The 61,326-nt window shown below is 36.4% G+C and overlaps 2 protein-coding genes across 2 annotated transcripts in view; both read right to left on the reverse strand.

Annotated features, from left to right (window-relative positions):
- The window catches only part of LOC150103626 (hemocyte protein-glutamine gamma-glutamyltransferase-like), a 35,892-nt gene extending 26,736 nt beyond the window's left edge, over positions 1-9,156 (reverse strand). The window contains exons 1-6 of the mRNA XM_090398498.1: positions 9,000-9,156; positions 5,574-5,777; positions 3,003-3,281; positions 2,780-2,898; positions 1,148-1,255; positions 753-936 (exon numbers count right to left, since the gene is read on the reverse strand). Coding sequence (XP_090254624.1) covers positions 753-936; positions 1,148-1,255; positions 2,780-2,898; positions 3,003-3,281; positions 5,574-5,777; positions 9,000-9,156 — 1,051 coding nt within the window. The remainder of the gene's footprint in view (positions 1-752; positions 937-1,147; positions 1,256-2,779; positions 2,899-3,002; positions 3,282-5,573; positions 5,778-8,999) is intronic.
- Positions 9,157-28,106: 18,950 nt separating this feature from the next.
- LOC150103627 (hemocyte protein-glutamine gamma-glutamyltransferase-like) lies at positions 28,107-60,247 on the reverse strand. The gene is made up of 14 exons (XM_090398348.1): positions 59,666-60,247; positions 55,295-55,498; positions 51,635-51,913; positions 51,413-51,531; positions 49,497-49,604; positions 48,984-49,167; positions 46,246-46,381; positions 45,254-45,357; positions 43,362-43,530; positions 40,146-40,243; positions 39,664-39,963; positions 29,020-29,180; positions 28,799-28,935; positions 28,107-28,680 (listed from the first exon to the last, which is right to left on the reverse strand). The coding sequence occupies exons 1-14, from the start codon at positions 59,826-59,828 to the stop codon at positions 28,539-28,541; spliced, it is 2,304 nt and encodes a 767-aa protein (XP_090254474.1). The 5' UTR covers positions 59,829-60,247; the 3' UTR covers positions 28,107-28,538.
- Between the last annotated feature and the right edge of the window lie 1,079 nt (positions 60,248-61,326).

Raw genomic sequence — 61,326 nt, forward strand, 5'->3', positions numbered from 1 at the left:
TTTATTCCCCATGGGAAGTATGCGAGTGGGTTTTAGCCTTATCTAACTTTTGGAGACTGAGGAGCGAGTCAGTCTACACCATTACACAATCAAAGATAGAAGGCCGAAACTATAAACAATATCGACATCAGCCGCCGTGTCGTTATCCCCAACTCTAACACAATATAGTATTGTTTGAAATAGTGTGGGTCATACTGATTTTCTTGAGTTTACCGAATGAAAAACTTGGGAACCAGTCGAAGAAAGGCTTATAAAAAGTTCCTCTAGTCGTTGATTGGAATCGAACTGGAACAGTCATTCATGAGGCAGCCTAGCGCTACGGATGCAACAAAACACCATTTCCACCCAGCTACAGGTTTTGCCTTTTCTATAAATTTTTTTCGAGAGTGAAAGGCTCCATGCTGTAACGGCTCTTTGTAATTCTTTGATTCTGTAAAGGAATCTTTAAATGGGCTTTTTCAATTGAAGGTGAGTTAGCCAATCGCATACGGAGGGAGAAGGGTTTTTTCCCTGAAAACTCCGATTACAGGCAAATCGTCCATGAGGATGCATGCAGAGAGACAAAAAATACTGTTGGTGGTGGTGGGCGGTAGATGGCGTTGATGGTAGTAACATCGTTGTTTTGTAATTGAAGAATTAAGGAGTGGAGGGGGGAGGAGACGAGAGGCATGTGGAGCGGAGTTGAGTAGAGTGCCTTCCTGCGATGAGTCCTTGGAGGTGTCGCTAAGGGTAATAACTTCGTAGATTCTTACCTGTGGTGGTGATTCCTGCGTACACCCAACATTGTCCGTATTTCACAGGTTGCATCCCGTCATTCGACAAATACGCTTCCAGTATCTCGGCACTCCCAGTCCACATCCATGGAGCAACGCCATCTTCATAGCTTCCGTGCCATTTACCGGCCAAAATTCCTTTGTCGCGATCTTCACTGTTCACCTGCAAAGAGACAATAGTTCTTTCAGATTCCGCTTGAATCCAATTTCAAAATCCTGTCTTCTTATTTTATAAGACAAGTGAAAGAATTCTATTCACTTAATGTAAAAATTACTAGCAAACTCGGGAACTACAAACATATTCTTAAACTTTTCGAGAAAAACAAACAACATAATTCAAATTCCTGAAAACGTCATTGAAATATTTTACTTACCAGTTTCGATATACTTCTAACCACTGTAACTGGACTCGCCCTTCCAGTGCTGTCCAGTCCTGAATTTTCCAGGATTAGCATGACAGCGAGAAGGACACAGTCGTGGAACTGAAAAAAAAGTAATAAAAGAATTAAATATTGCAAAATATTGGACCGATTCCTCTGCTTAACGTCTTTTTTTATTCCCAATTGGGAGTACTCTTTTAGATGATAACTTTCTCAGAGATTAATGGACAGCGATTTCAGCTGAAACACTCAGTCACTGACAAGTCCAAGGCTTGATTACTTAGGCATCAGGAAAGAGATAAATAACTGCTGCCATCTCGTTGTCCTGATCTGCCCTATACATTACTAGAATATTGTGAGTGTTTTTTCTCGATAATTTGATTTGTGGAGTTAAAATCTCGAGTTTACCGGAGGGATGGGGAACTTGTCCGGATCGACGATCAACTAACTTCAGAACTGCAGAAGAAAGACCTAGAAAAAGTTCAAGTCAGCGAATGGAATCGAACTTGTGACTGTCTTTCATCTGGCAGTGAAGCTCTATAGAGCCAGATGTCATTTGTTTTTTACTCTCAGTATCCATGATATTGGTATAAATATTCGTCGTGATGTCGATAGGATTTTTAATTTCTCTCTTTTTTTATTTGTGGGTGCTTTTCTGTTGTAACCCTGAAGAAGTCGCGTTTGTCTCCATAGCGCTAGACTGCTCGAAGAAAGACCGTTGTAAGTTAGATTCAAGTTCTTTTCTCACGATTCAAGGTTCCTCACGTCTTGGATTCCCGTTCAAGACGTGAGGAACCTTGATCTGATCTCTTTCGACCTAAAGGTGAGTTAGCCGGTCTCATACGGAGGTAGAAGACCTTCAGAACAGGCAAATCAGCCCTGTGAACACACACACACACACACACACACACACACACACACACACACACACACACACACACACACACACACACACACACACACACACACATCTACAGTCATAAAATAGATACTTAATCCCTCACTTGGAGGACTCAACCAGTCCTAATTAATAAAATAAATAAAGTTCAAGCGACACATTTCAGGGTCAAACCAGTCTCACTTCGCAGCGAACTCTATCCTTCAAATCACAGGTACAGTATACTAAAGGGTGCCCCAATCAATAATACACGAGACGAATGTCAATCTATCAAGAGTTCTCCCTTAGATATCGTATTATCTTGTGGCCACGCACTCTGGTTAAAACTCTCTTTGAAATTTAACCATCACCAACCATGAAAGGCATTATCAATTATCAACGATTACAGCAGCCCTCGGATTTTGAGAGTACGTGATCGCTATAGATCTAGGAGAGGTCTATATTTGCGAGGGGGTCACCCTGCATGCGCCTCTTTGAGTGTTAACCATCGCCATGAAAGGCATCACCAATGATTACAGTATATTTACAGATTTACAAAAGAACTTACCAAAAACAATAGAAATATGTGCGTGTGTTTGTGTATGTGTAAACAAACAAAAAAAAACACAATCATAAAATTATTTAAGTGCCAATTTCTCGTTGTGTAATGTTATTTAAAAAAAAAAAAATTAAAGCACATATGGAGGACCAGAGTTGAAATTTAAAAATTCCACTGAGATACGACTCACCTGTCCGTAGATCCATCGACGGCCTGTTGCCTGATTCTTTGTGCCCACAAATATCTTTCCAATATCGTTGAGCACGAATTCTCTTCTCCAGTCCTCATTTTCCATAAATACGTCATCCTCTGGAAGACAAACGCCTACCGTTATCTAAAATAGAATTTAAATCATAATAATAAAATATTCGTCGTTCATTTTAAAATGATTTTGGTTTTAAATTCCGACTGACCTTTGCACCAAGGATTGAAGAGGATGTAAATGTTTTCGTCACATTTCTTTATCTTAGTTGGGGCGGCATTCGGTGGGGAATCTGGTGAGTAGGAATTGATCTGCATGTTCCACACGCCGACGGCCACTGCAGCGGGAATGTGCACTTGAAGGGTGAGCTCATCTCCATTGTGGCTGTAAGTGCGTACGTCCCATAGATGATTGCCTTTGGTGAACGATTTCTCGGGGCTGATTGGAAGAATGACCATCGTTCCCTTGCTGATCGTGTGGGGTTCGGGTCCTAAAAGTAGGGAAAATCAGTTCATCTACAGAAAAGGATAGTAATAGTATACGATGAGCTACTCTTAAAATCATTTGTCCTCCAAATGCTAGATTTTCTTTTTTTAATAACACAAAGTCATTTGTTTGCAAAATGACCTCCAAAACTGATTCTTTTTCTGTGAATCAAAAAACAAAAATACTGCAGTAGGGAAAGATAAAACAGTGACAGTAAAATAAATAAAAACGATAAAGTAACAAATGAAGTAAATCGCAAAACTAGCATTGTTTCCTACGGTAATATATTTGTTAGTGTGTGGAGCACGATATGATGGCAGTAGTCTGCTTTAATAGCTGTGTATCTCGCCGAAAGCTTTGGACTCAGCTCTCAGTGATGCGGAAACGTGAGTTGGTTGTCCATCATCTTTTTTTTAAAGAAATGTTTTATTGGTAAAATAATCTTGCAAATTCCCTTCATTTGAGAATAAAATGAGTCAGTTTATTCATTTATTTACCTATAAAATAAAATAATCAGATCAGTCGACAAACCCCTGGATTATTGTCCTATTAGCTTCCAGGATTATCCATTCTGAGTATATGTTGAGGGATAGCTTATTTCCTCTAAAACGTGTCATAAACTGACGAAAAGTATGCAGTGCACCATGCTGTACTGTACTGTACTGTGTTGTACTCATGGACAATATTTGGCATCCTATATCATATTCAAAATTTATGGGCGACAATTATTTGAATTTTGTGTACTGATACTTGCAACTCGTGGTCTGCAGGTCGTTGGTGACATGAAGTTTAACTCAGATTTTGGTGACATAAAGTTTCACTGCTAAAAGTGAAACCTGTTGTGGTGAACTTTTATTATTATTATTATTATTATTATTATTATTATTATTATTATTATTATTATTATTATTATTATTATTATTATTATTCAGTTTAGCTAGTTGTGTTTAGTATGGACTTTAATTTGTTGTATTCTTAAACGATGTATCTCCAATCTTATTTTTTTGCGCGATACAAAACCTGTATTTTTGAGAAGACAAACCACTAACTCACTTTCAATCAAAATGCTCTCTTTATTTTCTCACGATGAAGACGGGATTCGAACCCAGTATTTTTTCCCTAAAGGAAGAACAAATGTCTCGTGAGCCTTCCGGTATGCGCTATACATCCCAATAATAAAAGTCGTGAACGATGAACTGCTCGGTATCCAGTTGACTATCATTAAAACTGAACGACGTTTATTGGATTTTAATTTTGGGATGTAACAGTATAAAAAAATTAAACAAAATCAAAGCATTCCAACTACTTTCTGTGCTTTTGAATTAATGCACAGTAATCGAAAGATAGTGGATGTATCTTTCGGATACATCCCGATCACTGGATGTATCCGATGGCAGTTATACAGTGAAATGACCTTCAGGTCAATAAATTAATGGAGGAAACTAATCGATTGAAGGAATATATATGTATCGCCTCTTCACGTATTGGAATTAATATATGTAGAAGCGGAACATGTATTGGAATTAATAATTTGTCCATTGAATGACTCCCTCCCAGTTTTGCTCGTGTGAGAAGTTCCTTTGTTTGAACACGTACAATACTTTGTAATTTGGTTTGGTATTTCACCAAGCGAGTTAGAAATCATTCGTTGCCTCATATATATAAAAATGAAGAGAAAACTTTATTTATTTATTTATTTATTTATTTATTTTTGAAGACGCAGGACCTCTCGTTATATTCGTAATCTGATTCGCTAAAAAGGATACTGAATTTCAAATTATTAGCACTTTCTATCGTATATGTGGCCATGAGCTTTTTTCATTACATCTCACAAACAAAACACACATAAGACATTATGAAAGGGTATTTCAAATATTAGGTAATAGTTCAACGCCCATAAATATATCGTAAAGCAACTGGGTAGGCGAACAGAGCAGCTGCGTTCTCTTTATCTCTGCGAATGAACAGATGGTTTTAACATCAGTGCGGAATGATCCGAGTAGAAATATTGTCGCGTGCAGAGGCGTGTAACGTGATAAAATTTCTGCAGCGACAAAATCTGTCGCTGTTGATTAGAAAGGTAACACTCAACCCTTCTTGTGAATTGGGCGCATCTGCAGAAATGTTCTGTGGTTGTTTTCTAGTTAAAAGACGATACAACAGACCTGTTGGTGGAGTTGTGTCACATGACTTGTGTCACAGATGCATTTAAATCGGAAGGAAGTCCTTCAGTTGAGAGTGATTGTATTTTCTGAAACCCCCCTGCAAGTGTGTCTGCTTCTGCAATGGTACTCACCAAAAGTGAATTGCAGCTTTACTTTGTCCCTGTCAGGATTGTAGGTCCTTTTGAACCGGATTGCCACGTAAAATGGCTGACCTCTTCGCAAAATCAGCGCTGGGTCAGGTCCTTCCACCAGGTCATAGAACGTTGTGTTGTGTGTCTTGGCATTTTCTTGGGGATAAAACTCCACCGTTTGCACTTCAATACCGCGGTCTCCAACTATAAAGAAACAAATAAACAAACAAAAATGATCACAGACATGCTTATTTACAAAAGTTTTACATTTATTATTATTATTTTATTCACATAATTGATACGCAGTCAAAAAAGATATGATTTAAACAACAATTTGACTGCTGATACAGAACAATTCAGATTTGACCGAAGAATCTAAGAATAGTCCGACAGGTAGCTTCGTAAAATATGGACTGTTCCAAGTAATGCTGTTTTTTTGTCGGTCATATGGGGCCACTTCGTTGATGTTTAATTGCTGTAAATAATTGATTAGCTTCTTTGAAGTTGCCCGAAGTGCACCGATAACTATTGGGATGACTTTGGTGCACTATGCACCAAAGTCATCCCAAGTTTAAGCCACAGTCGGCCAACTTCGATTGCCAGATCTCGATATTTAGTAATTTTTCCAGTTCTTTGTTGTTGATGTTGTTATCACTGAGTACAGCAATATCGAAAATCCAAACCTGTCGATGTTCGATAATTGTGATGTCAGGTCTATTGTGTTCCAAATGCGGATCAGTTTGTATTCTAAAGTCCCAGAGAATTTTTGCTGTTTCGTTTTCCAATGCAGTCTCTATTTTATGCTGCCACCAGTTATCAGAAGTAGGAAAGCCATATTTTTTGCATACATGCCAATGAATTATTTTGGCCACTTGATCATGGCGGTATTTATAGCCGGTTACATTTATTATTATTAGTAGTAGTAGTAGTCGTAGTAGTAGTATTCCAAGAAGAATTAGTCCCTTCCATTCAGATAGCCCATGAACATACATACCCAGAAATTTTTGCCCTTAGGCGCGTGATTTGATTTTAGCTTATTCCTAACTTTACGATGAAACAGCAGTGCAGCCATTTTGCCATGCAGTCATTTGATCACCTCTAACTCTCGCAGTGCATTCCACAGAATTCAAGAATGATGAGCGATTCCAGATATCGCTGTCATCTTTAATGGAAAATTGAATCTGGTATGATGTTTGATCTTGATGCTTTTTAAATGACCCTACATCTCACGCCTTCGAATTAGTATTGCTCTTTAGTATTGACATATTTTCCCAAATCGGAAATATTCTCAGAGGCTGCGTTGTGTTAAATATCTTTATAAGACCACCTATAAAGCTTCTTACCAGTTATGCAACCATTCCACTCTTTTAATAGAGTACTTTGAGGTTCAGCCAACAGAGATATCTGTAGGAATGGGGATCGCTTTTTTGGATATTTAACCAGGCAGTTAGTTGAGGGTCAATGGCTTCTGATGTCCAAATAACTTTCCTTCACTAGTGCAAACTATCTACTGCGTACCATGTTTGTCAGTTGTATGGTCTGTCAAATTTCCTGGAAGAAAAACTCTGCGACCTCCGCATGAGACCTGTTAACAGGCCGGTTGACCAGATGAAAAGCCCTGATAGAGTTTATTCGCTTCCTATATGGAATTGGATTGGAACTCAGGTCTGGAATGAGACGTCGTCATCAATAACGATAGAATTCAGCTGCAGGATTAAATTCAAATTCTGAAGCGAAAATAGGGAGAAACTATGTAACTAAGCGATGCAAAAAATTTGCGAAACCATTGAAAGTCTTTGCAAGGAATGAACGAAATTATCTTTGGTGTTCCATTGCGTCCTTTCAACTGAATGCGAGTTCATTTTGGAAGTTCATTACGAGAATAGTGTTCATTGGTCAACCCAAAGATGTCTGTCAATCCCACCCACGAAGGGGAATTGGAAATCTGTAGCATTCTTCATTTATCAATACAGTTGACTCGTCTTTTTATAATCCGGGAACTTTTCTCTAGAACCAGCAACCTGAAAATAAGTAGGGCGGTTGTTTCCCATCTGGAGGGTGAAAACCATCTACCACCCAAGTGTAGTACATGAAACACTGCACAGTGTGAAACAAAATATCGTATTTGCCATATTGTTGGCATTAAAGGGACTGTCACAATGAAGACGAAGTGGGAGGGAACTTTAAAATTAGTTAATAATTAACTTTTGGTGGTAATGAATGAAAATACGGAATACATTGAAGAAATTTCAGAAGTTCTACTCTATAATTCGTTAAGATTTAGATTTATGCACTGTAGAACAGTTTCAAGCAGTCGCTTCAGAACTTTTGCGAATACGATGATACGAATCGTGCTGCACAATAATTGTGTGGTGCTATCGTAGTTTCCTAGACATTGCTTGAACGCACGCGTCAGAAATTGATGACAATAAAATATTGGTTTCATTGAAGACTGAAACTATCCACAGAATTAATTTCCATTCCGCTGATGGTGTATTTACCTTCTCTTGAGAGTGGGCAGGTGAATATCTCTGGAATCTTGTACGCTATATCAGCGATACCATTGAATGAAAGAATAAACAACGTTAAGAATAAAATCATATTTATATTATTATGCTATTAGGAGATTTCACTGGGAAAATTGGGAAATAAGAGAAATAGACAGAATTGCTGAGGCCAAAGCCTTCGCAAAAAGAGAAAAAAAAACTAATAGAGAAAGTCGAATTAACCTGGCAGCATCCACGAAATCATGTAATAAACACAACAGAGTGTTGTCGTATTTATTGAAATAATACATTTATTTCTGAGTTAGTCTGAATGATTCACTTAGCTTCACAGAAATGCACTGAAACTGTGAAAAAAAAAATAAAACAAGAAGAAGAGCAATATTTGCATATAAAGATGTTATTTGCATAGATAGAAGTGCTGAAGATATTAGAATTATGTTCAAGACATTTAATACAACCAAGAAACTAGGATTACAACCAGCCGGGATGAGTGAGTATTTAAAGCAAACAGAAATAACAGTCAATAGGAGAGAACTCTCTTGTGTGGGCATAACTAAAGTGTTGAAAATACTTCAAATATTTCTTTGTATCAGTCGTATTATATTTTCACGACTAATTAATGAAATTAACATAAACTGCACACTTTGATGTCTTGGAAACACTGAAGAGGAAAGTAATTAAGATGAAAAGACCTTGATCGAAAAGCCCAAGGAGGGCCACGGCGATACCGAGAGGATAACATCAAAAAGCACTTGTTTGCAATGAGATTCCTGGATGGAATTGGAAGAGTTCTGGACAGAAAGGAACGGAAGAAGATGGCACTTGCATCGAGCAACCCTACAAATTCGACAAGCAAGAAGTAATTAATTCCTGAAGCAAAAAATGAAATCTGAATGTGTTGTAACGAAAGTCATCTTACCTGGTTTTGTTCCACACCATGAATCTACCCCTCTATTGCGTCTGCGTTCCCAATCATTCCTGAAGTTCATGATCATCCGACTTCGGTAAATTTCGTAGCCTGCTGGCAGGTACCTGCCATTGCGACCACCGGCAGCAGCGGGGATGTATGAATTCATCGCAGAAGATCCAAGCGCTGGACTGGAACAAAGATGTCCGCAATGTTGAGCGTAGGAAGTGCTGAAGAAGAAAAAGACGGGCACGTGAAACTAGCGCCACCTACAGAACCAATAGAAAAATTCCTCGCACACGTGATAAGGGAGTTGATTTTATCGTGAAGTCCTCCTAACTGAAATCCTGAGAGGATATAAAGGATCCTGTTAATAATGACCAGGAAGACCCCTGAAGGGAACTAAATATTATTCAAATAGGACTTAATTTCACCTTCTCTCTTTCTCTCTCTTTCTATGTGTATCGGAAATGACTATTGTCCTGAGATCTTTATCTGCAACTTCTTGCAGCTATCCGTAGCATTGGCATGAAATATTAGAAAACACCTACGTAGGACTGATCAGCATCCGCGAGCATTGGGGCCCCTTCGGTGATCACACTTCAAATATTTCCTGGAAAAAAAAAAAAAACAATTTCGGAAGTGCAACTGATTGTCATCTGTCGTCACAAGGCCATTTCCCTTACACTGTCAGTAGCTGGAAGTAAGGCGGATGTGCTGAGGGTGAGTCCATCCTCCCAACTCTCACGGATCTCTTCCACACCTTCAAAATTTAGAAACATCCGTTAAGAAATCTGAAGGGATGACAAGTTAAGATAATTGTGGTGTAGTATCCCACTTATGAAAATATTGTTGATTGTGAGGTCAACAGAAGGTGTAAAACAGATACGTAACGAGAAAAACATCTTAAAGATAGGACACCTAAAAATGACCTAAGTGACCTTTTAGATATCGAAAACTAAAAAATACAAAACACATTTAGAAAAAGGAGCAAAAAGGACGAGTCTTATTGCCCGATTAGTGTCAAATAAGATCATTTAATCAGGTATAGGACGCCAGGAATAATGTGTAAACTCGCGATCCTTTGTAATGTATGAATTACATTACAAAGTATGTTGTGCAGTATGTTGTGTTAACGTCAGTCCCGAGTTTCGATGAGAAAGAAAGGAGGAAGGTTGGCATCATGCAGATACCCAGTTAGCAAAATTTGTTCACTAAATCGGTGAAAGTTATGGAATATGCTACAGCACATTCTACGGAATTTTGTGATTCCCATCTTCTAAAATTACACCACGAGTTGCCTTTTAAACAACCCTTTAATTCGGAATTTTTTTTATTAGATCTAATTTTGCGTTTAATTGAAGAGCGGGATGGCTCTGTCACCTAATAAGCTGTGCTATTTTTTTATTCCAGTGTTATTTATTTTTTAGATTCATCGAGGACAAATTCATATACAAAAATTACGGAAAAAGCTAATGCATACAACCGGACCTCTACTTGAGTGATTAAAACGGTACCTACAAAACAGAACCCAAATTATCGTATAAAAGCAATCTCTGGAGTACCACAGGGAACACTTTTATTCCAAACTCTCTTCAGTATTTGCATGCAACATAATCAACTTCTACTAACAGGCAAGATATTCGAATATGCAGATGGCACATTTATGTTGGGTATACATTGCGATTTAAGCATAGCTCATGCAAGCATGCAACAGGGAATTAATCTGATCATCAAGCTTGCAATGACATCACATTTCTGACAAAACAAAATCCACGATGTTCGGAAAGCCATATACGCATTTCAGTTGATGCTGAATATGTAAGAACTAGTCTTGTTCTTACATATTACAAGAATCAATCTTGTTGTGCAGTATGTTAATATTATGATGTTTCAGGTTCAGCATCGTATGTACGAGGGTGGCCTGAAATGTTCTCGGCCTCGAGCATTTTTTTCTGTCATGAGCATTCGTGTGAAATTACAGATCATTCTATCAAGTAGTTTGTTTTATACAGCTGTCTGAAGCAAAAGTGTTGTCTAAGGTTTAACGCCAAAAGAAATTCATTCGAAGTTCGTAAACGTTTATGGGCACTCTTCTCTTTCGTTTTCGACGATTAAGAAATGGGCTGCCGAGTTTAAACGTGGCCGTACCAGCCTTGAAGATGATTCACGTGAAGGACGTCCGAAAAGTGTAGCAACACCAGAAATCATTGATCAAGCACACTATATGGTATTAGATGACCCGCGAGTCAAAGTGCGTGAAATGGCTGAGATTATAGGCATTTCAAAAGAACGTGTAGGATATATTTTGCATGAAGAATTGCAAATGAAAAAGCTTTGCGCAAGATGGATGCCGCGCTTGGTCACAGCAGATCAAAAACGCACTCGCATGAAAATCTCTGAACAGTGCTTGGAGCGCTTTGACAAGAATAAAACTTATTATGTGCGTAGATGTATTACTATGGATGAGACTTGGATTCACCATTACACACCAGAATCCAAACAGCAGTCAAAACAGTGGACAGAAGCCGGTTGTTCAGCACCAAAGAAGACAAAGTCGGTTCCATCAACAGGAAAGGTCATGGCATCGGTGTTTTGGGATGCTAAAGGAGTTATGTTTATTAATTATCTTGAAAAGGGGAATATTATTCCGATCTATTAACCAGACTAGACGAAAAAATTCGTGAGGAAAGACCCGGTTTGCAGAAGAAAAAAAAATCATCCTTCATTTCAGTTGACAATGCACCTGCCCACAAATGTGTTTTGGTAATGAGAAAATTAAAGGATCTGCACCATGAATTGTTGGAACTTCCACCCTATTCCCCCAGATTTGGCTCCCTCTGACCTACCTCTTCCCAAAATCTTCTCAAGACGTGATTGCAACTGTAGAGGGGTATTTTGCAGTTCTTACTGAGAACCACTACAGGGACGGGATAATGGCGCTGGAGCATCGCTGGAATAAATGTATTAGTCTTAAGGAAGATTATGTTGAAAAATATAAATAATTTTAAAATTATAAATTCGTTTTTTTATTATTTGGTCGAGAACTTTTCAGACCAAACTCTCATATTTGTGTAAATGTTTATTGTTTTTTGTGAGTATATTTTATGAAATTGTAGTAGGAGAGTGTATGTGTCGGCAGCGAAGCCTAATGTTTGTTTGTTATGTACCACTGCAAGTTATTCTGTAGGTGTATGTACAGTATCATGTGTATATTACGTTACAACGGAACTGCTTAAGAAATTCAGTTGATGGGACCAGGAAGTCAGATGAAAAGTAGTGCATTTGAGGCTGTCTGGTGTGAGAAACAAGCTAACACGATAAAGTATTTGGTTGGATGTTGCTGTAAGGCAGGGAAGGCAAAGGATGACACGGGTGATCGGCAAATAAATTCAATAAGTAGAAGGTGGGTAATTATTGTTGACGACTTTCATTATGGCGATGTAGATTGGAAGGGGCAAAGGCTATATGGGCTGAAGAAACTGGAATTTATGCAGTTTCTTAGGGATAATTACCTAAGGCAGCATGTAATGGAAGGCAAAAGGGGGTTGAGAGTGTTGGATCTGAGGATTTGCGTATAACTAAGATGGATATATCACTCTCAATCGGTGAAAACGATCATTCAGTTGGACCAGGGAGGTGGTTAAGCATGTGGAATTTTCAGTAAATAAGGGTTTGATGTGGAATTATAAGGCTGAGAACTACAAGAAAATTATAAGACTGCTTGGAGCGATATCATGGGAGAATATACTTCAGGGAAAAAATGTTGGAAGTGCATGGGAAGTGGTAAAATGGTCTTTGAAAGAACAAGAAACTAACTGCATAGCAATAGTTAAGAGAATTAATAAACAGTAATTAAATGAATGAGTTAGTATTAAGCAGGAGTTAAAAAGAGAGAGAAGCACGTGGAAGTGATTCATAAATAAAGTGACCAGCAAGCCCATGAGCAGTATAAAGCACAGGCCAAAAAAGTGACTAATATGTAAGGAAGGCAAAATTCAAGTATGAGAGGAGATTAGCTGAATGAGCTAAGAATAATCCAAGAGTTCTTTCAGTATGTGGCAAGCAAAAGAAAGAATGATCACAATAGACTGATTTTGAAGAATGCAGATGGTATGGAAGTAACTGAAGCAGATAAAGTAGTTGAAAAATCATTTTGCAAGAGTGTGTCAACCAGGTGATGATATTACAGTAATAGATATGTCAGGGATTAATGTGGAAGTAAGGAGAGAGGTGCATCGGATATTACAGAATCTGGATGTCAGTTTGGACGGGATATCAGCTCGTGTATTACAAGATGCTGGGGAATTGGTAGTCCCTATGAGTAGATTGTTTACTTTGAGTCTCAGCTCCAGTAGAGTCCCAAGGGAATGGAAGGAGGTAAAAATAGTTCCATTGCATGAAGTTAGTTCCAAAGTAGCTAATTATAGAGCAATTAGCATTTCTGGAGTGGTGGTCAAAGTATTGAAGACATTGGTTAAAGACAAAATTCAAGACTGGGTGGATAGAAATGGGATACCGTATGGGGAATAAAACATGGCTACGTGAGGGATAAGTGATGCTTCAGTAACTTACTCACTTTCCTTAATAAGGTGACATCCGAGATGGATAAAGGTAATGGTTACACGGTCATACTGTTGGGCCTCACAAAGCCATTTGATATGATACCACATGAAATCATGATACATGAATTACATCAAATGGGTATGGATATAAAGCTGGTGTTGTGAATAAACGAGTAATTGATGGAGAGATATTAGACAGTAGTTTAAGAGGTGCAGTCCTGTAGAAAGCCTGTGACTAGTGGCATGCCACAGAGATCTGTACTTGGGACCACTACTGTTTAATTTGTTCATAAATGATATAAGAAATAATTCTGAGGGAAATATTAAGTTGTTTGTAGACGATGCAAAATTAGGCACAGCAATAGAAAACAAAAATGATGTTGATATTTTACAGGATGATTTAAATAGACTGGTGGCAGCATGGGCAAAGGAGAACAGATGCTGATTTAATGTGGCAAAACATAAGTTTATGCATTTTTGGATGAAAAGATTATCAGCTTTGTACCATATTGATGGAGCTGTATTCCTGGAAATTAATGAAGCCAGGGATTTATGGGAGTTGAAATTCAGAGGGGATACTGCAAAAGTGGCTAAAACTGCTCATAGGATTATCTGATTATTGAGAAACATCCTGACATGCAGAGATAAGAAGGCTATCATTCATCTTCATAAGCCTTTGATAAGATTTCATCTGGATTAAGGTGTACACAGATCTGGTCTTCTGGGTTTCTTGGAGATGCGGATGCGGTGGAGCAGATTTAGAGGCGAGTGACCAAGATGATGGCAGGTTTGTGTTATGCTCCATATGGGGAGAGATTGAAGATTGTGGGTTGAAGAAGCTGACGGCTGATTGGTGGATAAGGGAGGGGAAGCCGGGTTGGTTTCGTTCATTTAGATTTACGGCCGAAGCAACGCAGGCTACGAGGCCAGTGTATTATGGATATTAATTGCATGTGTTCTAATGACCGCTTTTCCTGTTTTATGGAAGGAAAAACTCCTTTCTGGGAGAAAAAATCCTAGGAGACCGTCATACATAGGACCGGCTAACTGGCATTTAGTTGAAAAACCCTGATAAAGGTTCTAGACTGGATTCGGATAAGAGGGGGAGATATGATAGAGACATTTAAGTTGCTGAAGGAAAGGTTACAGGGGTTGATGGGAGTGGGGATATTTCAGTGCATGAATGATGGACGCGAACTAGAAGTCATCCACTGAAATTGAGTAAGAGGGTAGTTAGCAAGGGAGTGAGGACTGGATGATATTTTACTTGGAGATTGGTGAACGAGCGGAATAGATTGTCAATTGCGTATGTTCTTTGTCGGTGAATGATTTCAAAGCAAAACATGACAGACATTGTACCGCTATTGATAACCAACAATTAATCTTTGCGCGCGCGCGCGCGCGCGTGTGTGTGTGTGTGTGTGTGTGTGTGTGTGTGTGTGTGTGTGTGTGTGTGTGTGTGTGTGTGTGTGTGTGTGTGTGTGTGTGTGTGTGTGTGTGTGTGTGTGTGTGTGTGTGTGTGTGTGTGTGTGTGTGTGTGTGTGTGTGTGTGAATAAGAGGCATGATATGCATTATAGAAAACCGGGTTTTTTTTAACTAGAAACCAGAACAACATGAATTTGAGCAACATAATGTAACTAATAATAAGTGTCCACTTCTAGCTTAAAGACAGCTGCTCCATCTATGAATGTTCAACCGAGAAGAACAGAATGATTATATTAAATTATCATTATTACTTATTACTTTCTTTCTTCTGTTCTTTGTTAAGTTCCTTGAAGATTTAATTAAATAAAAATAATAAATTACGAATCAGTAATAAGAAAAATTACATTTGCTAAAGAAAATGAAATTAGAAGTACTTCGTTGCTGATTTCGTAAAAGCACGTATTGGCACTATTCCTAAATATTTATTATTATTGTTGCTTCTATTACGTTGCCCTCATCTGTAAGACTCACCGTACCTAATCCTTAGTTATAATATCAGCTGTTTGCACCACAGATTACCACTTAAAGGACAGTAAAAACTTCAAGGATGATCCATCTAGATCACACAGTGACTGTCACACATCATAAAGGCATCACCGGTTACTTATGCTTTCAGGTCCTGCTCCAAGAGTGGACACACAAAGATGGTTTTTGTAGCCTTGGTCTGTTTTTCAAATAATGGGAATCACCTTCCTTTTATTAAGATATTCACCAGTGTATATCTTAGTAAAATATACACTGGTGTCCAAACGTAAGGACGAATTACACTTTTACCTGTATTTGAAAAGTTTTCGTGTTGAGAGCCAAGTGTTGACATAAATTTATTGCCAGCATACTAATAAATTATATTACAAAAATGTGTTGAAATTTCTTACAAATTAAATTGCATGTTTTAGACTTACAACTTTAATAAGAACGTAGTTAAGGAATTAATGTACAGTGCCTACAGGGAACTATGCGAAGAGACATTTCAGTATGGAATATGTCCACCCAATTGCGATGTAGCTCTCACAACGTCGTACCATGCAAGTGATTCAGGAGTTCTTAAGGCAAACCTCCCGCTCCTCCTTCAGAACAAGGATAAGAGACGTTTATTCTTTATTACAGCACACTGCCGTATTGAAAGACCTTTCAAAGCCATTCTCTCGATGGCAAGTAGTACCACTTTCACGCCAGATCAAGTGTCGTCTAGAATCGGAGGAAAGACTGAAAAGAACTGAAAATGAGCTAGTGTGCTCTTTACAGATTCTCATCTGTAACGAGCACACTAGCTCATTATGGGGTCTTGTCCAATTTTTATGGATACAACACCACTGAAAACGTGCTCTACGATCTGCTGTGGATGAAGAGACACAGGCCTTCGGCCATAGAGGCTTAATTGTCGCAGACGTCTTGCCACAGTTTGACAAGATATCCGCGTACCTGTACTTGAATGGAAGCGACTTACAAGCTGACTTGCCATGGTGTGTCGATTATGTTTTCCTCTTATAACCAAAAATCTGTCTTCATGCTCCATGGTAGAGCGAGGGCGACCTCTTACCGACCACATTCCATTGGTTTAAAACACTCCCCAGAGCCTGGATACAAAGCTATATGAGATTCAAAACTCTCTGGCAATTTCAGTAATTCTGCGGCCTTCTTCAAGCTTTTCAATAATTCTTTCACACATTAAATCATGTAAATGATGTCTTTGAGACATAATAATACATCCAAGTTGAAATTTTATTCCTTCATAAAAAATAGGCAGTTATACAAATTTTCACAAGCTGATTCGTCTGATTTGTGCGTGTAATCTTCAGAAATAGTGTTTGTCTCCGTAGGTTTTGGACGTCAGTGTACTATATATATATGTGTGTGTGTGTGTGTGTGTGTGTGTGTGTGCGTGCGTGCGCGCGCGCACTGCTTGGAAAGAAGTCAGACACCTCCCCCCCATGGGCAGGCTGCATCATGCCATGTAACGAGTCACATGTCTGTAACAGATATAAATTGGAGGAACATAATGCTCCTGAATCAGAGCAACTGTGCCCAAGTGAAATAGCTGCAAGAAGGGAACTGACGGAGTTTGGAAGAGACGTTGTGATAGGATGCCATATTTCAGGTCTATCCGCTCGGCAACTGTTGACAAATTGGGCCATCCAAGGTCAAAAATCAGTGATACCATACTGAGATGGATGTGTAGTGAGTCAACTTCAAGTGCTACCTGAAGTGGATCCCACCACACTCACCGAACATGACTGTAGAGTGTTACAATGGATCACATGTAAAATCCGCCATTTATCAACCTGACATGTTGAATGTGGAGTTTCAAGCATTGACTGGAACATGAATCTCCTCAAAAACATTAAGAACCGAGGCTCACAATAGGGAGTTCCCCCATACTGGAACTGCAATATGCAAGCCGCTCATTATACGAACCAACATGCAGTGTCGTATTCATTGGTGCAAAGACCGTGTACAGTGGAACGTAGAAGATTGGAAAGCGACGAATCACGGGACATCCTAAACTGAGCGGATGGACAGATGTGAGTATGGTGGATGTTCGGTGAACGTCTCTTATCACAGTGTGTAATCCCAACTATGAAATTCGGAGGTGGTAGTGTGACGTTATGGTTTGGCTTTTCCTGATTTGGCCTCGGAACAGTGTTTGTGGTGCCATGAATATTGAAATTCGAGAGGTGTCTAACCATCGTACTTTGTGGCGTTTCTACTAAACTGACATTATCTCTTTCAGAAGACAATGCGCTGTGTCATACAGCTGCTGCAACTGTGTGGTTTGTGGACACGAACTTCAGCACACTTGACTGACTTCTACAGAGCCGTGACCTCGACACTAATGAACATCTGTGGTATGAACTGGAGCATCAGGTGAGGTCAATGGACGTCGGCGCCACAAGAGTTCATGATCTCATTACATGCCTACAGGAAGAACTGTCCAAAAGTCCCACTGAGCGCTATCGTAATTTTGTGAGAAGTATGTTCCGTAGGATTGCTGCAATCATCGCAACGAAAGGAGGTCCTGCAGTTTATTGAAGTTGGTGCCATGGCTGTTTGTTGCTTTCACTGTGGTGTCCGTCGACTTCTTACCTAGCAGTGTGTATATGTATATCAATCTCATACATTACAGGTAGCAGAACGTCTAGGACATCAGTGCCGTGTGCGGAGTGCAGATGAGTGATGGAAAGAAGAAATCTCTTGACATTTTTTAAGAATTAGAGGTTGTAATTATTCGGAAACACTTCACGAAGAAAGCTGTCGCAGAGGACATTAAACAAATGAGGAATAGGAGAAGCAGGATCGATGCATTTCCAGTTGGACTGAAAAAGGATGTTGGATAACCGCTGCTCTTGTTCTAATAGGCTCAACAAAAAGCGGAGAAACGATGGTTGCCAGTTCAGTGGATCCGTAGAAGAAACAGGAAACAGTTGAAAGAAGGCATCTGTGGGATGGCGGTTGAAGTGAGTCAGTGAGGAAGGGATCACCCGTCAGTCAAATGGCTCCTTCGGATAGCATTCAGAATTTTTAGGAATGCTTTGGTGCATCAACCCAAACACGTGAATGGTTTTCTAAGAAGGGTCAGATTTGTACAGACTTAGTAGCTAGCTGATGGGTGAAAAACAGCTTCTTGGGTGGAAAAGAGAGCCTTGGTTTTTAGAGGCTAAGAAAGTTATTGATTTGGTGTGTTTAAATGTCAGTTCAGAAGGGAGATCTAATGATGATGGGTGTGTATTACTGAGGAGAAGGGAGGATAATCCTTCAAAAGAAAAAAAAGGCAATCTTGAGTTTTAGCAATATAACTAGATTATCTTCGTCTCATTGAAGGCTTATTTCTTTGGAATTAAGGATGAACTAAGCAAGGCTATGAGGTCAGTGTATTTTGTGTATTAATTGCATGTTCTTATTGCATGAAGATCAGTGTTTAAGGCACTGGTTGCAGATGATCTTGAAGCATGGATATCTGATCGAATGAGTACCACAAGTGGAGCGTGTTGTCATCTGCGAAACGTTCGATGAGTTTAGTGGTGATTGCGAACAGGCCATCTGAACACGAGAATGAAGGAAGGCAATTTGTTTATCAGGCCTCGGTGCTAAAATATCAAAAGCCCTGGAAATGCCAAGAATGAGAGCATACGTTTTCCTTAACCTTTCTGTGACACGTGGCCAGTGATGGCTGGTGTAAGCTAAGAGATCAGCTGAGGATAGAGATTGGCGGAATCCATACTATTGTTATTTATTAACTACTACGTCTTGAGATAGTAATAAATCTTACTGTTGATAACTTTCTTAATTATCTTGGAGAGGTATGAGATGATGACGATCGGTTAGCAGTAGGACAGCCGACTTTCATCTCCCTTTATTAAGATAGGCTGGATATATGTTTGCTGCCACAGAATGCATACTGTGCGTTCTTTATGGTGCGATTTGCCTTGGCCGTCTGTGCAGGATTTGGAGAAGAGTGATGCAGGTGGTCCGCTTTATCTTTTCGTGTTGTGTTACGCGATGCCATTGGATCAGTGGCAGACGTAGAAGCGAATGAGAGCAGAAGTTGCACCCAATAGTTATGGAAGGGACCAGAAGCCCAGATACCATTTGGATAAGAGGCGAGTTTTCTGCTATTGCTCTTTATGAAGTTAGATATCGATTAGCTGACGATTCTTTGGCATTTAATGCGTACTGCACCATAGGTAGGGCATGAAGTTTGAGATCTTGTTGCAAGCCACCTGCGGTAATGAATTTTTTTGACTGCTTTAGTACAAATTTTGTACACCGTTCGCCACTTTCCAAACAGTGACGAAATTTGGATGGAACAGGAACGAAAGCCTTTATGACAGGACATTTTCTGTGACTTAATTTGAGCAGGTACTTCGATCAGAATAGTTGATAAAGTAATCTGATCATGCGAAGGAAGAACAGAACTTCCAGAAGGTATCTTTTTGATACCTTTAGAAACACTTCTGTATCTCATCCATCTAAAAGGAAAGAAAAATGGAGTTATGAATCTGAAGATCGCCTAGAAAGGTGTCATCGCTATTTGGATAGCTGGATTGCGAAAAATTGAACTTCAATGATAATAGAATGAAGAAGTCAGAGCAGTAAATACAGCAGATTAATGTTACTAGATGTGGATCTACCTTACATACCTTTAAACCTTAAGAGCAGAGGATTCTAAATTTGGCATACTCTATCAGGCAAGGTCTGATTTCTCAAAGGTGCAGGTATCAATCCGCCTTGGGACGAAAAGAAATCATGTAGCGTGTAAATCTTGTAATTTGGACATTGAAAATGGAGACCGCGGTTTTTATAATTGCAATTTGGTTAGTCTCAAGAATAAAAGTTCTGATCTAGATGTCTGTAAGCCATGCACAACATTCATGTTGGCGTTTATGCTACGCATGTTGGTAAAATTAATGTGAACTATTTGGTAGAGATTTTGGCATGTCTGTTTATTCACTTTTAAAACAAGCCCTATAAAACTAATTGAAAGTACTCTTTTATTCAGAATTATACGAACGTTATAAGCTTGTTTCTGTTGCATCCACTTGATACTATCAGGTGCATCTAACATAAAAAAATATGTAATTGATTTTCCTGTGAATTTACAAGTAAAGAACGTCACATATTTTAAAATATACATGCATGTTATTTATTTATTTGTCATTTGTTATTTACATTTTGAGAGAGAATTCTAGAATAGTGTTATCATATATTAAAAGTGTACTGTCATATTGCATCTTCATCTTTAAAAAATATAAAAATGCAATATGAAAGATCAAGTGAAGAAAATGTCACAATCATGAGGATGCTATCTTGATCTTTTTGTATTTTTCCTTCACTTTCTATTTACCATGAAACTCCTCCTTCAGGAGTTGAACTTTCTTGAAGTCAGACATTTGCACCTCAGAAAACGAATTCTTCCTGAGATATTTTGAAAGGTAGGAGATGGAAATCGTATAATCTGGAAAAACGATAGCATTCTAAGAAGCAAATAGTTTATATTTTATATCATTTTCCACAATATGTTAAGTCATATATGTTTCTACCGACTCTTTCTGAATGAGCTTGTGAATTTGTTTATTATCAGTCAAACATTTTATCACACTTTATTTGCAATCGCGTTTCGTATTAAGTTCGTCAAATCGTACCTCAGAACTGTTCTCGTTCTGTGTGCTCATTAATATAAGTTTATTCCCAGTTGACTCTAGTTGCTCCACTAGTAGTAACACTGATCTGAACACTTTATCCTGCCATCACCATTTTCCACTTTCTCCCTCATTTTCTGAAGCCACAAGCCTGTTCTTACTGAAGAGAGAGAGAGAGAGAGAGAGAGAGAGAAGTGAATTTGCTTTACTCAATACAAAAAATAATCGTCTGTGTTTTGATAATTAGGCAAACGATGTTGCCCAGAACTGATGGAAAATGTTAAACTTTTTAAATTAACTGCTTTCATTTATAACCCAAGAAAACTTTCTTTGCTGTAGAAGGCTTAATTGCTTTTTGTTTTATATTAATAATAACAGTCATATTAATTTCATCTACTTTAATTCTGCCCATCAGTCTTCGGATAATAGAAAGCATTAGCGGAACATTCGATGAAAAATTTCAAAACTTTATCCATGTTTAAGTGAAATGTAAGTATATTTGACTTTAAATCTCGAAATTTTCTTTAGGGAACTGTTTAAAAGTTCATTAGTTATTGCTGGCTTCACAGAGATAAAGCTATGAAAATTTTCATTGAGCGTTCTGGTAATGCCCTTTATTACTAGAAGACTGATGGATAGTCAATCCTCACACATATTGACATCTAGCTTAATGCTATCGGTGATGTTTAATATCGGGGAGAGCACGGCAGACAACTACCGCCATCTCTTGTTACATATACCCCTAACACTCTATATTGTCCGAAAAAGTATGAGCACTATGGTCGATTTTCTTGAGTTGATTAAAAGTCGAGTTTTCTCGAAAACCCTATTTACCAGTTCCAGGGATCGACTAACTTGGAAAGTGGCCGAAGAAAGTTCCTCTAGTCGGCCAGTGTTATAATGGTCTTTCTTCGGGCGGTCAAGCGCTACAGATGCACGGATTCATGTGCCATTTCCAGCTCTAAAGAGTCCTTTCCGCCATAAAGAAGTTATTTTCCTTCTTTCGCTTCTTATTATACTCTCTGGTGGGATTTTGCGAAACCAAACGCAAAGGTACCAGGCTATTATAGTCCATTTAACTTCGAATAATACTGGTTCCTTTTATCTATTGATGAAGTTTAACGAGCTGCGGGAAGGTGCATCATTACCTTCGATTTTCGTGATATCTACTAAATATCTGGGTTACCAAAGTTGAGAGCTGGAATGTATTCTTTACCTGACAAGCGATTTATATAAGAATATCGCAGTTTCTTTCCAGAATTTTTTTAAAGCAACAGCATTCTGGACTCTTCCAGTTGTCTTACCTGTTTGATTCCTGAAATGGAATTAAAATTAAATTTAACTCCATTTTCTGATACGTCACACTCTAAACATCGTCCCAAAGAATATTGTGTTCATTCAGGCCATTGAATATTCTTCCCCGATTTAATGTCATCAACAACAAAATAAGACACTTCGCTCTTAGCAATTGAAACGAAATCATTTTTGATTATGTTCAGCGACGAAGGCCCTAAATCTGAACCATCTGGCAGTTCTCTTCTAACGGCGACCACTTCCAAATTTTCCTCTGGATCCCAATCCTTTTCGCTCAACCAATTCCTCGTTCGTGTCACTAGACTCTTCCCTATCCATTCTTATGAATTTAAATCAATTCATATGTAGAACTTAACGGTTTTGCAGAAATTCGAGTAAATCAATTGTATTACCACAATCCGTTTCTCTTCTAACCTTTTCATAAATTAGCAGCTCTATCATCATCATCATCATCATCATCATCATAACGCTAATTACGGGTATAGATCATATTAGTCTGTGCTAATTACGGTTATAGTCAGTGGTGAGCTACGGAAATCTTAACAAAGGGTTCGCATCGTCGAGCAAAAAAAAAAGCCGTATTTCACACAAAAACTTTTATTAATACAGCTTGTTTACAAATTCCAATCAAAAAGTATGATCGGACGATCAACGTCTAAAGCCTATCATTTTTAAACAAATCTTTCATTATCTAAACATGAAATATTTGCACACAATCAACTGCGTTAATTTATCTTACATAAGAAAAACATTTTTTAACTATCAAAATATAATAAGAATAAAATCTTTTGTAATCGCACATATGAAATAGTCCGCATTTTTATAAACAAAATAAATTTCTTTTGTTTGCGATAGAAGTTTTGTGACAAACAATTTTTAAATATTAAATGAATATTATCTAAACACAATAATATCGAAATACGTTATATTTCTCTTTCGTTTTTATACTTCAAGTGATAATCAAAGGTACCAATCAAGGGGCATTATTTTATAGTCCTATTTATTTATATGTGATTTACAAAAGTGAATTCTTATTTGTAAAATGATAGTAACAGCAACTATAATATTTTATTTAATAAAATCACTTTGTTAAGTTACCATATGAGATTGTTGCTTAATATATTTTAAAAAAGTATGTTTTTTGTTTTTTTGAAAAAATAAAAAAGTAAACAAGAAAAACAAGGAGTTCGGAAATTTGAGAAAAAAATTAACGAAGGGTGCGGGCGAGCCCCTTAGAGCTCACCCCTGGTTATAGACCATATTGGTCTGTTCCGGTCTTATTATTCATCCAATATCCTTTTTTGAGGTGTACCCTGCCTTCTCTTTCCAATTGGCTTATATTTTAGTATTTGTTTAGAATATCGGGAGTTGGCCATTCGGTTTACATGGTCAATCCATTTTTGTTTATAATCGTTTAGTTTTTTTTTTATTGATTTTGTTTTTAGTTCTTTTAAAATGTCTTCCTTCCCATTTTTGATCTAATAATGTGTATTTTGCAGTTCTCATAAATCTCATTTCACTTGTTTTTATTCTTTGTTTATCTTGTTTGTTTATTGTCCAAATTTCACTGCCATGTAATAATGCGGGCGCGCTGCTAAAGTATTGTATATTTTCAAACGTGTTTCTTTTTGTACTATATTTGGGTTGAGTGTTCTATTTATGAGGCCTAAAATCTGTAAAAATGTTGAAGTTTTTAATTTTATGTCTTTTTCTCCTTCAATATGATCCAAGTATTTATCTGTTCTATTATTTTATTATTAATAACTATTTTGCTTCTAACTGGAGTTTGTCCACAAAATGTAGAAAGTATTTTACCTTGGGTATAGTTATGTTAAAGATACCAAGCTATTTTAAACCTGGTTTTATTGCATTTCCCAAGTAAGCAAACAGACAAAATGTCAAGTTTGCGCTTGCAAGTGATACAAGTCTAGCTGATCCTACAGGTAGTGCAAGACCAAGGCAACTCGTGGTAGAGGTGGTACAAGCTCCGATCACTAATCTTAATATTTACCCTTAATGCCAAAACACATCTCCAAGAAGAGGATGTATGATGTTTTGTATTAAAGGCAAGGGGCCACTACCCAGACCGGTTTCGACCTTTACTGAGGTCTCATCAGTGGGAGCCAGGCTAGAAATACCAAGATTTAGTAATACAGAGCTTATAAGTATTTTACCAGAACAAGTTACCATAAGGTGTTTTAACCTTTTTAAATAAAAATCTCTGGAGTTGTTTAAAAGCTCTGTATTACTAAATCTTGGTATTTCTAGCCTGGCTCCCACTGATGAGACCTCAATAAAGGTCGAAACCAGTCTGGGTAGTGGCCCCTTGCCTTTAATACAAAACATCATACATCCTCTTCTTGGAGATGTGTTTTGGCATTAACGGTAAATATTAAGATTAGTGATCAGAGTGGCATAAGATTAGTGATCTTATGCCACCTTTACCACGAGTTGCCTTGGTCTTGCACTACTTGTAGGATCAGCTAGACTTGCATCACTTGCAGGCGCAAACTTGACTTGTTTGTCTGTTTGCTTACTTGGGAAATGGAGTAAAACCAGGTTTAAAATTGCTTGGTATTTTTAACATGTCCACAAAATGCCATTGTTTTAGTTTTATCTATGGAAAATTTCGTTTCAAACTGTTCTACTATCATGTTTAAATTATATATTGCTCTTTGTAAATTGTCTTCTTTATCTGATATTATTACCTGATCATCTGCAAATAATAGCGTATTTATTTTGTTATTCCAGGAAACTTCTATACCTTAATTGTTTAAGGTGTTCCACCGTATTAATAGTTCATTAACGTAAATATTGAAAAGTGTTGGAGACAGAGGGGGGCATCCCTGTCTTACTCCTTGCTTTATAGATTGTTTTTCAGACAAGTTTTCATTTATTTTTATTTTTATTTCATTATCTTTATATTCAATAATGCGTGTAGTAAAATATTAGGTATATTTTTTCTTTGTAATATATCAAGCAGTATCTATATTTTTACTTTGTGAAATGCTTATTATTTATAATTATTATTATAATATTATTTATAGATATAACTAATGTCTATTAATTAGCATAAAATAGTCGAGAGTAAGAAAAATTAGAAGAGAATAATAAACTAGCAGAACAACTTCCTTTAATGAAAAGGTGCCTTTTCTCTGGAACTTTTAACTGTTTGCATTTCTTTAAGAATACAGAATGGTTAATAAAAATACTGTGTTTAATAATATACTTAATTGATGGTAGAAATTGAAAGGAATGTTATGGTTCGTTATTTAAGCTCATTAATACTTTACTTATATTTTTAATTTATCTGCATTTGAAAGTATTCGGAAAATTTAACCTTCCAAGTATTTGTGACCACTTGCATGTACCGCTCAGATTTAGTACTAACATAAAGATTTGCAGTTCATGAAATTGGCTAAACAGAAATAAACGTGGTCATGTTTAAAGTATAAATATGTTTATAATGTTGCCTTTGTTAGTTTGCCACGACCTAGGGATTCCTTTCCGAACAGCAACCAACTTCGTTTCTGCTCACCACACTCACCGACCATAGTTTGACTGCAGATAAATATTTTGATAACCAGAACGAGAAAATCTGGGAGATAACAAGTGACTCCATCTGGTAAGCAATCTATGCATTACAAAGTAATTTACAGGTTTATAGTATCTCAAGTATTGTTAAAGATAAAACGAAAGCTTTTAATTTTTTGTTGAATTATCCATTTTTTCATTCAGTTTGCATCCGTGTACCAAATCTCACCTACTTTCCTTTCTCCACATTAAATTTTAATTCACTTTTCTGATTATATCGAACTTTGAACAAAAAAGAGATCACACCCACTATAAAATATTGTAACGTCCTCCACACTTACTAGATCTTCACCTCTCTCTGTTCACACACACACACACACACACACACACACACACACACACACACACACACACACACACACACACACACACACACACACACACACACACACACACACACACACACACACACACACACACACACGCACGCACACACCTAATTCCAGATCCACAAAGTTTCGCGGACCCTGTCGATCTCTAGCCGCTGTGATTCGCGTTTAATAAACCAATATTCATCATATTAGACATAAATTAAGTTTCAACTTTTCCTTCTTCCATAACATAGCGAAGGTGTGGGTAGATAATCTGGATGACAGGAAACAAACTAAACTGCTTATGGCTGACTGCAGGAAATTCAAGTATTACGTATCACTGTTCTGGATTTGGGTACACAATAATCTTAATAATGCTTATAACAACCATTAAAAGATCCAGATGGAAATGAGCAGGTCATATTACAGGAAGTAACACTCGAAGATGGTCAAAGTTGATCAGAATGTTATCCGACAGATAGAATAGAGCTCCGTGAGAGAATAAGATCAAAGAGATGGCTGTAACTCAGTGGCATCGAAAACTCTTAATATAGGACAGAATGGAGGGCTTTGAAAAAGGCCCTCGTCCATCAGTGGACTGAAAATCGCCGAAACGGAAGTTTGAATTCGGCAATGATTACAACTCATAAAAAGCTAAAGTGCAGATAATTCATAATAGAACACACTTGTTCAGCAAATATGATACAGTATTAAACGTAATTGGTTGTGGTAATAATTTTGACATCTTATATCGAAATTTCAGTACGACATTCCATATAGGAATTCATGACGACTCGCATACAAATTGCAACATATGATAGTGAGTTTTTTGGCATCTATCTACTTAAAAATATAATTTTTAAATGCAATGAGTGGAGGATGATGATTAGAAAAGAAAGAAGACAGGTAAAAGAATGATATGTTGTATTAGTGTTTCTACAAATTGCACCGTGCGAGCAAAAATAAAATAATAATAATATTAACAAAAATTGCAAACACTTATTTTATATTATGTTTATGACTCAAGCAGACAAGCTAGAGAAAATAAATAAATTACAAGAAAAAATAAACAAATAAATTAAGGTTGTGGCCGTTTTCCCGATCATCATTGAAATATTTAATTCATAATTCATGAAGTTAAAAAAAAATATGTAAAAATGTGAACATCAAAACGTCTTGTATTTAAATCACCAGTCTCAAAATCGAATGCGATATCGCAGTATTGAAGCCTCTCAATCAATAACATTAACGGAAGTCGCCTTCATAATAGTAGATTATTATTATTATTTATTTATTTTTATTATTCTGTTTATTATTATTTTTATTTATTTATTTATTTTGAATACGAGTATTTCTGGAGTTAGAAAATCTTTATTTATTTTCACGCAATACCAGAAAATAAACGAATATTATTTTTATTGTTATTTGTATAACATTAACTTTATTTTTACTTTGCTCTATCAACATTAAAGATACGTATAAAGTCGATTTACTGCAAATATTCTTTTTTAATAAAAAATTAAATTTGAAAATTGTTCATCTTTTCAATGGAGCGATATTTTTCTATAAAACTCTGAAATATCTTGAGCTTATATTTCTATATTAGAAAAAAAATAGAAACTGTTTGCATTTTTCATAATAATACTATCGCGAAGAATGTTTTAAAACTTGAAATTCAGTTTGGTGTTTTAGTGCAGTCAAAATAAATCAACTAACATTCAAATGGTGTTTATTGTGTTCACTGCGAATACAAACAAATCATCTGCGGTCGAGGTTAACAAATAATCTCGTTAGTTACCATGGCGACCACAGTCGGTCTTAGCCTAGTCGATGATAAGCCATTATTGAAAACTTCTCTTAAAATCATTTTAGCCACGCAATCTTGTTCAAGATCTGAATACCGAGCAGATTTGGAAGAAGTTAAAATATAAAATAGTATTTTGTACCACATAAACATCAGATTATGATAACCAACAAAGTTTCGTGACAAGAAATAACAAGACTAGTTATTTTTTGTTATAGTAACAAAAACAAATTCGCAAGGTGATTAAAATTGTTTGATATTAACATCTCTCGATGTGAAATGTATAAGAGGGATGAATCTCCAGACAGAGACAGACACACATGGAGAGAAAATGAGCGATTTATGCAGCGATCTCCATCTCTTTCGATCCTAAGATCTCCACAAGTTCTCTGGAGCTGAAATTGACCACTAGTTTCTTTGGTCCTGGACGAATTGGCATTAGACGCTCTTTGTGTATGATGGCTTCTCCTGCGCCAATTTCCCTGAAAATAAACAGAACGATCCCTGTCAGCACTTCAATTCATTTATCTCATCTCTGGAGAAAAATAAAAATTACGGTAACCATGTACATCCAATTGATATTGTGGATTAAAAATTCACCTGAACTTGGTCCTCCTGGGTTCGACAAGTCCTGGTCCTTCGGTGACGAACAAGCATTGTCTCAAGGTCCGCTGGAGAGGATTGGTGAAGTAGATGGCTACCTCGAAGGGCTGACCTACACGCAGCATGGATGGTACCTGAAAACAAAAGAAAAAAGATTAGTAAGTTGTTGTACCGAACACCACAAACATGTCAGAAAGAAAGGGATGCAGAAACGTTACCTCCAGTCGCAATTTTGGCTTCTCCAGACAGAAATCATCTTCTTCTGACCATGTCTGCTTGGTTTCTTGCACTGTGGCGAGGGCGTAGATCTTCATCATGGAATAGTCCACTAGCTTGTCATAATACTCGTCCGAAGTTACAGAGATGCTCAACTCTTCCGCTGAAAAAAAGATGCAAAAACAAATTGTGTCATTGTCATTTTAATCTCTCTCTCCCCCTCTCTCTCTCTCTCTCTTTTTCTTTCTTTCTTTCTCTCTCTCTCTCTCTCTCTCTCTCTCTCTCGACAAACTTTTTCACCTTCCCTTTTTGGTTTTCAATGCCATCTTGTTTTTGTCACTGTTCAAATCTCAATTTATATAGATAGGCTTACCATACGTCCCGGTTTGAAGGTATGGTCCGGGAGTCCCGGCCAGTTTGTCATTTTTTCCCGGTTATTTGGTAAAAATTTAAAAGTGCAGAATATACACGCAGTACAAAAAGTGCAGCCTCGAAAAATGGCTATTAGGCAACACGAATACCCCACTTTGACTCTGGCCTGTACGCTGCGTCGAAAGTCATTGTTGAGCATGCGCAATCTTAGTTGAGTTTAGATTGCGAGTCGGTGTTTTTTCTTTTCGGCGTGTTGTTTGTGACTTTTTTTTTACTTCATTCAAAAAAATTTAACTCCAAAATGCCAAAAAGAAACTGTGTGTTCACGGATGAATTAAAAAAGGATTGTGCTTTTTTTGAAAAAAAAGTTTGTGGTCATATTGACAAAGTGAAATGTGAACCGTGCTCATCAGAATTTTCTGTAGCTCATGGTGGGCGTTCAGACATAAAAAATCACTTGACATGTGCAAAACATAAGGCTAGTCTAACAGCGGCAGGAACTTCCTCAAAGATATTGTCATATTTTAAAGGTGCCGATCCAAGTGACAAAGAATTTTTAATAGCTGCTAAAGAAGCACCTTTTGCATTTCATGTTGCTATTCACAATCTCATCTTTAAGTCTCAGGTAGAACAAAACGTGAAGCTGTCATTGTTAATGTGATTGAGCCACTGCTGTTTCGGCAACTTTGTGAAGATTTAAACAAAACACATTTTGTGACGGTATCAATTGATTCTTCCAACAGGAAAGAAATTAAAACTGTGCCACGTGTTGTGCGGCATTTTGCACCAGATTGTGGAGTAAAAGTTAAACTTTTAGACTTTCAATCAGTTCCCGGTGAAACTGCAGAAATACTGACAAACCATTTAATGTCAGTCATGAAAACTCATAATATAACAAAAAAAAATTATTGGATTTTGTGGAGATAACTGCAATACCAATTTTGGGGGTGTAAAACGGAGAGGCGAAAACAACATTTACAGTCGATTGAAGAAGGAACTAGGAAGGAATATTGTGGTCATTGGTTGCGGTGCTCACATCGTTCACAACTGTCTTCAAACTGTAGTTGATGTTCTACCAATTGAAATAGAAGCTTCTTTAGTAGTCAAAATTTATAAATATTTCCACATTTATACGGTTCGAGTCACTCAACTAAAAGCGTTCTGTGAATTTGTAGATGTAGAGTATAAAAAGGTTCTTCAACATGGCAACACCCGTTTTCTTTCGCTATTGACAGAATACTTGAAATCTCTGAGGGACTGAAATCATATTTTATTTCACAGGAACACTGTCCAGTGATGATAAAAGAGTTCTTTGATAACGATTGTGGTGAAATGTATTTGTGGTTTGTGCACGGACAACTCAAATTGTTTAACAAACCTATCTTGATAATGAAAAGTACAAAAGCGAGTGCCACAGATATTGTCATTGAACTTAGAAAATTAAAAACAAATCTCAAGGAAAGGCGTGATAATAAATTTATACCTCAAGAAGCAAAAAAGCTTTTTAGAATACTGGAAAATAATGCAAGTATTAATACAATACCACAAGAGTTTACAAAATTTTATGAGCGATGTCTTTCTTACATTAAGCTTTGGGAGAAGTGATGGAGCAGAATGTTTTACTTGGATAAACAACAATGAATTAACTTGGTCTGAAATTGAAGCTTCAGGTGAAAAAATTAACGAAACTCTTGCAAATAATGCAATAAACATGGATGAACTGTTGGATGAAGTGGTGATTGCAAAAGCTTTTTGGTCGGCAAACTATGACATTTTGAAAAATACAAGTTGCAAAGAAAAATGGATACAACTATTCAGTAATTTCAAAGAAAAAACATTTCATTGCCCAATCTTGTCCAAATTATAGAATACATTTTCAGCCTGCCAGGCACATCTTCACCTGTTGAAAGGATATTCTCAATAACGAACAACATATAGTCTGAAGAAAGAGTAGAATGGCTGAATCAACAGTAAAAGCTGGATTGTGCTGCAAACTTAATAGTGAACTAAATTGTAGTGAATGTTTCGACGCGATTAAAAATAACAAAGAATTTTTAAAGAAAGTTCATGCTGGTGATAAATATTAATGACTTTTTAATAATAAGTTATGTTCAGTTAAGAGTAATTAAAAATTATTGCTACGAAATGTTGTTTTTTGTTAACCACTCCGTTATTTAGCCTTTTCAATCATAAGTACTTAGCGTAGAGGGCGTTACTTTCTGTTTTAAGCAAACTCTCAAAAATGTCCTGGTTTGGTAAAAAATTTATGGTAAGTCTAGTTATATAAATGTTTTGCTAATGTTCTTAAGTGGCAGATGACTCTCATCACTTGTTGTGAAACCAACACCATCCTGTTTATTGGAGCCTTGAAGTACTTTGATAAAGTTCTGTGTTTTCTAGTGCAGCAGTGGTTTTGATCCTCATATGATCCCCATTCCCATCCACGGACACTTTGATATCCTGAACTACCTTTATATGTTACGGGTTACCAAATTTTCATCTATAACATATATCTAAAATCATTAAACTTGAAATAAACGAAGCTTAGTTTTGTTTTAAACATAAAGTTGGTGTAATCAGGACTCGTGATCCCACGAGATCGTTCAAATACCTGAAATTATCAGGAATTTCGTTCTATTTCAAAGTTTGGTGTTTGAACATTGCTTATATCACCGTGGAAGTTTTTGTTGGTACACCCACTAACAATAGTACGTGCAAGTGGAATGGATAAAAAAAAATGGATATTTTCAACAGGTCTTATTAGTCCTCGCAGTAATGCAACGAGAGTCTTAACTGTAAAACGTGCGTCCATCGATTCAAAATTTCAAACTTTCAGAATTGTTTGGCGTCAACACGATCTGAATAAATGGTGTTCGCATGGATGAATCACAAAACTGCTCGCGTTCCCTTTCCCTCAATATCAAAGGTTCAAACTGTATGCAAAGAAGCTAAAAGAAAAGAAAGAAGTTCTGACAGATAACCTTTGACAAATGATTACATACTGCGGAAAATCAATCCGTCTGCAGACGGATGCATGCAGTTGGATTCGTTAGAGGGCCTGGAGTCATGCATGAGCTTTACTTATTTCCCAGTAGCAAAGAAAGGATGGATAGTTCTTCATTACAATGCTCCTGCACACTTTGTCGAAAACGAGCAACTACTGTTCAGTTTCGAAATGTCATAAACGTTTCCAAATTCTATATCCATTGTTCACGGAAGAACATGCTTTCGATGATCACAAGGCTTGTGATCGTTTTCATAAACTTAAAAGAATCATACAGATGAAAAAATTTCATGATGAACAAAAATAAACAGAATGTGAAGAGAGAGAAAGAGGATTTATTTGTTAGATATGATCAATAAAGAACTCTGAAGAAAGAAATGCCTGCAAAATAAGCCTGTTTAGAAGAGAATTAATGACTAGACTCCCAGAGGGCGCCATTTTAATGTTTAGAGATTTATTCTGTGTAATTTTAGTGTTCACAGATTTTTGTGAGTTTTAAATCCGACTTTAAAGTTTGTTTAGAAAAATCTGCTGAAATTATCAGAATGCTAAGCGATATTTATGGAGATGACCAGATTGGTCATAACAAGTGATTTGAACACTCGTGGGTATCGAAAAAAAAATTAAAATGTTAGATATGAAAATAAAAATTGAAGTGACAGCAGACGAACTAAATATCAAAGCATTCTGAGAGTGAAATTTGGTTGAAGATTTATCTGGCTTGAATAAACTAGGAATGCCATAATTAAAATATTTTTTTAATTTAAAGTTAGCTCCTATGAGAATTGCATTACTATTTAATACACTTTGTTACAGCATGCATTAATGTCGCTGCATATACTTTTATGTGCAGTTCGTTTTAAACTGCAATAAAAAATACAAAGAGAAAAAGTAGACGCATGTGGTAAGATTATTTGCACACATTGATACGAGAACAGCAATTAAAAAGTGTTTAGCAGATTATATCGGTGGACTGAACTAAAGATGATTCCATCAGCGCCACGCGCCGCGTGTGATATTCACTGAGCTCTGCCTTGACAGACGACAGATATGATTACAAGTTTTTATAATTGGAGAACTACAAATAATTCCGAAAGGGGGAACTGTTAGGTAATTATATAACATCATTAAATACTCGTAAATCTATTAAATCACCTTACTGAATTACAGATTAAAAAGAGAAACCAATTATAAACCACTTTTCAGTAATAATACTGATATTTGATAAGAAGAATTAATAAATCCATTAAATCTTATAATGGTCAATTCCAGGTTGAGGGCTGCCTAAGAACTGCATATCATCCACATCATCTTATTCCGCTAGTGTCAAATCATATCCTACTTCCATTTGTTCCATTTTTTGCAAAGTCGGCTTTGACAAAGAGTTGAACCCATTTTACTTTCGTATCCTATACAAGATGCTAATGACAATAGTCCTGAAAACGAACTTAAGATACTTGGATCTCTGTGAATGCAAGCATGTTTTAGAAGAACGTATTGTTCTGTTGGTCTAAAAAATATATGCAGTATAGAATTTCTAACGATATTTGGTCTCAAAATACGCAGTTGTATACATTCGCTTTCGTTACACGATAATGTCAATGTTCATTTTGGAGTCGACATATGATATGAGAGAGAGAAATGGGGGTGCTTTACGCACCCAAGCTTCTCGAAGTTTAGGTGCGTAAAGAGAACACGCGAACAGTGAAGAGTCAGATCCCGGAACAAATGAAAACTCAACACAGCAGAGTTCGAGAATGTCACCATCAACATATCGGTTCAGAACTTGGACTGATTATTACTAACACGATGTTCAACATAAAAATGTGCAGAAATTCACATGAAGAAAAGATGCAAGAAATAATGATGAAGGGCAGTAGATGGTGTTGATGATAGTAGGAGAATTAAATAGTAGTGCAGACAGTGAGATGTATTTAGCGAAGTAGAGTACAGTGCTCTCTCGCGATGAGTCCTTGGACTCCATGGAGGTGTCACATAATAATAATAATAATAAGAAGAAGAAGCGAAGTCTTCTTAACCATGTTATTGCTGATAGCGATACGTTCAAGTTGGTTCAGTAACCAGACTTGAAATATGAAGTAATCAGCTTTCAGAGGTGAACTGTGAACTCAAATACACAAATGTTATTCATCATAAAAATATGACAGAGAATTAAGAAAAACAATAATCAAACAAAAAATCCGTCCCTGAATCCCTGAAGATTCAGGGACGGACTCTAATGTAAATATTTGCTGATTTAGCCAGCAACGCATCGGTGGATTGTATGCAAGGAGAGAAAAATCAGAACTCGGTGGTTGACTCTGGATGATAAAGATACGCTCATGGAAAAGAACAAAATGTATTGATAATTCCTGGCAAGCAAGTCAGCTTTTCCTGCGAGAATATAGAGAAAAATGTAAGAAAGTGAAGAGTGTAAAAGTAGCTAATCAAACGTCGTACGGAAGATTGATAAGAATACAGAAGGCGAATATCTGAAGGTGAGTTTTGGAGACTTGAAAAGCTTAGAAATTTAGGGAAAAAAAGAGTACTGTAAAAGCAATCAGTGATGATAAAGGTGGAATGAAATCTGAAGATGAAGACAACACAAGATAACCATGGTAAAATTAATTGACTCTCACTATGAAAGTTTTTAAATCTATATTGCATTAGTGCATTGTTGTCAACCCTTTATTAGTTTTTGTCATATTTTTATGTTTTATGTTCGTTTTCACAATTACTAAAACCCTGCTCTTTAGCACAGAATGCTAAATGAAACAAGACGTTAATATCAGTTTTTGTTTCATCTTTGTACATCAAACATGATTTAAAATGCCAAGAGGAATTCAATCAGTAGTGCAAATCAGTATTTGATGTGGGAAAAAAGCCATCAAATACGTGAAATGTAAACAACTACAGTAGATGAGATTCGTGCAGTAATGCTGGAATATTGAAGTATAATAGTCTTATAGTTTGCATGCACTGCATAATTCAGAAGGCTTGGACAGAAAACAAAATCCCGGATTTCTCAGAAACTTAGCATTGTACACATGCTAAAAAACAGAGCCTCTCTCATTACAACCGATGATAAAGACCTCCAAGATGAACTATTCCTGATATCAAATTAGATTTATTTGGATTTATTATCTTACGAAGAATGGTTATCCTACAAAATTGATCGCAAGATTCTTTTCTGTGACCTCTCCAATGACGACCGGAAGATATACATTACAATTCTACTATTGTGATTCCGTTTACAGGGACAGTTTCTAATAAGATTGCTAAACTCCTCAAGCCACATGGAATACGAGTAGCTTTTAAACCTTCACAGACCATTCGCCAATTCTTAAGATCTCCAAAAGATAGTCATCCTTTATTTAAATATGCCGGAGTTTACAACATCCCCTGCTCGTGCGGCTTAAACTATTTTGGCCAGACTTCAAGAAGTTTTTAAAATCAGAAAACAGGAACTCATAGGAGACGTCAGTAATAATAGAGAAGACAAATGCGGTTTAGCCTTTCATTTTGCTAGGACTAACCATGTTATAGAATGGGATAAAAGCTCCATGCCCTACTTAGAGGAGGATTTCCGCTCCCGAATGATCAAAGAAGCCACTTCTCCGTCCAGAAGGAAACCTAAATAGAAACCAAGGATTAATTCTGTCCGAGATCTGGAAGACCCTCATTAGATCTTTCAACATGCCAGAATTAAATTTTGCTGCCAACTGTAGAACGTTCCTACATAATAACTAGTACATCATACACGTGCTGTACGTGTGATGTACGCGTTTTTCTGCTTTTATAAAAATGCAATTGTATTCGGTCCATTTATGGTGTCAGTGCAAACAGATTTTTAGCATTTACGTGTTCTTACTTTTATATAATTTTAACCCTGATGAAGCCAACAGCCGCAATTGGCGAAACTAGTAGGTATAACTTAGTTTAAAATAAATATATTTGACCAAAAAAAAGAACTCAAATAGTAGTCATTCTCTCCTATATTACCCAGTCTTTATTTGAGTTGTAAGTCAGCAGTTAGAATTAAAGGAAATACAGGAAGATGGCTTAATGTTAAGTCAGGTGTCAGACAAGCATGTACATTATCCCCTCTGTTATTCATGATCTATATGGATCACATTATGAAGGAATGTGGTATTAAACATGATATCAGAATTGGAGATGTTAATGTCAGCTCTTTGCTTTATGCGAATGATGTTATACTTCTAAATAAATCCGCTACAAGTCTGCAAGATTCCCTGACTAAATTGAAAGACTGTTGTAATAGATATGGTCTAATAATACATAAATATTATATTATAAGAAGGAATAGATCGGGCTTGTTTGATCTTATTAATACAAACACCCTGGGGTTTATAATATTCCACGTTCTTGTGGGCTTTCTTGCATAGGACAGACATCTAGAAGATTGGAAATCAGACAAAAAGAGCATATTGGTAATGTCAATAACAGTAGAGAAGACAGCTCGGTCTAGGTTTTTATTTCTCCAACACACATACCTTGTAACACTAAATGGGATAAGAGCTCCATGCCTTACACCGTGGACAACTTCACTGCCTCAACATAAAAAGAAACTACTATGGTTGTACGTGTACAAGGCACACTTAGATGGAACCAAGGAATGATTCTATGTGCCATTTGGAAATCGCTCATTAAATCTTTTTTGCACGTCAGACTAACTTTTCAGCCAACTGTCGTACACACCTCCCTGAACATATGGCTGACGCGTGAGAGCTTCCGCGCTCCACGTGTTTTAGGTTTTTAACTTATTGTAACGGTGACTACGTGTTTCTGTATTTTAATAATGTTATGGCTCATTTTATTGTAATCCTTTGTTCATCCTAACCCAGAAGAACCCACAAGTATATGAGGTGAAACTAGTGGGTTTCATTTATTTGTAATTTTCGGTTTCAATTGTATCGTCGTGGGAACAAAGTCAAAACGGATTGAAGTTTACTAAAAATATTTCACATAATCTTCAGTTCAAACGTTTCAATTCTAGTGAAATTAAGAGAAATATGAACAATCGAAATTCAGGTCTGGAATTTTGATTGTATTAAGTGTAAAAGATCCATATAGTAGAAGGTATGAAGAATATCTCAGCAGTTTTCATTGAAAAACTAGTCTTAGCTTCAAGACTAATCGTAAAATATTTTTGGTTACAATTCTATTTTTTTCTTCGAAAGCAATTTGAAAAAGAAAATAAATAAATACATAAAATAATAATAATAATAATTATTATTATTATTATTTCAAAATATTAACATGAGTTACGCGAGATGTCGCTAAGGGTAACGCGATAGATTGTGACTGAAAAAAAATAAAATAATAAGTCATAAATGATATATAATATTATATAATATAAAACTAATATATATTACATAATATAATGTACTAATATTTATTATAAAATATATTATATAATATAAAGCTTTAAGATATTATAAATTATCATTTGATTGTTAATAAAATAATAGGAAAAAATCGCTTACTTCTTCCACTGACAATGTTTGGTATAAATGGAATGTTTGAGGTGCTATTAAACAAATAGTCATACGTGATATATCGCCGCCTAACGGACAATACTATAAGTAACGTCTACAAGAAATAATATTATTTCATAAATTGAAAAAGCCAAACGGCTATTTTTCTGGCATCCTTAATACTAATTAAGGGGATACAAATACCTTGTTATTCAACTGCCAGTAAGCAAAACTCTAAGATCGAGAACTAAATCTATCAGTTTCATATATATATATATTTTTTTTTTTCCCGGTGTATATATATATATATACCGAAAAACTATCGGCAAATCCAAGTGTAAATGACCACTTGGTAGTACAACACCAAGGCAAACTCGAAGCAAAGGTGGAGCAAGCTCCTTCACTATCCTTGATATTTTCTCATAATGTAAAAACACCCCTAGGGGATGTAGTACTGTAATTACATTATGAGGAAAGGTCACTACCCAGACCGGTTTCAACCTTTTTTTGCGGCCTCATCAGTGAGTAGGTAGACCTGGAAGATAACAAGGTTTAAGTGAAAAGAACTTACATACCTTTACTATACGAATGCCATAAAGGTGTGTTTGTATATTATAACATAAATTGAAAGCCAAACAGCTATTTTTCTGGCATCCTTAATAATAATTAAGGATTATAATTAATTATTTTATTATTATTATTTCTTATTATTTTTTGAGGTCTCACTGATGAGACCTCAAAAAAGGTTGAAACCGGTCTGGGTAGTGACCTCTCCTCATAATGTAATTACAGTATTACATCCCCTAGGGGCTGTGTTTTTACATTATGAGAAAATATCAAGGATAGTGAGGGAGCTTGCTCCACCTTTGCTTCGAGTTGCCTTGGTGTTGTACTACCAAGTGGTCATTTACACTTGGATTCGCCGATAGTTTTACGGTATATACGAAACTCATAGATTCGTAGTTCTCGATCTTAGAGTTTTGCTTACTGGCAGTTGAACAACAAGGGATTTGTATCCCCTTAATTATTAAATAATATTATTGTTGATATTCATACGTAAATGTCGCCGCCTAGCGGGCAACACTATAAGTAACGCTCGACAAGAAATAATATTATTGTTGATATTCATACATAAATATCGCCTCCTAGCGGACAATACTATGAGTAACGCCATAAAATAAAAAATAACATTATTATAAAGATACCAAGCAATTTTATAAGCTAGGTTTTGATCCTTTTTCCCCAAGTGAAGCAAACAGACAAATAAGTCAAGTTTGCGCCTGAACGTAGTTCAATCTTTAACATGGTATACCCGAGTTAAAAAACTTTCTACATCTTACTCTCATCCGGAGATTTTCATTTAATAAGGTCAAAGCACCTTGTGGCAACTTGCTTAGGTAAAATCTATAAGCTGCGCATCACTTCAACCTTGGTATTTATGGGTCTGGCTCCCACTGACGAGACCTCAATAAAGGTCGAAATCGGTCTGGGTAGTGGCCCTTGCCTTTAATGCATAGCGCCACACATTGTTTTGCATTAGGGGAAAATACTAAGGAAAGTGATCGGATCTTACTCCACCTTTACCACGAGTTGCCTCAGATTTGAACTACGTTCAGGCGCAAACTTGACTTATTTGTCTGTTTGCTTCACTTGCGAAAAAATTATTAAAACCTAGCCTATAAAATTGCTTGGTATCTTTAACATAGTATACCCAAGTTAAAAAACTTTCTACATTATTATTGTTGATATCATAGAAGTAGGAGTCGCCTCACTTTGTCCAGGGTTCAGAGTGAATGTTCCTCGCTGTCTTTTCACTTTATCGGCTAAGACCCCCGTGTAGTAGATGGTGCTGGCAGACAGAACAGCGGAGATTGTTCTCACTTCCGATGACTTGTTTTTCACGATGACCGTGATGTCGAAGGGCTGGCCGATCATGATCTTGTCTATCTCTTTAAGGTCGAGAAACACGTCCTCGGCATCTGGTGTCGGGAGGTTGTAGATGACGCTACGGGTGGTGTCGTTTCCGCCCATTCGAGCAGCGTTCATGACAGAAAGTCGCTCTTCCGTTGTGCCTAAATAAAAAAAAGTAAAAAAAGGGGAGGGATGGTGTTATTACAGTACAAGCAGTAACGATGTTGGCACTTTGTTACTGCTTACGATGGTAAACGGTAACAAAGATGGTAACTCCATCTTTTGGTGCCAACATTCCTGATGAAAGGTCGTGTTTACGGAATGGTGTACGCAGCGAACTCACCTTCTTGATTCTTGTATTCGTCGATGATATTTTCTGCATCTTCGTCTCCGTAGAAATCGTCCACTCCAACTTTCTTGGTCAGCATGAAAGGAGCGATGCTGAGAGGATGATAAGGTGGAAAAAAGAGAAAAAAATATTCATTGACATGTTGATAATAACAATAAACCATCTTACAAGTTGAAAACCATGTAAAAAGTGATTGGCTGAACAACGCCCAACATAATAACGACAGAAAAATGCTTTCAGTGAACAGCGCACGTTGGTTTACACTTGAAAACATGTAAAAAGTCGGTTCTGCCTCTTTCTCCACAGGCATCTCCCAGATAGACAAGACTCCTTGAACTGTAGAACTGATTCTTTCAACGGATTTACGACACTTTTGCAATGTATTTGTTTCGTGGGTCACACAAAATGTGTAATGGCGGATGGTAAAGAAGCGAGATGAAAGTAAAAATGCTACAGACAGCATTATTTAACCCACCGATTTCACTCGAACTGTTTAACCTACCTAAAATTAAAACAAATATTAAAAAAATCGGGTGTGGCTGTGTCGGAACATTGCCGGAGGGGTTTTACGTGAATACGTCACGCCAGCGGATTATATATGTGTTGGGAAGTGTAAATAAATGAAAACAAGTTTAATAATCGATTATAATTTTACTTATCATAGCTAAGAGAAGTAAGATACAAACGGTAGACAAGATACATCCAAGTTTCTGGCGAAAGTCAAATCAATACAAGTGTTACCTTGCGTGGTCGCCGTAGTCTGAGCGTAAGTGAGAGTAAACTCGCATTCCATAAAGTCCTGCAGTGATCGGTTTTGTGACACATCGACATTGAAGTCATCGGTGATGATAACGGGCGTATGCAGGTCTGGCTCGATATTTGTTGAGACTTGTCGTACTGAAAGACGACTCGATCGAAAGGGCTTCCTTGCGATTTGGGAATCGTTATGGCACAAGCGGGCTTGCCGATCTCCAATGCTCTTCCATTGTCACCGATCTTCCGAAATCCACATCCATTTTGTTCAATCCATCTTCCGAAGCTGTGGCATAGTCGCTTACGTCTTTTACATCCATGGGTTTGTGCGCCACCACCGCCGAAGTGTTGGCACCGTCAGCCGCGCGCTGAGCCGCTTCGAATTTCTTTCGCTTCAGATATTTCCTTATTCGTTCCGACCTAGACATTGGGATATTATTGGAAAACTGACGAGCTGCTCTTTTCCGTCGTTTGGGTTCGGCACATTTCTGGCTGGCTTTCCGGCGAGTATAAGCGGACATGGTGAAATTTCTAAAATGTTTCAACTTCGATCCACATTTTCTTCACCAACACTGTATTGAAATTTAAGAATTATGCGTCGAATCGATAGATCTCGACGAGAGCTGTTGATTGACACTAAAACGAGCGTCGTACCACAATAGAGTGCGAAGTTATACTGAGTGGAAGTTTCCGAGGCCCGGCGGGTCGAACACAAAATGGCGGAGTACCCATTGCCACCCACCGGGCGCCGCGCGCTATCTGAAGGTCACTGACGAATCTTTATTCCCTCGGCTATGGAATGATATAAGTTTGGTTTCGCTCCCTTTAATGCTTTAGAAATTATTAAGCCAAACCTTATCGAATGATTTCGTTACACTCAACTTTTCGTCCCGTACCCCCTAGTACTGTTCTGGATTTAAAGACGTATTCACGTCAAAAAGAACGTAAAAAACGAGCCAACACCTTAGGTAACTTGAAGTTGGTTGCAATTTAGAAGCAACTATTTGGTTGACTTTGTTGCTCCACTTGTGAAGCCCCAATAATTTCCCTCTTCACTCTATCAGCAACAACGACAATACCATTAATTATTCAAAATCATGTCAGCAAAGTAGCTCGAAAAGCTTTTCATTTTTTTATTTCTAGAAAACATTGGGAACCACCTAAAGAACCCCCGAAAGCCATTCCATCAGGAATTAACAGAGACATTCCTAAGTTATATAAATAGTTTTCTAAAAAGGAAAAACAAAAGCTAATTACATTTCTTGTGGTGGATGATTCACCCCTGTTTAAGCCCCTGTTTAATATCATGTTTAAGCTCCTCAAACGAGCATACATTCAAATGGACAAAACGCATAAAAAATGGGAAAAGTATTGTTAGTTTTAACATTAATGGTGACAAATTCAGTCGAATGCAAGGTACAAGAGTCTAAGGTAGGGTATTCCTACGCATCCCTAGACTCCTTAAATAAATAAAATTTAAATAAAAATCAATCAAAAAATAAAATAAAATACAAAAACGTTTAAAAGAAATTTTTAAGCATTCCTTCCTTCGAAAAATAAACAGCGATTGAATGTTTATAAATGCATTTCAATCAATTATAGATCATATTTCGTGTTTAATAGTTTACTATCATTTTAATATGTATTAATATCCTGTTAGGTCAGGCACCAAGAGATGGCAGCACTTGTTTGCCAGTCTCTTCGTTGGTGCCTGCCTATAATTAGTGATAGATATGGGCCAGCTATCTCCGATTGGCTGCCGGTGGAGATTAAACTGCCCACTCAGTCTCCAAACGCTAGATAGGGTTTAAAGGCCTCGCGTCCTCCCTATAAGGGAATAAAAGGCGTTAGCTGATTTTATTTTATAATTTTTATGCTTCAATTTAGGGTTCAGGATATTTGATTCCTGGTAATTATCGTATCTAGAAATATTTTCTGGTGGAAGAAATAACTTTCTCTTTATGTGGCACAAAGAGAAAGTTATTTCGTTGTCCTCAGTGTATTTATCGTATTCTGAATAATTATATGAACCTTGCTATTATGAAAGTAATGATTTTAGAGTTCTAGATGCGTACAATGCACCAATTTCTTCATTATCCTTTTGTAGAATAAAGCCCTGTTGTGGCTTAGTTTCTTTGCATTCCACAAAATAGAATGCCGAGTGATTACAGCATAACCCACGCCCCTCCTAGATATTCAGTCTTAAATCGCACTTTTCGACCAGTTATGAAAACAAAAAAATAGTGAACAATATTGGTCACTAGGCGGCGTAACACTTTGGAAAGGTAACATTATTTAATCATACACTTACAGCAAGTTCACGCGCACATAAACACAGGATGAGAGAGTACTAACAAGAAAGGTGTTGATTATTGAAAAATCCTTAAACACATATGCATGTGTGTGTGTGTGTGTGTGTGTTGTGCGCACGTGTTAGAGAGAGAGAGATGTTCTTACCTGCATTTCTCTGTCTTCAATTTAACGAGCCCTCCCTCCACATTCGGGTCGACTTTCCAGTGTACAACGTCAGCATTCACCTCCGCAAACACAAAAGGACAATCAAACTGCTGTCCGATCTCTCCGCGTCGTACAGCTTCCAGAGAGGCTGGACCCATCTGGAAAACATCTGGAAGGAAAGCGTACAAAACGTATCAGAGATGAGAGAGAGAGAGAGAGAGGGAGAGAGGTAGAAGCGAATCTTGCATGCAACTAGAGACAGATTGTCATACTGTCCTGAAATTAAAAATTCTGGTACCACTGTTAACCAAACCAAGCAGTGTTTACCAAACTGTAAACAACAGCAAAAGAGTAATAGCGATCACATATTAAATTCGTGTCTTTGTAAAGTATGCAATCATTAATGTGAAATCACGTGATGCTTAAATGCCTTAATATTTAACTCTGAATATTTATAAACATCAACGTCAAATATACTCAATGGATGTTGAGTGTACTGCATTTACTACTTAATTTCAATATTAGAATTAAAATAAAACTGAACTATCAATCAAATTCTTTACTGATATCAGTAAGTTTTGGCGAGTGCCTTACTTGGAATGTGAGAATTATGTTTGTAGAATAAGTATCGTCATTTAGTAGAGTAATGTTCACGGATTAGTTTCTTGTTACGTTCCAGTTTCGTTAAACTACGTCTTCATTATTATTTTAGTGTGCTAAAGCAAACTAAGCAAAATAAATCAAACATTCTAACGTAAAAGAATTTCCTCCTGCCCAAACGATAATCGTGCCAACAATTCACTCTCCGGGATCCCTTGTTTGTTCTTGCTTCAACACTTCTGACAATGAGTGGTACCGTTGTAATATCAATCAAAATTAAAGCGGGCCTTCGGTCAACATTACACTAAGAACACTCTGTTTGTGCTTCTCTAGTGTTTTGTTAGAATGACCTTGGAAGGATCCTTAACAGCCTGAGCAAGAAGAAATATTCTGATCTTGATGGATCCCCTTCCTAAATAGAAAAAAAAGACCTTCAAAATTTGTACACCGAAACTACCCCTTAACTTCTTATGTCATCTCTGCATGCTTCTACGCGCAGCAGCCGTCTATCCCCACAGCACAGAAGCACTCTTAGATTCAGGCCATCCTAAGAAAATATTCAGACATCAAACTCTCACTGCCCTCGCTTAGACTCTTTGCAAACTCATGGAGAAAGTGGTCAACCGTTTTCCATCTCTAGGATCCCACTGATGAATTAATGACCAGCTAAGCTTGGAATTTGAAAGTGGGAATTATAATTTACATGGCAATCAAATTAAAAAAAAAATTCAAATCATTCAGTCACTTTACTTTAATCCTTCTCGATGCCAAGCAGTTACATGTTCATAACATCCTTTTCTTTTTACATCGGAATGAACATTGAATTAGCCCTAATGACCAGCAGTAGATCCTCAGAGAAGATCTACTTTTCTTACACCAAGAATCTTTAACTGTCGTAACGAAAAGAGACGTGACAAATCAAACGGAGTCTCTGTGATGATTTAAACTGTTTCTCACAGTCATCAGTGAAATCTTTTTCACTTTTACCTAGACAGACAAAAATGCAATTCAACGTAGGTTTCTGCTGATATTCAATACATAATAATAATTATTTATAATTACGCTACTTAAAATATGCAACGTATAAAACTCGCAGTAATCCCTCATTGTTCCCTCAGGAATTATAACCTAAATTTCTTAAAATCTGGTGTAATAAAGTCCATCTTTGAGCTGCCATACAAAAAATATCATGGATTCTATTATCGTATGATAATAAAACTATCTTATTACTGTAAGTTCACTATTAATGTTTTAAATTAATCTACAATAGTTAACTGATTATTTTTTTTTACCTCCGCTAGTTTCTTGAGGGGTGGCGTCCACTGCTTGCCATCCTCCATATCCCTTAGGAAGGTCAGGTCGGGCCATCCAACAATCATTCCAGACGTGAAAATTCCTGGAATTGGATTACCAAAATCGAATTTCAAACATATCATTTATTTAAACCTCTCTTTTAAATTATAACTGAATAATAAATAAACAAATAAATCATATCTGCTTTTTGATTTCCCAAAGAGAGTAGGGGTCACTAAGAAATAGCCTAACTCGGTATTGATGACACTCTTTGGATGTAAAGATCTGGGATTAAATCTCGTCTAAGAAGCAAGGAGCCTTGATAAAGGTTTTTTAATTATTGTCTTGTTAGCCTTAGTTTCTGCAGTAATCCCAAACTTTCCATGTCTTTTAAAAATCTGTTGGGAGCATCTCGCTTTACTATCTTCACCCTCACAGTAATATTAGTACAATCTCCAGCCATGTACATTGGCCAAAGTGCATTTGTTGCCATCTAGTGGTTGCAAGCATTCTGCAAAAATACCGAGAATTCTCTGGTGAGTTTTTCCAAGTTGCAAGATAAAGAAACTGAGTTTCTTATGGAGAAAAACCCTACTTTCGCATGCTCCAAAAATTAACGAACTCGACAACCGCTAGAAAAAAAGGCTAAAAAGAAAAATGGTCTTCTTTTTATTATTATTATTATTATTATTATTATTATTATTATTATTATTATTATTATTATTATTATTATTATTATATGTGGGCACTGCTATAGAGTTCGTAACCTCATCGCCGGGTAGACCAAATCAACACTAACCAGAAATACCTGCACAATACCTTTACTCATTTTACACTATAAATTTCCACGTCTCCTCAATACAAATTAATTATTCGTTCTTAACGAATTTTTAGAAATGAACTACAATATGTTTCTCTTTGCCATATTCCAATATTTCCGAGATTATTAATTTCTACTTATAAAAAAAATGTGTATTATGTTAATACTCACCAGATGGAATCACTCGTCATGTCATCGATTTCGCCTTCCTCGTCAAAGTATTTGTCAATAGTCAAACTTCGATCGGTGTCATGAGCGGAAACGAAGTTGGTGACTGTTCGACATGGAATCCCCAATGCACGACATACTACGGAAAATGGCGACATGAAAAGATGTTACACAGGTAGCAAAATTCATTAATGCAAATAAGAATAATTTAAATTGTATTATGAAAGTTTATAGATCCATATTTGCATTTACGAAATCTAAATCAATAAGTGGTAGTTATTTTTGTTGTAAAAACCAATTCTCTTGTCGCTGTATTTTTTAAAAGGAATTTATCAATTAACTATAAATATTGATGGTTACTTAATATTACTGGAAGATGGCGCCATCTGTATTATTATTTATTTAAATTTCACTTAATGCAGAAATTTACAAGGTCTTATTATCTTCTTAAAATTGTGTTGTTTGTAAACATATTTTCAAAAAAATGAATTTATGGATTGTTTTGAATCATTAGCACAGCTTTTTTTGCTGTACAACTTTGGATTATTCTCTAGAAGCGTATTTTTATATCAAATATAATTAATATATTAACAGAAAATATAAATATTTAATTTGTCTAATAAATAAATGTAACAATGCAATAAGTTTAAATATAATTATATACAGCAATCCCTCGATTAATGCGCCTCCAATTAGTCGTTTTTGATTAGTCATTTTTTTTCGATACCCTAATTTGATTAGCGCGCCTCTAAAATCCGATTAGTGCGCTTGTATACATCTTAAAAAGAAATGTTACAGATTTAAAAAATTTTAAAAAAATTACTCGTCAGGATGAAATACTTTATTTACCGATTTAAAACATTTTACAAAGTTGTTTTTTAATGGCATACTACACTATTCCCATGTACGCTATGTTCCAAATTTACCATCAAAATTTATGTCGTATGCTAATTACATAGCATTTTGATGATCATATCTCGTGCCTCCTTTGCAATTGGTTTCCTTACTCTTTTATTTTAAAGTATTTTACCAACTTTTCATCATAAATAGGACTAGAACACAAAAATGGGTGAATCAACGATACGACCATTTTAAGCAAAGCTGCTGAATGTTGCTTCAAGTTCATCAAGCATACACTCGAAATCAAAGTATTATAATGATTGATTTAGAGAGACTTCTTTTTACATGGATCGAAGATTGTAATCGAAATCACATTCCGCTAATCACTGACCTTATTAAATCAAAAGTCTCTTTGAAAGAAACGACTATCAGTGATGGAAAAGAAGAAGAATTACACGCTAGTGCGGGGTGGTTTGAGCTTTTCAAAAAGAGAAATAGTCCACATAATGTTCGAATCTCAGGCGAAGCCGCAAGTGCAGATTAGGAGGTGGCCGCAAATTATCCGGAGATTTTAAAGAAAATTGTGGAAGAAGGGGGCTATTGTGACCTACAAATATTTAATGTCGATGTAACCGGTCTTTTTTGGGACGAAGATTTTTCTAGCCAAATCAGAAAAATCTCAGTCTGGTTATAAAGTCGCAAAGTCGAATGAAATTACTGCTAGCAATATGCGAGCCGTTTGGAATCAGATTTTTCCACATTGTGCAAATGATTTTAGAGGCTTTTCAAATGAATATCGAATGAATTAAATCTCATTTTGTGAAATTGAGTGATTCCGACTTGCTAAAATTGGATGCACAGCGGAAAGATCCTGAAGAATATGAAGAACCTTTAATCACTCAAATGCCCAAAGAGATTCCACAGAAACAATTTGAAAATATTTTTCGTAGAATCGAAGTTTCTAAGCAGCAGTGCTTGGAGGCTCACCCCGATGAAGAGAGAAGCAGTAAAATTTGCAGAAGAGTAGAAGAGGCAACAGGGCCATACCGTCAGTTGTTTGAAAAAAAAAGAAACAGAATGCCCGCCAAGCTATGTGCGCTCAATTCTTTGTTTAAGAAGTAGAATAATAAATTATTATTATTATTATTATTATTATTATTATTATTATTATTATTATTATTATTATTATTATTATGTGACACCTCCAGGGCGTCCAAAGACTCATCGAGGGAGAGTGTGCCAACAGCATCGAAAGATTGATATTCTGAATATGTTTTATTGTCTTTCAGCTTCATAGTTTTCCTTTAACTAGTCCCTGAGATATACTCTAATTCTTTTATAAAAAAAATTAAAGGTCAAAAAAGAAATTTGAGGAACTAATTATACTTTTCCCACAGGTTATTATATTCGATTAGTGCGTTTTCGATTAATGCTCCTGTTTTAAAGAACGCATCAGGCGCATTAATCGAGGGATTGGTGTAGTTCTTTTTGCAATCAATTCATATATAATTATTAATCACAACGACTCTGATGCTTTCGTGATCTTCCCGTACTAAAATACCGTACATTGATAAAGACCACGGAGTTAAAATATATTAAAAAAATAAAATAAAATAAATCAACTTATAAAACTATATTCTGCTAGCACATCGTCATCATAAAACAATAAAAGATGTTGTTCTTAGTATTTTCCCATTTTCCATACGCTCATTTTTACAATTCTATCTGTGCAATGGTTTTAAGTTCATATGGGTTATTTCTGAGGGTTAAATAACTACTTGGTATCTTTCAAATTAAAGACAGAAGATCTCGCTTGGCGCAGACAAACGATTTGGGCTCGCTAATGATGATATAATCCGGGATATGAGTTTTGCGCGGATTCTAACTTCGTGGCTTTTTACCTGTGGTAGTGACGCCTGCAAACACCCAACATTGTCCGTACTTTACAGGCTCCAACCCTTCTTTCGACAGATACTCTTCCAGTATTGCTGCACTCCCTGTCCACATCCAAGGAGAAACGCCGTCTTCATAGTCACCTGACCAGTTACCTTCCAGAACCCCTTTGTCACGATCCTCGCTGTTCACCTGCAAAGTGATGATAACTTCTTAAAGTATGTTTAGCAGTCAATTAAATACATTAAGTATCTGTTTAGGCAGCAGGAAAATGTGATATGAGAAAATTATCATGTGTGTGTGTGTGTGTGTGTGTGCTCGCTAAGGTTTCGCTTATTGTAATAGAATTTCAATAACTAGGGAAGTCCTAATTCTGATTTCATAACACGCGTCAAGTAAGATTTTTTGGTTTAATCTTAATCTAAACAAATATGTAAGACACAAGAATATTATCTTTAATTTTTCCGAGAAAAAATCTTAAAGCAAAATTATAAGAGCGTTCAATGAAGTGTTTCACTTACCAACTTCGATATGCTTCTGACCACTGTAACTGGGCTCGTCCTTCCAGTGCTGTCCAGTCCAGAATTTTCCAGGATAAACATGGCTGCCGGCAAAACACTGTCCGTGAACTAAAATAAATAAGGAAAATTGACGGCTAATTGGAGTTGTTTGATTTCACTTGCATCGATCAAAATGCATTTGTAATTAAACTATGTTAGAAACAAGTTTAAATATGAAAGGTCACATCTTTTTTTATTATTTCGAAACGATAGTATAATATTTGGAATGTGTCGCATGTGAGAAATAATACAAAATTAGTCCAAAGACTTTATGGAGCTATCCGAATAATAATAATAATGTAATATTCTAACCCAAAAATTTATTTTGTCAACATAAATAAGAAAATAAACTCTAAAAACAAACATTCGACACGCTTTAGTGTTGTTATCTTTGAAAGGTAGATGGAGCCACATATACTTTGCATTCATTTTCAGATGTTGTTATTATTATTATTATTTGACACCTCCAGGGAGTCCAAAGACTCACCGAGGGAGAGTGTGCCAACAGCATCAAACGATTAATTCCCCTCAAACTACTAACCGCGCTCAAGCTTGCTTAACGTTTTGCTGAGCCATTAGTAGCGGAGGCTCTACCAATCGACCAACCTTTGCAGGCATTATTTTATAATTTTTCGATTTTTACGCTAAAGTTACCAAAAATATTCTCATTGAACATCACTGAAATAAACTTCAAAATACCTCAAAAATAATAATGAAATATCGAAAGAAATGAAAGTGCTTTGGTAATACAGTCGTGAGAAATCGACATCTGCCCTGCAGTTGGAAAACCTGACTTCCAGTCCTATCTAGAACGAGAAGAATATGTGGGCTTTATAGATGAAGATGAGTTAGCCAGTCTCATGCGGAGGTGTAAAGTTCTCCCGTCTGGAATTTGGCTTTTTTTTATTCCTTTAGAAACAGTTTAACCCGTCAGAAACATACATGCAGTTAACTGACATAATACACTGGTCTCGTAGTTTTAGTTGCTTCGTTCATAATTCTAACCAATCCAACCATAATAGAAGGAAGATGAAAAATTTTCATCTGGAAAAGTGTAGAAAGGATTTATAATTCTGTGGTTCCATTATCAATGCAAAGTCAACTTAAACAATTCTAAAAATCAAAAGAAAATAAAAGGAAAAAGTGATTTGTATTCTCTACGAAAATTAATCGGAATTATTAGTTTCAGTCTACTTGGGAAAGCAGTATCATCAGGCAATTCCTTGAATGATATCGCACAATAGGGAGTAATATTTGTGATGAGAGCAACACGGTTAGAACAAGTCACAAAGCAGTCAGGACATTTTCTCAGGAAAAAAAATCATTTTTTTTATTTAGAAAAATATAGCATTTTAAAAATCTTAGAAATTTAAAAAAATCAAAAATTATTAAACTCAAATGGAATGCAATTATTAACTGAAGAAAGATATTAACATTTGGTAACATGGTTGTTGTTATTATTATCATCAACTAGAAGATATTATTATAGGCCTTGTTTCAGTTTATTTTCGAATTAGTCGATTTTTAGTCAGCAAAATAGGTGTTTGTTTGTTTTTTTTTTCATTGAAGAAACGCTGATTTTTAACTCTTCAACGATAACACATAAACCATAGTATACATCCCGTTACATGTATGTAATGTTAATTAGGATTAAGAACTCGAGATTGCGGATATTTTCTGATGTTATTGATTTGTATTTGGTGGATTGTGATACCAAAGGTAAGAGAGTTGAAGAGGATGAAGAGACATTGCTAATGATTACCGTATCGCTGCACGTGAAAATAATAACAAAAATATTGATTTGGTAATTTTTATCCAAGAACAAAATTAAATAAAAGTCCATATGGGGGAAGGTTAAAATTTTATCGACGACTCACTTGTCCGTAGATCCATCGGCGTCCAGCTGGCTGATTCTTTGTACCCACAAATATCTTTCCGACATCATTGAGCACGAACTCTTTCCTCCACTCTTCATTTCCCATATAGACATCATCCTCTGCAAGAAAACGAATCGCGTTATCCCCAATAGACCGTTTCAATTTAGAAAAATATATTTGAAGCGCATGGTCAGAAGACTCGTGATTTAAATTCCGACTGACCTTTGCACCAAGGGTTGAAGAGGATGTAAATGTTTTCTTCACATTTCTTTATCTCGGTAGGGGCAGCATTCGATGGGGAATCAGGTGAGTAAGAATTGATCTGCATCTTCCACACGCCGACAGACACTGCAGCTGGAATCTGGACGTGCACCGTGAGAATGGCTCCGTTGTGATGATGGGTCCGTACATCCCAAAGATGATTTCCTTTCGTGAAGGATTTCTCTTGGGTAATTGGAAGAATGACCATCGTTCCCTTGCTGATCATGTGAGGTTCGGGTCCTGAAAGGGGAAAATCGCTTCATATAACACATAAACGATAGCACAGAAAACAGCAACAATATTTTAGAATAAGGAGCTGTTGAAAAGTGGTTGTTTTCATTTTCATTGCATCAAGATAAAAAACCGAGTCGCGTGACTGTAAAGCGACTTCCAAAACTGCTTCAAGAACTAATTTCTAGTTGGGTTGGGGAAAATGTGGGAATTCAGTAGGAAAGGATCTCAAATGTTCTCTTGGTTTGATGACAAAGGATTCATTTCTACTGCTAAAACTCAGATCTATTTTCAAACTTTATACTGTGGCACAGCGAACAATTTCCTCAAAAAAAAATGTCATAAATTGAGGATGCCAAACACGATGACCTGCACTCAAGGCCAACATTAGGCCTATGTAATATGAAAAACATGTCTCGCCCTTTATTTCAGTTCATCTTTGTATATTAATAATATCTGTGTACTCTAAGGTTTCAATATTGTACTGATGCAAATGTACGAAATCAGATTGCTTCCGAAAGAACTCCAGAAAGATGGTGACAGCTGCTTACATTTTCACCATCCTCATGGACCAATTTGTTTAAAACTAAACAAAACCAAAGGAATTCTGTTTTTTGTCTTTGTGCATGAATACACACTCACTGTTCAATGTGGTGATCTAAGCAAGAGCTTCCCAAACTGTGGGCCGTTAGTTTTGTTGAGGGGGAGGCGTAAAATAATGAAACCAAATTTAAAATGAAAATTTTAAGACTAAGTAGATATTTTTTATCTTAAAATAAACATATTTGATTTTTATTATTTCTTTTTTTTTTTTTGCTATTTTTTATATTTTAATGGAAAAAAAGCACACATCGGTGTAGGTTCAAATTTTGCTTCCTGCGTATTATGGCGCTTAATGAATATTAGTAAATAAGCTTATTCATATAAGTTTCATTTCCAAGGTGTTGATAAGAAACACAAAAAAGCAAAATCTTGCGCTCCTTTAAAACGACCAAGTTTTTCGTGCTTTAAATTAATATTTCATTGCTAGTGTACATAAGTGCGGGCGATGCACGGGAACGAAATACGCTTGGGGTGCAGAGTGACTGCGCTGACAGAAGAGATTACATTCTACAGAACTATAAACGTCCGGGACTCCCTTATTCTCGTAATTCACTAATTTCATCTTGATTAGTGTGGTGTGCTTGTATCGGAACGTGGTACTATGATTTGATCTATTGATGCTATTACATGATTTTTGCAATATTCGCTGTGTATGTTTTGTATTGAATATAAATACAATAAATATTATAATAATATATCTCTCTATTACGATTTTTTTTTCGACGGTGGCCGTGAAATATTTTAATTTTTCTAAGGGGCCTTTACATACATAAGTCTGGGAAACACTGGTCTAAGCTATCGAATATTCGTTCTAAAATAAACTTTAAAATATCTTCTTTTCTCTCTCGTAATTTCGAGGACCTCAAACCAAATTTATTGGTGCTTATTTTAATAATAAATCTTAAGAATTAATTTGTTTGGCATTGCCTGATGTGTTCGAATTAATAACTGGTCCATGGAGTGATTCCCTCCTAATCCTTCCTGTACGCCAACTTCCTTCCTTCCTCAGTCCAATAATCACAGTGAGAGACGCACATGCAATAAGGAAGTTAAAAACTTGTAGCGCACATTTTGTAACTTGAAAAATATTTTGTAATACAATCTTGTAAGTCTTGCAACATCTATTGAAAGGATATTGAAATTTCCCATTTGGAAAAATGTCTGTACTTTCTTTTTCATATTAAGCCATGAACTTCTTTCTCTTGCAAACAAATGGAATTCCGTGAATACGTGGAAGAGCATCGTTCGTAGGAGGCAGGTTGGGAGGAACGAATGGGTGAAGACTTTGTCTGCATTGTTTTATGAAAATCAGTTGCAATCGGAAATAGGATCTTGTCGCATATGTAGAGGGGGTGCACAGTGGAATCCTATTTCTCCATGGTAAGAACTCGTTTCCCAACATAAATTAAATGCGGGTTGGTAGAAATTATTATTATTATTATCAAGAGAGACCTCTAGGGAGTCAGAGACTCATCGAGGGAGGCCACATACTACACACACCAGCTATCATACTTATTCTTGAATTCATTCACGCTGCTTGCACTCACAACATTCAATGGTAATCCATTCCAATTACGCATCACCCAATGACAGAAAAATCTATCCCTCACTCCTTCTTAGCGGCCTTCATTCTCAGCTTCCCTCTTGTCCTTTCCCAACCCTCCATAAATTGAAAAATTCCATCAATTGAAATCCTGTATTACCCTTTCAGAAGTTTGTAAGTCTCAATCATATCACCTCTCTTTCTCCTGTTTGCTAGTGTCTGCAGTCTTCAAATTCTCAATCTGTCTTCATAATCAGCATTCCACAATCCTTTTTATATCATTTTTAACACTCTCCTTTGTACGCTCTCCAATATATCAGAATCACAACTGAAACCAAGAGACCAGGCCTGAGCACAATAGTCCAAGTGAGGTCTTATCAATGCCTTGTAAAGAGGCAAAATAACATCCTTATCTTTACATGTGAAAGTTCGTTACAGCATTGCAATTATCTTTTGAGTTATATTTTTGCAATCTTTGTCACATGGCCCTAAACTTCAACTTCCTATCTACTAACACTCCAAAATGCTTACCCTCATCAGTTTCTTCTAGCCTAATCCCACCAATATAAAATGACATTGGATATCTAATCTCGCCGAAGTGAATGAATCTGTATTTACTGACATTGAACTGACATCCCCCCCTAAAAAAAATATAAGCAAAAACTTATATTCTGAAAGAGGTTTGGGTTTGATCAAATACTTTTATGAATGGCAGGAGTAAGATTGTCCAAGATCTTAACATCTCACTAAGATGCACTACAGCGTTCATGACGATCATGAAAAAAGAAACGTTTGTGAGGTGCCCAAGCACAGATAGGTCTTTTTGAAGGGAATTTATGCAAATGCATGATAACTCTATTCCATGCAATGCCTACAATTAAGTACGACGCTACAAACTATAATTGTGAACTCCCTATGTGACATTACTCTCTTCCATCAGTGTTGATTACAGAATAAATTAGCAGGCAAGCGATTGGCAATTGAAGCACTTTGTAACTTCTATTGTTAATTGAAATTAAAAAGGACGCCATTTCTTTCATGCCGTAACAGTTAACCTGTTGATGAATTAAATACAATAAATATGTGTGACGACCATGTGGAAACTAAAGTGTACCAAAATCAATTGTGTCACCCACACATCTAAATCAGGATGAAGTCATTGACAAAAAATTGCTTGTATCATTAATATTTGAAACACCCTCGCAGGTCTGGATGTACATCCGCCTGGAGCAGAGGATACTCACCGAAAGTGAATTGCAGTTTTACTTTGTCTTTGTCCGGATTGTAGGTCCTTTTGAATCGGATGGCCACGTAAAATGGTTGACCTCTTCGCAGAATCATGGCTGGATCAGGTCCATCCACCAGATCGTAGATCTTTGTGTGGTGTTCCTTCGCATTTTCTCGGGGATAAAGTTCCACCATCTGCACTTCAATACCTCGGTCGCCAACTATAAATTAAAAAAAAAAAAACAGTCCACAAAATAATTTGCAGAGGTACATTTATTATTATTATTATTATTATTATTTTATTTACATAACTGATACACACTCAAAACAAGATATCTTTCAAACAACAATTTGACTGGTGATACAGCGCGATTCTGATTCTACCCAAGTATCTGAATCGTGAATGAAATTGCTCACATGAATGGTAATTCGTGCAGGCACTGATCAGATGTTCTGCAGTCCTCATCTTTCTGATCACATAATCTGTGTCTGCTTCCATTACTGATGTACTCAATTAGTGCTTATATTTCTTTGTGATACCTGTTTTTCACTGGCTAGAATAAATCCTGCTGTTTCTTTTTAAACATATGTCTACTGTGGCCATTGCTACGCCTTGGTCTTGTCAGTTTTTCCCTTGTTTGTAATGCAGATATTGGTCGTGTAAGGATTTATTTTTGTTTACTCTCATATGCCGATTATTTTGCTGTTCTTTCGTCTCATCGAATTTATTTCCTATTGAAGATCTTTTTTCTTTTTCTTTTTTTTAAAAAAAAGGATCGGAGCATTTGTTCAGTCAATGTATTTTTTAAACTAATTTCTTCTTCTTCCACAGCCTGTCTCACTTGCAGCACACCCCGTCCATCTATTCTCCTCGATAGGTACAACCGGTCAACATCACTTCGTGGATGTAATGCATGATGCATACTCATTACTTTTCTAGTTTTTCGATCCAGTTTGTCCAGGTGTTCTTTTGTCCAATCTATTATGCCAGCTGTGCATCGAATCACTGGTATAGCCCAAGAATTCATTGCTCTAATTGTGTTTAATCCATTTAGTTTTGTTTCAGAATATTTCTAACTCTTTTGGTGTATTCTGCTGCTGCCTGTTGTTTAACTTTCGAGTGGAGAATATCATTGGCTTCTAATATTCTCAGGGATTTATAATATCTGTTATAATATTTATAATATTTATTAGTTGAAATTGTTTTTATATATTTTGTCCTGTCAAAATTAAATTGCCAACATTAAATTTTCCTCATTTAATAGATAAAATTGAACATTTAACCCAACCAAATCCCATTGTGATGACCTGACTGAAAATATGAATCGCGTTCAGTAAAGAGTCTATTTGCGTGTGCTGTTTTCCATATAACTTCAAGTCATCCATATACTGCAGATGGGATAATTTAACATTACTGTAAGTTTTTACTAATTCCAAATATTTATAGTGATTTTAGGATCCCTGCGTGTGGGAGGGAATCGAATACTTTCTTGTAGCCTATCAATGCCATGTTTAATTTAGTTTTTCGTCTTTTTGAATTTCTGAGGATCATTGTATTGATAAGGATCTGGTCTTTTGTTCCTCTGGATTTTTGAAAATTGCCTTTTTGTTCAATCGGATAAATCTGAATATCTGATAAGTGGTGGTATGTGGACTTTGCTATGATTGCAGTGAACAGCTTAAGTATAGTTGGTATACATGTTATTGAACGATAGTTACTTGGGTCCGCATCTTTATCCTTATTTTTCAGGAAGTGCAAAGTACGCCCAGATATCATCCAATCTTCGTTTGCTATTGATTTCAACGGATTAATAAATTGTTCTGCCATTTGACTTTGTAGACTGTTAGATGTTTCTACCTAAATTGAGGTAAGTCGTTCTTTGCCAGATGCGCTCCAGTTTTTTTTTTTTTTCCTAATCAACGCATTCTAGTTGTTTTTCTTTCATTTTTAATTCTGTTTCCTTAATCCATGAGGCACCTTTACTATGTTCAATAGGATTGTACAAGGTTAATTTCCAAACTTCGAGAGAGTTTCATTTTTTATCTGGGAGATTCTTTGTTTGCGCGTGTATTGTATCTCCCTGTAGAGATTGAAAGAGCTGACTTTGGTTCAGTTGAAATTTTGTATATATATATATTGATTGTTTTTGCTTCATGTCTTTTAATTTTCTGTGCAGTCAGTAACTTCAGTAATTGTTTTATTGGTCAATTACGTTTATTTATAAACTCGTTTTTCATGCTGTTAATTTAGGAGCTTTGTTGACTTTTCGTTCCAACTGGATTTTCCATTGTCGATATTTTACTTCATCTTCGCCTTCTGGTCTTTCAGTTTGTAACCAAGCTTCATCCTATTGACGTAGTCAGCGCTATCTGAAGCTGGTTTGTTTCTTTTAAACTTTAGTTTTGTTTCTGTTACCACATTTGCTTCTGACAGGAGTGGCTTTAGCTTACATTAATGTAGGGCGTTTAATATTGATGTAGGCCTTTGTTGCTCATTTGTGGAGTTCATAGGTTCCAATATGGCCGACTTAAATTCACTAATTTTTTACTAATAGGATAATATAAAAATAAAAATAAACTAAATAAATAAATTTAAAAATCCCAAATTCCCCCCGTGAGTCGAGTGGAACTCCAGTTTTTTTTTTTTTTTTTTTTTTTCATTTCAAGGTCCCGGATGTTCCAGGATTCATTCAGCGGAAAGCGAAGTTGTAATGAAGGCACACAAAGTAGCCTCAGAGCTTTCGGGGATTGGAATAATAATAATAATAATAATAATAATAATAATAATAATAATAATAATAATAATAATAATAATAATTTTAAGGAATTAAAATTAAAACTTGGTTATGAAATTCCTAAATTAATATTAAAATTTCCCATCTGTTGTATATGGATGACTTGAAGTTATATGGAAAATTGGCCCAGCAAATAGACTCTTTAGTGAACACATTTTCAGTCAAGACATTAAAATGGAATTTTGCTTCGATAAATGTGTACTTTTATCTACTAAATAAGGAAAAATTACTCACGCTAGCAATTTTAATTTTGATCAGAAGAAATATATAAAAGCAGATTCATCTAACGAGCACTGTAAAATACCTAGGAATATTAGAAGAGAGTGATATTCTCCACTCGAAACTTAAACAGGCAGCAGCAAAATACACCAAAAGATTTAGAAATATTCTGAAAATAAGATCCAATGAATTAAACATAATTAGAGCGATGAACTCTTGGGTCATACTGCTGTTCCGATTACATGCTACCATGATAGATTGGACAAAAAGAGACCTGGACAAGTTGGACCGCAAAACTAGAAAACTAATGACTATGCATCATGCATTACATCCACGAAGTGATGTTGCCTGGCTGTGCCTACCAAGAAGAATAGGTGGACGGGGTCTGCTGCAAATGAGGCAGACTGTGGAAGAAGAAGAAATTTGTCTAAGAAAATTACATTGACAATAGCACTGAGCAAAAGCCATTTCAGAAGAAAGCCTTCTAAAAGCAACAGGAATCAAATCCGATTACAAAAAGGAACTGCAAAATAACCGATATGTGCGCTGAAAAAATAAATCCTTGCATGGCCAATTTCTTCGAGATACTGAGGACAAAATTGACGTGAACAAAAGGTGGCAATGGCTACAGCACTGATACATTAAAATAGAAAGAGAAGGATTTATTCTAGCAACTCAAGAACAGGCATTACAGGCTAATGCGATGAAAGCAAAAATTTTCAACATTAATAATAACAGCAAATGCAGATTATGCGATCAGAAAGATGAGACTGTAGAACATCTAATCAGTGTCTGCAGCAAAATAGCTCAAACTGACTATAAATACCGCCATGATCAAGTGGCCAAAGTAGTTCATTGGCTTTCCTACTTCTGATAACTGGTGGCAGCATAAAATAGAGACTCAATTGGAAAACGAAACAGCAAAAATTCTCTGGGACTTTTAAATACAAACTGATCGGCATTTGGAACGCAATAGACCTGACATCACAATTATCGTAAATCGACAGGTTTAGATTATCGATATTGCAGCACCCAGTGATAACAACATCAACAACAAAGAACTGGAAAAATTACTAAATATCGAGATCTGGCAATCGAAGTTGGCCGACTGTGGCTTAAACACACCAAAGTCATCCCGATAGTTATCGGTGCACTTGGTGCAATTTGAATATGATATCTTGTTTTGACTGTGTATCCCTTATGTGAATAAAGTAATAATAATAATAATAATAATAATAATAATAATAATAATAATAATAATAAGTTCTCAATTACGACAGATATCATTAATAATAATTAACTCGTAACTAAATTAAGGTGCGAAACATGAACAGATGTCATTAATGGAGGTTATTAGCGGAGGTCACAGCTTACCTGGTTCTCTCCCTCTCCTGAAATCTCCCACTCTACGACGCCTGCGTTCCCATTCCTCCCTCATGTTGGCATTCATTCGTCTTCGGTGAATTTCGTCCCCCGCTGACAAGTGCCTGGCAATGCGACCCCCTTCATTCCCGGTCGGAGGAATGCTCCTGTTCATCGCCGGAGATTGAAATGCTGGATTGAAAAAGATGTCAACGTGGAGCTACGAAGTGTTGAAGAGGAGGCTGAAAAGAAAAAAGTAGCGCCACCTACAGAAAAAATCCTCACACTTGAGAAGGTGGTTTATCCTATGAAAATAGAAGGGAAATTAATATTATTCAAGTGCGAGTTCTTCTGTTCCTCTGTGTCGGCATGCTTGATAAAGGAAAACCAAAGTCTTCGACGTTTGCAGGGATCACTGACTTCTCCAGTTTCGTGTCTCCACCAGTGTTAACGGAGGTCAGTCTTAGCAGAACTTCTTCTTCAAGAGTGGCACCAAATACAAGAAAATGCGTGTGTTTAACTGATCAGTCCTGGCAAGCGTGGGGCCATTCATGTTATCGCTATCGAAATGCTTTCCTGCAAAAATAAAACGCCCCCAAAATCGGAAGTGCGACCGCAGTTTGTTGACTATCATCTGCCGTCATAAGGCTACAGGGAGCTCTTTCTCTTATCATGCCAGTAGCGGACACGAAGGCGTGGCTTTCAACGGATGTGTGCGTGTGTTTAGGTTCAGTCCATCCTCCCCACCTCTCACTGATCTGTTCCACGCCGACAAAATTTAGGAACATTCGAAATATGAAAGGGAAAAAAAATAATTTTTTTGGCATAGTCCTCTTCCCCTAAGAAAAACTTGCTGAGGGTAAGATTAATTGAAAATGCAAAGCAGGTATAAGACAAGAAAAACAGCTTAAAGATGGGACATCTAAAAATATCTAAAGATGACTTAAGTGTCGTTTGAGATATTGAGCAATAAAGAAATAAATACATTTAGAAAAAAAAAAGGTTTTATTTCCTGATTAGTCGAATAAGATTCATTAAACTGAGTATAATACATCGGGAAGAATACAAAGTAGCAGCCTTTTGTTATGTATCATTACAACTATACTATTTGTAATGAACTAGGAATACTATTTGTTGGCGAGTATAGTAAACCGCTCAATTCCTGTGCTTGAAAATTAATTCACCATAAATCCGAGTGACTATTCAGCAAATGTCAACCCAAAACTAGGATGAGAAAGAATTAGATCAGAGTCCGGTGTCTCTTGAATTACAACACAAGCAAACCAGGCTACGAACACAGTATAATGTCCATTAATTGCGACCGTTCTCTGACAAATGAAAAACGCATTAAAAAAAAAAATGAAAGGAAGAAAGAAGGATTGGTATTAGGTCAGTAGCCAGCGGGGAGAAAAAATCCAATGCCAAATCTGTGAACAGCGCGTTAAATTTGTTTAACACGCCAGAGCATATCCTGCAGATGTACAAGTCCAAAATCAGCTTATTAGAGGTTGTATGTTGGTGTATATCCAGGGCCGGCTCGTGCATAGGAACTACGGAACCACAGCATCCCCCAATTTTTCTCGATATATAAATATATTTATTAATTTATTTATATTTGCTTGTGATATTTAGTTTTATCATCAACAATCCTATACAATTCTCTTATTTTGTAT

Source organism: Typopeltis vanoorti, chromosome 9, assembly GCF_054136105.1.
Source record: "Typopeltis vanoorti isolate ZY-2024b chromosome 9, IOZ_Tvanoo_1.0, whole genome shotgun sequence".
NCBI lineage: Eukaryota > Metazoa > Arthropoda > Arachnida > Uropygi > Thelyphonidae > Typopeltis > Typopeltis vanoorti.

Excerpts from the sequence above, each read along its gene's own strand:
- LOC150103627 (XM_090398348.1), bottom strand. The coding sequence starts at position 59,828 with ATGAACAGGAGCATTCCTCCGACCGGGAATGAAGGGGGTCGCATTGCC. Across the intron at positions 55,499-59,665 it reads CAGGAGAGGGAGAGAACCAG|TTGGCGACCGAGGTATTGAA; the intron begins GTAAGCTGTGAC and ends TTTAATTTATAG. Across the intron at positions 45,358-46,245 it reads ATGACGAGTGATTCCATCTG|GAATTTTCACGTCTGGAATG; the intron begins GTGAGTATTAAC and ends ATCCAATTCCAG.